The 68153-nt window shown below is 44.6% G+C and overlaps 9 protein-coding genes and 1 pseudogene across 13 annotated transcripts; 6 read left to right on the top strand and 4 right to left on the bottom strand.

The window, feature by feature from the left end:
• The first annotated feature begins 7688 nt into the window (after positions 1-7688).
• LOC136546563 (oleoyl-acyl carrier protein thioesterase 1, chloroplastic-like) lies at positions 7689-11321 on the top strand. 2 transcript variants are annotated; one of them, XM_066538536.1, is made up of 8 exons: positions 7689-8118; positions 8953-9086; positions 9194-9307; positions 9682-9777; positions 10109-10196; positions 10285-10330; positions 10672-10694; positions 10889-11321. In XM_066538536.1, the coding sequence occupies exons 1-8, from the start codon at positions 7771-7773 to the stop codon at positions 11141-11143; spliced, it is 1104 nt and encodes a 367-aa protein (XP_066394633.1). In that variant the 5' UTR covers positions 7689-7770; the 3' UTR covers positions 11144-11321. The 2 variants fall into 2 exon arrangements, with proteins under 2 accessions (XP_066394633.1, XP_066394632.1); XM_066538535.1 differs by lacking the exons at positions 10285-10330; positions 10672-10694.
• A 2536-nt stretch (positions 11322-13857) lies between these two features.
• On the top strand, positions 13858-19117 carry LOC136546562 (oleoyl-acyl carrier protein thioesterase 1, chloroplastic-like). The gene is made up of 7 exons (XM_066538534.1): positions 13858-14401; positions 15263-15396; positions 15488-15601; positions 16061-16156; positions 18026-18113; positions 18202-18270; positions 18582-19117. Exons 1-7 carry the CDS (start codon positions 14066-14068, stop codon positions 18837-18839), a joined length of 1095 nt encoding a protein of 364 aa, XP_066394631.1. The 5' UTR covers positions 13858-14065; the 3' UTR covers positions 18840-19117.
• Positions 19118-20732: 1615 nt separating this feature from the next.
• On the bottom strand, positions 20733-23258 carry LOC136546561 (uncharacterized; annotated as a pseudogene).
• Positions 23259-26837: 3579 nt separating this feature from the next.
• LOC136546560 (3-deoxy-manno-octulosonate cytidylyltransferase-like) lies at positions 26838-29744 on the bottom strand. Its single transcript, XM_066538533.1, has 8 exons — positions 29193-29744; positions 28629-28674; positions 28461-28547; positions 28238-28362; positions 27834-27973; positions 27703-27754; positions 27492-27602; positions 26838-27267 (listed from the first exon to the last, which is right to left on the bottom strand). Exons 1-8 carry the CDS (start codon positions 29415-29417, stop codon positions 27175-27177), a joined length of 879 nt encoding a protein of 292 aa, XP_066394630.1. The 5' UTR covers positions 29418-29744; the 3' UTR covers positions 26838-27174.
• Positions 29745-29884: 140 nt separating this feature from the next.
• On the top strand, positions 29885-36855 carry LOC136542128 (ubiquitin carboxyl-terminal hydrolase 2-like). Of its 2 annotated transcripts, none has more exons than XM_066534424.1 (3): positions 29885-29999; positions 30161-33162; positions 36078-36855. In XM_066534424.1, exons 2-3 carry the CDS (start codon positions 30230-30232, stop codon positions 36313-36315), a joined length of 3171 nt encoding a protein of 1056 aa, XP_066390521.1. In that variant the 5' UTR covers positions 29885-29999; positions 30161-30229; the 3' UTR covers positions 36316-36855. The 2 variants fall into 2 exon arrangements, with proteins under 2 accessions (XP_066390521.1, XP_066390522.1); XM_066534425.1 differs by having other exon boundaries at positions 35432-36131.
• Positions 36856-39567: 2712 nt separating this feature from the next.
• Positions 39568-40956, top strand: LOC136546559 (uncharacterized). Its single transcript, XM_066538532.1, has one exon. The coding sequence runs from the start codon at positions 39702-39704 to the stop codon at positions 40317-40319; it is 618 nt and encodes a 205-aa protein (XP_066394629.1). The 5' UTR covers positions 39568-39701; the 3' UTR covers positions 40320-40956.
• A 6982-nt stretch (positions 40957-47938) lies between these two features.
• Positions 47939-51752, top strand: LOC136542124 (uncharacterized). The gene is made up of 8 exons (XM_066534416.1): positions 47939-48231; positions 48320-48432; positions 48549-48624; positions 48756-48784; positions 48997-49090; positions 49281-49370; positions 49535-49721; positions 51155-51752. Exons 1-8 carry the CDS (start codon positions 48067-48069, stop codon positions 51508-51510), a joined length of 1110 nt encoding a protein of 369 aa, XP_066390513.1. The 5' UTR covers positions 47939-48066; the 3' UTR covers positions 51511-51752.
• A 326-nt stretch (positions 51753-52078) lies between these two features.
• On the bottom strand, positions 52079-54261 carry LOC136542125 (tRNA-splicing endonuclease subunit SEN54-like). Its single transcript, XM_066534417.1, has 4 exons — positions 53979-54261; positions 53747-53878; positions 53147-53548; positions 52079-52343 (listed from the first exon to the last, which is right to left on the bottom strand). The coding sequence occupies exons 1-4, from the start codon at positions 54134-54136 to the stop codon at positions 52205-52207; spliced, it is 831 nt and encodes a 276-aa protein (XP_066390514.1). The 5' UTR covers positions 54137-54261; the 3' UTR covers positions 52079-52204.
• An 8-nt stretch (positions 54262-54269) lies between these two features.
• On the top strand, positions 54270-57234 carry LOC136542126 (uncharacterized). 3 transcript variants are annotated; one of them, XM_066534419.1, is made up of 6 exons: positions 54362-54503; positions 55006-55288; positions 55508-55577; positions 56008-56081; positions 56597-56834; positions 56913-57234. In XM_066534419.1, the coding sequence occupies exons 2-5, from the start codon at positions 55223-55225 to the stop codon at positions 56831-56833; spliced, it is 447 nt and encodes a 148-aa protein (XP_066390516.1). In that variant the 5' UTR covers positions 54362-54503; positions 55006-55222; the 3' UTR covers position 56834; positions 56913-57234. The 3 variants fall into 3 exon arrangements, with proteins under 3 accessions (XP_066390515.1, XP_066390516.1, XP_066390517.1); XM_066534418.1 differs by lacking the exon at positions 55006-55288 and having other exon boundaries at positions 54270-54503; XM_066534420.1 differs by having other exon boundaries at positions 54414-55288.
• A 150-nt stretch (positions 57235-57384) lies between these two features.
• LOC136542127 (cyclin-C1-1-like) lies at positions 57385-60257 on the bottom strand. The gene is made up of 7 exons (XM_066534423.1): positions 60245-60257; positions 60076-60120; positions 59571-59692; positions 59384-59498; positions 59216-59261; positions 57892-58038; positions 57385-57810 (listed from the first exon to the last, which is right to left on the bottom strand). Exons 3-7 carry the CDS (start codon positions 59683-59685, stop codon positions 57691-57693), a joined length of 543 nt encoding a protein of 180 aa, XP_066390520.1. The 5' UTR covers positions 59686-59692; positions 60076-60120; positions 60245-60257; the 3' UTR covers positions 57385-57690.
• Positions 60258-68153: the final 7896 nt, after the last annotated feature.

Genomic DNA, 68153 nt, shown 5'->3' with positions numbered 1-68153 from the left:
TTTAATATCTGGGATGTTATAGAATCTAACCAAAACCTTATTGTGGTGCCTCTGTTTGGGTAACAAATAACTAGCTCCTAGTATTTGCTGGATAATTTTAAGATATCCTTCCACCAAAATGACCCAACTGGACTTCTAGCTTGAGGGGGTGTTTGATTGTTATAGTAGAGTTTAGTCCAAGCGACAACTTGCTCATACTCGTCTAAGTTAGAACCATCTTCCTCCTCTACTTGTTCTTGAACCTCTACTTAAACATCTGAAATATTTGCAGCTTTACTAGCACAAGTAAAAGTATTGGATGTTCCGCCACTAGACCAAAAGGTCCTTAAATCTGCAATCGACCACCACCAATTATTTACCGAGGGATGTTAAAGTAAACATGCCAATTAATTTTTATATTAAATTTTCTTCCATCTACAAAATTATAACATGTACCTTTTGTTTTGGTATTGCTCTGCCTTTTCCTTTTTGGTACATCCTTAGACAATTTATGTTCACTTTGCTTCATAAACTAGATAATACCCCATGTGTTACTGCTGTAATTTTATAATGCTACATAGAAGGAATTATTGCACGTAAAAAGCATCAAGCTACAAAATCCCTTGCACCAATGAAATCCACTTGCTCTGGCAAGCAAAAGTTTGATTTAATCATTATACAGATTGTGTAGCCCAAGCATCTTGGCAACTAATTAAATTTTGAAACTTGAAAGATCGATGATGATGCAAAGCCAACAAATAACATTTGATTGAAAAAAGAAAATAAGCAATTTTTAATACGAGCTTTATTGCAGGGTTTGGTGACAAATTCTGGTGGTTCCCTGATCCAAAAATTATGGCATGTGGAGCACCAGTGTGGGCACTGCTGATATAAAAGCATCTCTAGCAGTTCCCCAATATGACCCCTCATCCCCATTAAACTATCATACTGGGGGAGATAGACCAATTTCTTTGCTCCAACAACTCCCCAATAAGACCCCTTTTTTGGTGGCCACAAAAAAAATCACTCATATCCCCTAATAGATGGGTCCCATAGTAACTGTCATCTCTTCCTCTCCTCACGACCATGGTGCTCAAGAAATCTAGCCATGGCAGCGTGCGTAGCAACTTAGGGCTAGAGATGGGCACGGCCGGGGTCGGAGATGGACGTAGCGGTAGCCAAGGCCAGGGCCGCTGCTTGGGCACGGCCGAGTGCTACAGTGGGCGCGGCGGTCAGGGCTAGGGCACGCGGCGGTGGGCGTGGCTAGGCGGTACAGTGGGCGTGGGGCACGGCGAGGTGAGGTGGCCGAGGCTAGGGCTATGGCGGCCATGGATGTCGTGTGGACATGCCATGAGATCCATCGAGGATTATTGGTGACCTGACATGTAGGTCCCACGTATTAGGGGAGATTATTGGTGATCTGCTGTAGCATCTTTCCAATAAGTTTAAAAAGTAATATTGGGCTATCCCAATACCATCTTTTGAGAGAGTTGTATTGGGGAGCTGCCAAAGATGCTTTAATAGAAGATCCACCCTAAAGAAGTACTGCAGTATCTAATGTAAACTAGGCCCGATCTTCTGATAGGTATGATAGCGTCGATTGGTGGAGACTCGATGTTCATGATCTAGATTTCGAACCAAGACTGATTCGGACCTCCGCAATCGTTACACCACTGCTCCATTGGTTATCAACCATGTGAACGCGATTGACCTCACCGAGAAGGCTTTCCTGTAAGCGAATCAAGAACACAAGCAAGAACGAGATAAACGTAATCTAAAATTACAAATAAATATAAGGCTTATGATAATGAGAAAGAGTTCAAGTCTTTATTCAAAAGGACTAATCGCCACAGGCGAACAAGATTAAGAACTGGGGCCCTGGTTCATAGCAAGCGGCCTTGGCGGCGACAGTTGCAGCAAAACAATGTCTGTTTCACGAGGAAATCAAGAACTAAACAAAACCCAAACCCTAAGGAGAGCGACGGCTGCTATTTATAGAGTCTTGGGCATCACCCCCTGGACACGCCCCCTAATGGGCCCAAACACGATATATGGTCCAACAGACCAAAAGAGGGTGTCGCAGCACCCTGGCAGATTCTAGATGCTGACTTGTTTCGACGATTACCATTGATTCCGAAGGTCTTTTGATGTGAAACCACTTGGATTGGCTTCCTTATCAAATTAGCTTTCCAACCATATGTGTATCGTCGAAAACGAAGTCTAGATGCGTCCTGGGTGACCAGTTTAAGGTAGACTGGTCCTAGAATTCGATACAGACTCGAACTTGAGTTGCTTTGGGCCTCCACCTCGGGGACTCGAACCGAATTAGCCTTGGACCTCCTTCTTGACTTGGACACCCTTGCTGGCCTCCTACCCCTCCATACCATCCGCGGACAAGAAAAAACAAGACACTCAACTCTCAAGCGTCTTACCACGGTCTTACAAGTGTTCTTACCAAAGCAACATGTGGTGCAATCGGTCGGTAACTGTAATACCACCGTAGCTTGAGTGTAACAGTTGCAAGGCAGACATGTACTTGGTTAGAAAAAAGTAGAGCTTGGACAGGCACAATATAGTAGCAAGGAATAGCAAAATTCGTAACTGAATAGCAAAGCTGAATAATTATCCCAAGTACGTGTCTTAGTTACTGGCCTACTCATGTTCCAAGTACCAGATGTATCAAGTGATGTGAACAGCAAGAATATAATTAGGAACAAGGTAGAAATCAGCACACGTAAACATAGCTCAAATGGCGCTCTCTATGTGCTCCTCTAGATATTGTTTCACTTTTGCCCCTCTCTTTTTTCTCTATTTTTGAGTTGTCGTTGTTTTTTTGGGATTATTTGACTTTTTCTTTTTATTTTTTTGATATTTTTTCTTCACTTAGGAGCACAAAAGAAGTAACCACAGAAAATATGAGCTTAAACAAGTGAAAGACGTGGCCTGTGAAATTTTTAGAAGACGTGCTCGAAATCGACAAAGACCTTGTGTCCACGAAAAGAGGATCTTGTGACCACTTTTTGACTAAAATAAAAATCTCCGACCCTGGCTATGCCAGGGATGGACGAATCTGAAATTTTTTTCTGATCGATTTTGATATATGGAACGTCGAAATCCGAGTTCGTATGCAAAAACTAGACTAGTTTTAAGAACGGACTCCGAATTAGAGGACAAAACGGGAACAATGCGCGTAAAATTGGTCACGACAGTAATGATTTGATGGAAACAGTGAAGACAAGTGTAGGAAATTAGATGACGTGGACTAGGGTTTGATGTATACAAAGGAAACTCAACAAGACTTGGAGATGTTCACGGATTATGATGAAAAATAATGGGGAAAACACAAACTGGACTAAAAAACGATCTAAAACCAGCAACAAGAACTTGACCTAGGGCACAAACTCAACAACGCAAAACAGAGACGAAATTGCACGGCACAATAAAGCTATAGGATAGGAAATATGTGATGATGTATATATTTTTTTGGCTTTTTGTGGACTATTGGTAATGCAAAAACAGTAACAATCTAAAGGGAAAATAAAGTTATACCTAACAGACAACAAGGTCTCTGATATCACTTGATGTAGACTAGGCCTGATCTTCCGATAGATATGATAGCGTCGATTGGTGGAGACTCGGCGTTCACGATCTAGGCTTCGAACCAAGACTGATTCGGACCCCCGCAATCGTTACACCACTGCTCCATTGGTTATCAACCACGTGAACGCGATTAACCTCACCAAGAAGGCTTTCCTGCAAGCGAATCGAGAACACAAGCAAGAACGAGATAAACGCAATCTGAAATTACAAATAAATATGAGGCTTATGATAATGAGAAAGAGTTCAAGTCTTTATTCAAAAGAACTAATCGCCACAGGCGAACAAGATCAAGAACTAGGGCCCTGGTTCACAGCAAGCGGCCTTGGCGGCAACAGTTGCAGCAAAACGATGTCTGTTTCATGAGGAAATCAAGAACTAAATAAAACCCAAACCCTAAGGAGAGCGACGGCTGCTATTTATAGAGTTTTGAGCGTCACCCCCCTGGACGCGCCCCCTAATGGGCCCAAACACGATACACGGTCCAACGGACCAAAAGAGGGTGTCGCAGCACCCTGGTAGATTCTGGACGCTGACTTGTTTCGACGATTACCGTTGATTCCGAAGGTCTTTTGATATGAAACCACTTGGATTGGCTTCCTTATCAAATTAGCTTTCCAACCATATGTGTATCGTCGAAAACGGAGTCCGGATGCGTCCTGGGTGGCCAGTTTAAGGCAGACTAGTCCTGAAATCCGAGACAGACTCGAACTTGAGTTGCTTTGGGCCTCCACCTCGGGAACTCGAACCAAATTAGCCTCAGACCTCCTTCTTGACTTGGACACCCTTGCTGGCCTCCTACCCCTCCATACCGTGTGCCAAACATGGTCATATGTATGGGTGTCATGTCCTTATCAGTATCAAACCATCCATGGTGTAGAATAATAATAAAGCCATAAATAGATAAAAGGAGGTCAGACAATGGCTCTGTTCGCTTCTCTTATAATCCATCTTTTTCAGCTTGTTTTTTCAGTCAGAATAGTATTTTTCTCTCACAACAAATCAGTCGAAACAGCATTTTGTCTTGTTTTTTCAGCGAAGTGAACAGGGCCAATGATCCTTCGTGTGCCCACGGTGGCAGAGAGGATGGATAAAATTGAGATATGGACAGCGTGGGCAGTGTAGACAGCAATTGAACCGATGTTTCTAAATTAATTAGCTATAACGCATCTTGCAAATTTGTCGAGCAATAGAGGCGGCTGCAATGAATTTCTTTGCATCCTTTGGATGGCCAATCAATTTTAGATTAAGTTATGAGTTGGAACTTGACACTTGTAGCTGTTTTTTAAATTTATAATAATTGGTTTGATTCTCTTGATTTCAAGAGATGAAGCCAAATTTGTTTCTTTTATTTAAAATTAAATAAATGGTACAAAAGGCGTGAAGAAAAAAATATTAAGCTCATGCTTGGTGTTTGCTGAACAAAAAAAATCAAACAATGAGCAATTAAAAAACTCGGGCTGCATGGGTAGACACCCCGAACTATTTTAGCTTAAGGTAGAGGATTTCTCACTCAATCCAAGAAAATCCTCTTCTCACCTAGTCCGAGAAAATTCTCGAACCCCATGGCCCGTCCGTACACAGGGGCTCGTTACCTAGTGAGAGAGTCTGTCTATTTTACTTAGGCTTTGGGAACACGGGACAAATGAGAGATTGTTTTTTTTCTACACCACCGACTAGAAATTCGCCTGACTAATGATTCGAACTATGGTCATGGAAGATGCCACCCGGAGGCTAGACCAACTAGTGTAACGAACGTAGGCACAATGAGCAATTAAGAAACAAAGAATTGAAAAGAATAAATAAACAGTCAAGAGATCCGGATCATGCCCGGCGCTTAGCTGCAGGCTGCTCCTGCTCAGAGTTGAACCACGACATATATATAGAACATAAATGATAAATTTTCAAACAATTTGCTTTTCATATTAGTTTGCAAAGAAAAGTAGTTAGACAAGGAGTCCATGTAAAATATGATTAATCTCATACAACCAAAAAGACAAAGTGTGGACATCGTTTTAGTGCAACAATTGTCTTGGTTCATCCGTCTGCCACCCTATGCAATCGATCCCACCTCCCACGCTGTCCAACGGGCGAGCGAGAAAAGGAAAGACGCGATAGAAAAAGAAATTATCATCCCAGCGATCTCCGTCTGCTTTGAAAGAAACAAATCGATCACCTGAGGCCACATGCATAGAAGGAAACAATAATCATGCATGGAAGGAAACAATAATCATGCATGAAACAATAATCATGCATGAAAGGAAATAATAATCATGCATGGAAGAAAACATCAGTGGTGCTAAATAAAAGATGTGTAGGTTATACATGGTGAGACTGATGAACCTTCTGCAATTTCCTAAACGAATATTTCCACCATTAGTATATAGGTCCATTCCCCTGCGTTTCTTCGTGCTCCCATTAGCATATAATATGAAAGTATTGTTGTGTTCATCACCACTTCCAGTTGACTATTCCCATTAGCATATACTTTCTCTACCCCAAAATATAAGTCGTTATGGGATGCGTGCAGGTTAAACTTTCTTAACTTTGACTATGTTTGTAAAAAATACGTGCAATATTTATATCTCCAAATAAGTTTATTATGAAAATATATTCAATGTTCTATGTAATGATACTAATTATGTATTATAAATATTAATGTTCTTTTATATATAATTGGTCGAAGTTAAAAAAAGTTAACTTCTCGGGAAGCGAGAATGAATTCTGTTTTGGAATAAATGGAGTATATGAAAACAGTGTTGAAAATATTTTAACAATCAAGTTCGTCTCCGTCTGATTAGTAAGCTTGGACATTATAATGGCATCAAAAATTTTGACTCTCATGGACACCCTCATGGATCAGTGCAAAGCATCCCAATCCTACAGCATACACAAATGGTAACCTTAAAGTTATGATATTTTTAAAGGGTGAACAATAAAGACCATCTTAGACGTTCTGGTATTAGAGTATATACATACAGACACATAGGCATGGTGGTGCAAGTAAGCCGTCAGCAGAAGTCAAGAGTCAGGGGTGTTTGGATCTTAGGACTAAACTTAAGTTCCTGTCACATTGAATTTTTAGATATCAATTAGGACGATTAAACATGAGCTAATTATAAAACTAATTACATAAGTTGTGGCCAATTCGCTTGCCAGCGCCGTGTACAGGATGGTATGGAGATGTGGTGAAACTTATTCGTGGATTTGTTGACACACGAAAGAAATAGATATTGGAAATCTCTTACTACCGGTATAAAAAATGATCTTAACCGCATCACGAAAAGATCTACATAGTAGAGTTTATGAGCCGCGACGCCATGCTCTCTGTGACCGTGTAAATTTCATGAACTTAGCTTTTTGGATTAAATGTCACTTTAACGTCGGTCATATACTTTTGCAGTATTATTATTTTATCGTGCGATCCGTGTGTTTTTAGTACAAAAGTTTAGTTGCCCCGTAACAACGCATGGACACGAACCTATTTGCATATATACTCGAACCTGTGTGTACATGATTATATGGAGATGTAGCAGAACTTATTCATGAATTTATTGGCGCATGAAAAAAATAGATATCGTAGAATTCTTTTTGCCGATATAAAATATTATTTTAGCCGTATCACGAAAAAGTCTATATAGTAGAATTTGTGAACCTGCGACGTCGCGCTCTCCGTGACTGTGTTAATTTCATGAACTTTACTTTTTGAATTAAATATCACTTTGACGTCGGTATTTAATTTAACAGTATTATTATCTTATCGTGTAATCTTTTAGTAAAAAAAAATTAATTGTCCCACAGCGACACGAGTAATGGAAAAAAAAATGAATTGCGGAAGGCCACCGATGAGTGTGTACGGTGACAAGCCGTCGGGTCTCTATCGCACAAGATACTCGCATAGGACAAGGAGCCATGTCTCGCACATGCAGCTTTCCCACGGAGGAGAGGCTTGGCAGTTGGCGCGCTGTTACTCGTAGTCCTCCTCACGCCAGCACGTCGTCGTCCAGCGCGTCCTCGTTCGTATCGCCCCGTGCGCCCGGTCCACGGCCCACCACCGCCCCTGGCCCCCTCTTCATATCCACTTCGCAGTGCCGGGCTGCCCGTCGCGCCAACCCCACTGTATAATTCAAAAAAAAAAAGACCCCGAATCGGCGGCGGCCGCGCACCAACGAGCCTCCTCGAAGCCCGGCCCCCATGCTGCGTTGCCACACACCACCGCAATGCGGCCGCGCACCGCTCCGCCAACACGGAACGCGGGAGTTGCCTCCGGCGGCGGCGGCGCCCGGGGTGGTGGTGCGGTGCGCGCGGGGTACGCCGCAGGTGTCCGGGATCGAGGCGGCGTCGCCAGGCCACGCGGCTGCCGCCACGGCGGCGGCGGCTAAAGCGGAAAGGGGTGACGCGCGGCCCAGCCTGGCCGAGCGGCTGCGGCTGGGGAGCCTCCTGGAGGACGGGCTCTCGTACAAGGAGAGCTTCATCGTGCGCTGCTACGAGGTGGGCATCAACAAGACGGCCACCGTCGAGACCATCGCCAATCTCCTCCAGGTACGCTCGCGAGCTCGCGCCGTGGGGTCTCTGCTTCCGAAAGTCCGGATTTGTGCTCTGCAGAGGCTGGCGTGAAACTTATTTATTGGATTCGGGTTATGCCTGGATTCAAGAGGTCGGAAGTCTGGATGATCTGAATTTAGAACGCTCCAAACTTGTGGTACAATCGGAGCTCCTCTTCTGTGCTAGGATTGAATTGTGAAAGAGGAATATTGTTACTCCACAATTCTGTGCCATGTCCTTTGCTTAAGTTAGAGCTAGGGTGTAGCTTAGTTCGTGTTTGGTGGATTAAAATGCTAACTGTCCCGGTCTTTTTTTATCGTGTTGCAAAGTGACAAATCGCCCACAGAAATTTGCCCCTAGTGTGCATGCAACAAATTGGGCACTGCATTGCTAAAACCTAGTGCAACTTAAATTGTCTGCCAGCCCTGGGAGAAGTGATGACAGCCTTGAATTAGTGTACCGAAATATCTCATAGGCATCGACGAATTAAGTAATGGGCTGACTACTGAGAAGAACATGGGGTGGTTGTCACCGTCACCAATTTCCTGGATGTGCTTGCTTTGGCATGCACAAACAAAATTTCATATAGGGTACAGATCGCTGGAGTTTAGTGGTGGTGGAATTGGTTTATGATCCAAGTTTAAAAGTTAAAATCACGCCAAATGGGACAAGGGCAACACCACGCGTTCCCATTTTATCAACTGATTCTTAAGTATAAATGGCCCCATTCGCTGTAATTTATATAAGGCATACTATAAACAAGTGTATAGTTATTTTTTATTCCCTGTAATTTTCAATATCTATAATGGTAAGCATTTTTTTAAAATACAGGAGGTAGGATGCAGCCATGCACAAAGTCTTGGGTTCTCCACTGATGGCTTCGCCACGACTACTTCAATGAGAAAACTCGGACTTATTTGGGTGACGAACCGAATGCACATTGAGATCTACAAGTACCCAGCTTGGTAGTTTTTCAAGCTTACATTGAACTTTCATTTCCACTGCGCCCCCCCCCCCCCCCCCCCCCCCTTTGGTAAGATTTGATCCTGACTGGTAACTCTGTTGCTGGTAGGGGTGATGTTGTTGAGATCGAAACATGGTGCCAAACAGATGGAAGAATTGGTACTCGTCGTGATTGGATCCTCAAGGACCTGGCTAATGGTGAAGTTATTGGCAGAGCTACCAGGTACTTGCTTAGTGCTTCTTTGAGTGTAATGCAGGACCTAATTTTAAAAAAAAACAGAAAAAAAATCATTCCACCTCCTTGTTAGGCGAGTGATGTAGACCTTTAAGTGATAGGTGTGAATCGTAAACTTCTGTGAATTTTATCATACCTGTTCCTCTGGGTTGCACTTGAATATGCTGGGCATATCTGTTCTTGTTGTCTCTACTGAAACCAATATTTAGGAAGTGAGATCAGTTTATGCTGCTTTAGCAGCGCAGCAGTATTGGGCTATCAGATTCGTTCTTTGTTGTCTTTTAGCTCAAATTTTTGCATATCTTTTATCACGGTGTACACTGTACAGTACAAGTAACTGAGTCATATTGCTTATTCTGTAGCAAGTGGGCCACGATGAACCAAAATACACGGAGACTTCAGCGAGTCAGTGACGACGTGAGGGATGAGGTGTTTATACATTGTCCAAAGACTCCAAGGTAAAGTGACTCACTTTTGTTCTCAACATTCTGCATAGACGTGCACTCTTGTTATTTCCATACAATCCATGTATCAAAAGTGCCCAAGTAGCTCTGCCTTTTTGGAACCCAAGTCTATTTGAAGTTTTACACTCAGCTGGGTTATTTTAAATGTCCCTAGCTGTAGTTCATTGGATGAATGCATGCTAATCTGAATATTTGAAATAGGCTGAACAACTTTTACGTGTAATCAGTCTAACAGCAATTGTTTTGGTTATTGGATTTGTGTAATGATTGTCACTGTATTCCCATACTGTAGTTATAAGAGTTGTAACAAGTTATTGTTGTGCAGATTAGCATTCCCAGAGGAAAATAATGGCAGTTTGAAGAAGATTCCGAATCTTTCAGATCCTGCACAATATTCAAGACTTGGACTAGTGGTCAGTTCTCCCCTTCGTGTATCATCCAGTTCTTAGCGCACCAATACTACTAGTTCAGTGCTGACAGACATTGATTTCCAAACTGCAGCCAAGAAGAGCTGATCTGGACATGAACCAACATGTCAATAATGTTAGGTGTTTGGTTTCCCGGACTAAATTTTAGTCCATGTCACATCAGACGTTCGGATGCTATTTAGGAGAACTAAATATGAGTTAATTATAAAACTAATTACACAGATGGAGACTAATTTACGAGACGAATTTATTAAGCCTAATTAATCCGCCATTAGCATATATTTACTGTAGCACCACATTGTCAAATCATGGACTAATTAGGCTTAAAAAATTCGTCTCGCAAATTAGCCACAATCTGTGCAATTAGTTATTTTTTTCGTCTATATTTAATACTTCATGCATGTGTCCAAACATCCGATGGGACAGGGACTAAAATTTTCCTGTAGGAACCAAACACCCCCTTACATTGGTTGGGTCCTCGAAGTAAGTGTTCTACTAGACTTTTCTTACTCTTGATCCCACTTTTGAAACTTCGGTTTTTGTGGGGATATCTAATCTGAGTAGAGTTTGCAATGACTAGTTGCTTACTATTACTGTTTTCCTTCTAGATGGAAATTAGCATCTTTGTTGATTTGCAATGGTTTCTAATAGTTCTTTGTCTACCTTCTAAATTGCAGAGTATACCTCAAGATATAATTGATACACACGAGTTACAAACAATCACTCTCGACTATAGGAGAGAATGTCAATATGATGACATAGTTGATTCGCTTACGAACATAGAGGAAGGAGAGGAGAAAAGCATGAACGGTTCTGCCTCTGCAGCGCCTCACAAAGAAGAGCGGCAGCAGTTCCTGCATTGCTTGAGATTTGGTGCCAATGGGGACGAGATCAACCGTGGCCGTACCGTGTGGAGGAAGTTAGCTAGATAAAAAGTGTTTTTTTTAATTTTTTTCAATATTCAGCTCCATTTTGCTGCTTACGGCTGGCTGCCCTTGTACAACAATTTGTGATGTATTGTTGCCCTTTGGAATGTACTCTGCCATGTAACGGTGCCGATTTGTGACATTTCTTCCAGTTGTAAATTTGTAACGGTCTGTCCGTTTTGTACCAGTGAACCGCGGAGGAGAGGTTTGGCACTGTTACTGCAGTGTGCTCTAAAGTATTCTTTCAGTTTTTCTCTTTGTTTTAATTATATAAATTATTTTGACTTTTTTAAATGCATAGTTTTTTTTACAATCTACATAAATATAATAAATATTTAAATACATAGCAAAAAGCTATGTATCTGAAAAACAAAACAATTTTTCAATTTACAATGGAGGGAGTACACATGTCATACTTCGAGTCAACCAATCTTAGATTTGATCAAATATTATAAAATTAATCCTAACATTATAATACCAAAAATAACGTAGTTAGATTAACCATGCCATATATTTTTATAGTAAATGTATTTAAAGATACAGATGCTATCACTATTTTCTATAAATCTGATTAAATTGAAGATTGATTGATTTCTCAAAGTTCAAAAATGCGCACTTATTTTGGGAGAGAGTACCTGCGCAAGAATGGTAGTAGGGCGGTTTCAAGTCCCACGGGTGCAATTTCCCCCATAGTTTTTGGGTTCAGGTACCCAAAACTTGTCGGATTCAGTTTTGGTTTCGGTTTTCACCCATGGATGCCCAATAGAGACCTAAAATAGTCATTTTTGAATAAAAATTCATATCTTTCATTAATACATTTTGTAAGTTATTAAATTTGTTTTAAGTTGAATCATGAAATTATGTGTTGTTTGTCTCTTGTGTGTAATATATGTATCTTGTATGTTGCTAGAAATTCTCTATTGCTTTTATTATATTGACATATAGTGGTGGGTTTTAGGTTTCGAATAACCAATTAGGGTTTGAAAAACCATTAAATTTGATAACTAGGACGAATTATCCTCTGAGAATGATATTAGATTCAGGTCGACGGAGACTCTACTCGACCCAAAAACGGCCCTGTTGCCATCTCTAATTCTCTATCGAGAAAATTTGTTCATTGCCATTGGAAATTATAACATCTTTGTATGTGCCATTGAAAATCACGATTTTGGTTCATTGCCATTGAGTTGTTTTTTTTCCTTGTTATATGCCATTGATAGCTCTATTATGTTAAGTGGATGTTAGATGATGACGGAAATGACCATTTTGCCCTTGTATAACCCAATAAATTAGAAATATCCCTTTGATGCCATTAGCACTTAGATAAATCAATATTGGACAGTACCACTACATGTATTTTCGACACTAGCAAAAAATAGAATAACACTTCAACCCACATATTTAATTTAAAAATATGCACAAGCAATATGATAGCGCTCGTATGAGGGAGCCGCGCCTGTCGGAGGGCCGCCACGGCCGGCGGAGGTCGCGCTCGTCCGAGGGGCCACGCCTGCCGGGGACGTGCCTGCCGGAGAGGCAGCGACGGCCTGATGGGCCGCGATCGCCGGGGTCGTGCCACTGGAGGAGCCGCTCTCGCCAAGGATCGACGCGTTGGACACGAACGACGCGGAGGGCAAACACCGAGGAAGGCTTCGATCCGGTCACCTAGGAGTTGGGAGATTTTTTACAACCAAGACCGAGAGAGCGCTCGCGAGAAGGAAGAGCTAGATCGAGAAAACTTGGGAAAAAGAGGTCGAGAGCAGAAGGGTATAACGGGTACTTCTGCCTGTGCTTTGCTGATGTTACTCTGTTCATGAGTCCAAAGTGACGGTGATGGCATTTAAGAGGAAAAAATTACGATTCAATGGCAATCATGCAAAATCTAAACTTTCAATGACACATGTCACATAATTCTCTGCTGAATTCAGCAGAAGCTCTACCAAACAGTTTTTAAGAGAGAAATGAGACCTCATTTGGTAGAGCTCTCAGAGTTGATTCTATGTTAAATCTAGCAGGAGCTCTGCCAAACATTTTTTTCAGAGATGAGTGATTCTCTGTTGATTCCGTGAAGTGATTCTCTGAAATAAACTAGAAGGCTGAGAGCTGAAAAAAGTAGCTTCTCCTAATTATGTGAAGTGATTCTCTATCATGATTCAAGAGTTTATGCTAAAGAATCAAAGAGAATCACTTTCAACCACGGAATCACTTCTATCATAGAGAATCACTTTCAACCACGGAATCACTTCTATCATAGAATCAACTTCCTTATAGAATCAGAATCAGATGGAGCTCAATCAGACAGGCCTTGATTCTTTGCTGATTCTAATTCTCTGAAATAAACTATGAGTCTGAGAGCTGAAAAAAGTAGCTTCTCTTGATTCTATAAAGTGACTCTCCATCATGATTTCAAGAGTTTATGCTAAAGAATAAAAAAAATTATTTTCACGTCTAGAATCACTTCTCTTAGAAAATCAACTTCTAAAAAAAATCAGAATTAAATGGAGCTCCATCAAACAGGCCATGTAAGTTCCAATGGCAGATACCAAATTTTCTCTTATCTATCCGTGCTATACACTTGCTGACACTGGCACGCCGCACGCGCGCTCCAGCCGGCGCGACGCGCGACGACATATTTACCACCGGTTCACCGCCGTAGAGTCGTGGACCACCACCGCCGCATGCACCGGGTCCAGAGACTTCCTCGTTCCCTCCTGTTCTCCACTGCCAGCACGTCTTCCAGCCCGTCCTCGACGCCTCGTACCTCGTTCCTATCGCCCCGTGCGCCCGGTCCCCCGCCCGCCACCGTCCCTGGCTGCCCGCCGCGCCAAACCCACCCCGCTCCGCCCGTGTAAACCAAACCCCGCATCGGCGGCTGCGGCGGCGGCGGCCGGCCAACGAGCCTCCTCGAAGGGACGCACCCGCCCTCCCATGCTGCGCTGCCACACGCCACCGCAATGCGGCCACGCGCCGCTGCGCCACCACGGAAGGCGGGAGTCGCCTCAGGCGGCGGCGCCCGGGGTGGTGGTGCGGTGCGCGCGGGGTGCGCCGCAGGTGCCCGGGATCGAGGCGGCGTCGCCGGGCCACGCGGCTGCCACGGCGGCTAAGGCGGAAGGGGGTGACGCGCGGCCCAGTCTGGCCGAGCGGCTGCGGCTGGGGAGCCTCCTGGAGGACGGGCTCTCGTACAAGGAGAGCTTCATCGTGCGCTGCTACGAGGTGGGCATCAACAAGACGGCCACCATCGAGACCATCGCCAATCTCCTCCAGGTACGCTCGCGAGCTCGCGCCGTGGGGTCTCTGCTTCCGAAAGTCCGGATTTGTGCTCTCCGGAGGCCAGATTTGTGGCGTGAAACTTATTTATTGTATTCCGGTTATGCCTGGATTCAAGAGGTCGAATGTCTGGATCTGAATTTAGAACGCTCCAAACTTGTGGTACAATCGGAGCTCCTCTTCTGTGCTAGGATTGAATTGTGAAAGAGGAATATTGTTGCTCCACAATTCTGTGCTGTGTCCTTTGCTTAAGTTAGAGCTAGGGTGTAGCTTAGTTTGTGTTTGGTGGATTAAAATGCTAACTGTCCCTGTCTTGTTAGTGTTGCTAAGTGACAAGTTGCTCACAGAAATTAGCCCCTCGTGTGCATGCAAGTATGCAACAAATTGGGCACTGCAATGCTAAAACCTAGTGCAACTTTCTTTGTCCAGCTCTGGGAGAAGCGATAAGAGCCTTGAATTAGTGTGCCAAAATATCTCATAGGCAATGCCTATGCAGGTAGTCAACTACGAATTAAGTCATGAGGGCTGACTACTGAGAAGAACAGGTGGTTGTCGCCGACTTTGCTGTCACCAATTTCCTGGATGTGTTTGCTTTGGCATGCACAAATGAAGTTTCATATAGGGTTCAGATCGCTCGAGTTAGTGGTGGTGAAATTGGTTTGTGATCCGAGTTTAAAATTTTAAATCACACCGAATGGGACAAGGGCAACTCCACGTGTTCCCATTTTATCAACTGATTTAAGTAACAATATTACTGCCATTTATATAAGGCATATACTATAAACGAGTGTATCTTTATTATTCTTTATTCCCTGTAATTTTCGATATCTTTAATGGTAAGCATTTTCGTAAATTCAGGAGGTAGGATGTAACCATGCACAAAGCGTTGGGTTCTCCACTGATGGCTTTGCCACAACTACTACAATGAGAAAACTTGGACTTATTTGGGTGACGAACCGAATGCACATTGAGATCTACAAGTACCCAGCTTGGTAGTTTTTCAGGCTTACATTGAACCTTTTTTCCCCACTTTTTCCCTTTTTGGTAAGATTCGATCCTGACTGGTAACTCTGCTGCTGGTAGGGGCGATGTTGTTGAGATTGAAACATGGTGCCAAGAAGATGGAAGAATTGGTACTCGTCGTGATTGGATCCTCAAGGACCTGGCTAATGGTGAAGTTATTGGCAGAGCTACCAGGTACTTGCTGAGTGCTTCTTGAGTGTAATGGAGGACCTAGAATTTGTCTGTCACTGTGTCATATTTTTTAGTCTGATAGCATGTTAGCCATCACTTTTCGCACCCATTTCTATCTCCTGGCAAAAAAACAGAAAAAATCATTCTCACCTCCTTAGGTGAGTGGTGAGGTGTAGACCTTTAGGTGATCGGTGTGAATCGTAAACTTCTGCCAATATTATCATGCCTGTTCCTCTCGGTTGCACTTACCATTCACTTGAATATGCTGGGCATATCTGTCTTGTTGTCTCTACTGAAAGCCTCCTTGATATTTAAGAAGCGGGATCAATTTATGCTGCTTTAGCAGCGCAGCAGTGTTGGGACTATCAGATTCTTTATTTGTTCTCTTTTAGTTCAAATTTTTGCATATCTTTTATCACGGTGTACAGTACAAGTAACTGAGTCATATTGCTTATTCTGTAGCAAATGGGTCATGATGAACCAAAATACACGGAGACTTCAGCGAGTCAGTGATGACGTGAGGGATGAGGTGTTTATACATTGTCCAAAGACTCCAAGGTAAAGCGACTCAGTTTTGTTCTCGACATTCTGCATGGACATGCACTCTTGTTATTTTCATACAATCCATGCATCGAAAGTGCCCAAGTAGCTCTCTGCCCTTTTGGAACCCAAGTCTATTTGAAGTTTTACACTCAGCTGGGTCATTTAAGTGTTGTTACCTGTAGTTCATTGGATGAATGCATGCTAATCTGAATATATATTCTTTTAGAAGGGACGGCAAAAGCTTTGCCGTGATTTTTATTAGACGAAGAAAAAGAAAACAAGTGTCGTCCCAGTTTTTTGAGTGGAAACCGGGCCCAAAAACTACACAATTAGGGAGAGTGCATCACTCATCCCACCCAACTTTGGCACAACCACCGAACAACTAACAACTTCATCCACTACTTGCTCAGGTATACTACACTGAGTCAACTTGCCAACAACTACTAAAACTAGCAACAACTACTCAACTAGCAACTCAACTGAGACCCAGCTAAACTGAGCCAACTTGGTCGGAAAAAAAAGACCCAACTAGCAACTCCACTACATAACAACTATAACAACTCTTGGGTGCCACAACCCTGGAGCACCACCCTGGCCAAATGACAAGAGCAGAATGGCAGAGCGGAGCTGGAAATAAGCCTCACGATGCCTTCAGGAAGGAAACGACGCCAAAGGCGCCGACGTCACGAGCCCATCATAGGAAGGTTTTCACCCGCAAAAACCAGTTGGGTAGAAGAGGAAAGGACGTCTCCAAGGAGGAAGCGGCGTCCGCAGACGTCTCCGTCCAGGCTTTCGCCTCGATCCCTCCCACCCGTCCACAGCGGCCCACCATTGCCCACCGCAGGGGGGGCTTCCTTGCAGAAAGGCGCCGGTGGCGATCTGCGAGCGTCCCCGTCGACACCTGACACCACCACACGTGCTGCGAGCGTCCCCGTTGCATGCGCAGCCACAAGGAGACATCCCCGACCCGTCCAGGGGACCGGGCACGGAGAGCCAAGGGAGCCTACCACCACATAGCCACCACGACAACTGGAGCCGCCACGAGGGTCCCGCCGCTATCTCAAGAAAGCACGACAGCAGCACCAGCCACCTGCCGGCCAGCAGAAGCGCCACGGGCCTGCCGTAGAGGCTGCCCACTACCAGATCGTGCCGAAACTGGCCAGCAGCAAGCAGATCTGGCCAACTCCACCATGGCACCGGCCAGAGCAAGGGAGAAGGAACATGGCAGGGAGGAGAGGGCCGGGGAAAGGAAAAACCCCAGCTGCCTAACCAGCCACCATCCTCACAGCACCGGCCACCAAACCAGCGGATCCGGCCGCCAGCGACGTGGATGTAGTGCCCGCGCCGGTCCTGGCCTCACCAAGCCGACAAGGGTGGCGCCGTCAGCTGGCCCGCCATCATCGACGCGGGTGAAGGCCAGAACACCTCCACCGAAGATACTCCAGCAAAACGCATGGGGACGACAGATCCAGGCGAGGGGAAGCCGGATCCACCCGCCCTGGCGCCGGATGCGCCGCCGGCCGATGCCCCCGCAAAGAACACGCCCGATCCGCTCGCACAGGAGTCCCACGGGAGAGAGGGAGGGAGGAAGAAGAACCTAGCCGCCGCCGTCCTTGCCCTCTGCCGGACCTCCGGCGGTGGCCGGGTAGAGGGGGCGCAAGGGAGGGTCTGATGGCGGCGGTGTAGGAGAGCCGCCCGAGTCGCCCCCTAGGGGAGAGCGACGCGTGGGCCGTGGGAAATGTTAATCTGAATATTTGAAATAGTCTGAACAACTTTTACGGATAACAGTCTAACAGCAATTGTTTTGGTTATTGAGTTTGTGTAATGATTGTCACGGTGTTCTCATACTGTAGTTATGAGTTGTAACAAGTTATAGTTGTGCAGATTAGCATTCCCAGAGGAAAATAATGGCAGTTTGAAGAAGATTCCGAATCTTTCAGATCCTGCACAATATTCAAGACTTGGACTAGTGGTCAGTTCTCCCCTTCGTGTATCATCCAGTTCTTAGCGCACCAATACTACTATTTCAGTGCTGACAGACATTGATTTCCAAACTGCAGCCAAGAAGAGCTGATCTGGACATGAACCAACATGTCAATAATGTTACTTACATTGGTTGGGTCCTCGAAGTAAGTGTTCTAGACTTTTCTTACTCCTGATCCCACTTTTGAAACTTTGGTTTTTGTGAGGATATCTAATCTGAGTAGAGTTTGCAATGACTAGTTCCTTACTATTACTGTTTTCCTTCTAGTGCCTCATTCGGTTATATGGAATCGATTCCTGGCCTCGCTGTTTCTTCGTTATTTTCTACATGTCCGGAACCGTTCCCGGTCAGGAAGGACCGGGAACGTTGTAACCGAATGGACCCTAGATGGAAATTAGCATCTTTGTTGATTTGGGGTGATTTCTAATAGTTCTTTGTCTACCTTTCAAATTGCAGAGTATACCTCAAGATATAATTGATACACACGAGTTACAAACAATCACTCTCGACTATAGAAGAGAATGTCAACATGATGACATAGTTGATTCGCTTACTTACATAGAGGAAGGAGAGGAGAAAAGCATGAACGGCTCTGCTTCCGCAGCGCCTCACAAAGAGGAGCAGCAGCAGCAGTTCCTGCATTGCTTAAGATTTGCAGCCAATGGGGACGAGATCAACCGTGGCCGTACCGTGTGGAGGAAGCTAGCTAGATAAGAAGTGGTTTTTGGTCATCAATATTCTGCTCCATTTTGCTTCTACGGCTGTCGACCCTTGTACCACAATTTTGTTATGTATTGTTGCCCTTTGGAATGTACTCTACCATGTAACGGTGCCGATTTGTGACATTTCTTGCAGTTGTAACGGTCTGTCCGATTTGTACCAGTGAACAATGTTTGTGATATGGAATAATCTGCGTTTCTCCGGCAACTCCCAACTTTGCGTCGACATGAGATGCGATCCATTTATGGTTGTCGTGGGTGTAGACCAGACATTCGAGTAATAGAGGGTTCGAGTTGCCAATAATCTGTCTTCCCATGAGATGGACCAGTTTTCCTTTTTTTTCCCGCGTCAACCCCAACCCACCATGTCATGAAAAAGTGCGAGCTTGCAGAATAAAGTATATTAGGGTTCCAATCCTGAGGCCTGTTTGACAGGGCTCTGTCTCCTCTGAAAATGGCTCCGGTTCTGGCTCCTCTGGAGGAGCTAAAGCCGTTCTGAAAAACGTTTGGCAAAACGGCTCCTTCGCACTAGACGACGTGAACCCATAGCAAGGAGTCGCGCGAAGCTCGTTTTTAAGGCTTCTCCTGCGCAGGCAAAAAATAGCTCCGGCTCTTGACCGACTCCCTATGCGGAGCCCTTTCCAAAACAGACGTTTGACACAGCTCCTGCAGGAGCTGGAACTAAGCCCCTGCAGGAGCCCTGCCAAAGAGGCTCTTAGTCTAATATGCAACAAGAAGTAAATAAAATGAGTAAGCTTTCCAAACAGACGACAGTGGTATTCTGAGTAAAAGCAGCCATGCAAGTAAAGCAAATTAGAATTTGTTTCACCAAATCAATCATTGAACTCTTTAAGTATCAAATCAAGAACCGTTCGAGCAGTCCCATCTATAGTGCTGGTAATTGGTTTGGTTTATCTCTTTCATTGGTTTATAGAGATCAACATACTCTTCTTTCATGTCCAGCTTAGAAATATTATGGTCCCCCGACAGAATATACTTTACAAAGATTCCCAAACATCATCTCTAATCTCGCTGAAATCATAGTGTTTAGTCACGCCTGTTATCTATTTAAACTATCATTAGTGTAGTCGAGTAGCTCTTGTGCCTTGTTCAAGTAGTGCCTAGTTCTATTGTGTAGCTTAGTTATTTTACAATTGCTCATTAGTCTTGACCAAGCGCACAATCTAACAAACTAATATATTTTATCGATGATAGAAATCAACAAGAAAAATAACAAAATCAGCCAAAGCCCCTAAGCCTGAAGGCATACCATCTTTCTATTGAGGCCAACAGCATGACATAATTGCATTATGTTTCGGCAGCTAAATCATGGGTGATTACAATATGGAGTGATCAGAGGCTGGCAAGGCAAACTTGAAGAAATAATGCAGCAATGCATGGGACTGATAAAAACAGACCTTCGTTTCAGGGTGCTGAACGTGATGTTCAGTTTTGTGCTTCAATGATGCACCAAAACACACAGGTTAAGGCCCCGTTTAGATGCCACCCAAAATCCAAAATTTTTCAAGATTCCCCGTCACATCAAATCTTGCGGTACATGTATGAAGCATTAAATGTAGATAAAAAGAATAACTAATTGCACAGTTTGCCCATAATTGACGACACAAATCTTTTAAGCCTAAATAGTCCATAATTGAACAATTTTTGCCAAATACAAACGAAAGTGCTACAGTAGCCAAAAGCCAAAAATTTTCGCATCTAAACGGGGCCTAAGCAACATATGCATAAATAGCATGTGCTCTACTACAGCACGGTCATCATCTACAATGGATCATATATCGAGCATTTCAGCTGAATTATGTTGTCGCAATCTCACAGACAAGTAGCACACATGAAACTGAAATTAAATTAACCCATCCAGGTTCACACAGAAGTTTAACTAAATTCATAAAATTGGAAATAACTGATCCCAGATTACATGAAAGCTATTGCCGAAAAACCCAGTTTATATGGATCCAAATATAGCTGCACTTCCATGTAAATATTGGAGAAGGTTCCAAAGATATCAGAAGGAATGGATGGTTTAATTATTAAACCAGCTGCAGCAGTTCCATGTCCAAAGGATATCTAGATGGCTTAGCAAAGCTTAGAAGTAATAACTTAACCTGAAATGCAAGGGAGTTACTTTAGTTTATGCCAGAGCAGCATGCAAAGTGAATCATTTACAGTTTATGAATCAGAATGTGAAGGTCACAAGTACTATGAATATGAATTGCTGAAGTACCTGTAGAAAGCTATGCCACCACAAAATATAACAAATCAACGGCCACCTGAAACTCGCACAATACAAAAATGCATCAGCATTCAGTACTAAATACACTATATTAAGATGAAAGATCTCATGGTTAAACATATGCTAAAGTGAAGGAGTCAACATAAACTAAGCAGTTGACCTTACTTGGTGAATTTGCACAAATGTTTTGTTTACACAAAACAAGGGACACTTCATCGAGATAACTAGACATAATATATAAAGTTCAAATCACAGGACAGATAGTTATGATCAAATACTAACAGTAAACTTCCATATAGATTAATCTCCTAAAAGCAATCTGAACTAAAGTGCATCTATTTGCAGAGAATAAAGTGGCAGCTAATGGCAGATTGTAAGCTCAACTTTCAAATGACTGAAGCTATCTGTCTGGCGGTGTACTAACAACAAAAGCCAATTATTTCTCATATAGCACTTGAATAATCAAGAAGTAATTAATTCTCACCTAGAAAATTTATTGTGTTTCACTGGAGCATCGGATTTGCAATAAGTTTGAAAAATGAACTGAAGACAAACAACAGAGTATTTCTTACTGAAATCTACCAACATTATCAATGACTCAAAATTCAAGATAGTAGCTACAACTTGAGCCCAGTCATTTTGGTACAAAGTCACGATTAGAGAAACTAAACAGCCTAGTTTGTTTACATAAGGGTGGGATATTAGAAAATATATAATTAGCCTCCTGTAAGAAGTAAACATATTTACACCAACATTTGTGGAATTCACAAAGATTTAATATAGTGACTAAATGTATGTTAATATTTAAATAGCATGATCAATAGATTAGAACAGAAGAAAAAACAAAGATAATGAAGAGATCGAAAATTACCAACTACGTTGCATCAAACACCGTTAAGACGGACATTCTGACCCTCATCTGGTCCAAGCAGAGGCTCCAAGCGCATGAAGAATGGAAACGCAGGACCTCTATGAGGGTCTTCTGGGTTGTTACGGAACACTGTCATCTTCCTGGTTCTCAGATGAAACACAAGAAAGTAGGAATTAGGCTTCCTTATTGACCAGAATTCCATGTAGACATAGCTGGCCCTCACTGCCAGTATGCGCAGCCTTTTCATCCATTCATCATGGCGTATCTTCTTCATCCAGTCATTCAGCAAAGAGATGTTTTTCATGAGCACCCATTCACCTATGCTGTTGCGGAACCAGAGCTGCAAGCATTGCTCCTTGCTGGACACGAGGCACAGCCCGCCATGCTCTGGCATGTCAGCCATACAGTAGGACTCCCCTACGGGGAATGGAGCATTGATGATAGACCATTCCATGGTGGCCGTGTCCAACACCAGGATCCTCTCTACGAGATTACGGTATCTTCCTTTCTTCGTGTTGGATCGCCAGTACGCGAACCGCCCAGCACGCATGCCGTCACTGTGCAACGGGTAAAAACTACGCAGCTCGCGGCATTCCAATCTAGTCCATTAGCTAGTGCGGGAGGAAAAGATGGCTGCGTGATCGTCTATCCCGATGATCAGGAACGAGCCGTCGGACTCGTCGAAAACAATGGCATAACGAGCCACGTGCGTCGAATAGGGGAACACGTCGAAAACGTGGAGGAAGACGGCTGTCCGCGCGATGGGGTTGTAGACGGCGAGGTCGAGCCCGTGCCGGCCACGGGAGAGGAGTTGGAGACCGCCGTCACAGCCGCGGAGGCGCCACTCGTCCCAGCCGTACCCTTTCTCCTCGGCGTCCGAATCGACAGCAGGGAGGTCCTCGAAGAGGAAATCCCCGTCTGCGGCAGCCGCGGCCAGATTGGGGTTGCGGGTGCCCCACACGAAGAGAATGTTGGGGGAACGGAGGGGGAAGGGCATATCACCGCGGTCGGTTAGGAGGAACCCGACGAGTGGGGGGCGGCGGAGGGCGTCGAAGCGACGGAAGACGGTGGGGTCGGAGGCCACGCCGTGCCAGAGCTTGCAGGTGAGAGCGGCGCTGGCGAGCGACGCCATGTCGGGGAGCCGGAGGAGGATCTCACGGAGCAGGTCGACGCCGAGGGAGGCTACCGGCGGCGCCGGCGACGTCTTTGCCCTCTTGGCGCCAGAGGCACCGGTTCCCTGGGGCATTTCCCCCATTCCTCCAGACGCGAGAGGAATGGGGATGCTTGGATTAGGGATTTGGGGCATTTGGGGTCAATTGCCCGGTGGCCGATACTCGTATAAGAGAATTTTTGTAAACATTCGCGCCAAAATATTTTGGGTTGGCCCAAGAAGTAAAGATATTGGATCTTGTATTCCTACGGGTTGACGCCAAAGTATTCCTATCGAGTTTGGGCCGGCACGATAATGCCCGGGCCCTAAATTCTTGGAGAGAGAGTCTTTTTGACCCGTTAGCTTTCACGGCCCTCTTATTTCCTCCCTTATCACAAAAATTGGGTTTTTTTCCTTCAAAAACTTTTAAAATTGGTTGTGTTCACCTTGAGTCTGGTTTTTCCTTTTTTATGAGTAATTTTTGCTATTGTGGCACCATATCAGCTGTCTTTCGGGCTTTACATCAGCCACAAGAGAGACAAATTGGGCTAATTTGAATGTTTAGGAAGGTAAATCGGACTAGAATTATTTTAAAAACTATCAAAAAATATTTTTAAAAAAAAACAAATATTTTTACCTGAAAAATAATACAATTAAAAACCCTAAAATCTGGTTTAATCTTATAAAAATCATAGAATCTTGTTTTAGCTCCGAAAATTATGAACTAGTTTAAGATTTCCCCCCTAAAATCATACTTTATCTTACGGTCTCTAGCTTGAAACGACTCATTTTGGTGCTTATTTGCTAGCACGTGTGCATACCCTAAGTGTCGGCCACCAAACTCAAAACATGGCAAGCACAAGACCTCTTTATAGTTAAGTGATGACTACATGTGTCATTTGATTTACCAGTAATTTTTTCTAAAATTCCTAGGATACCTTATATTTCAGGGCAGAGAGAGTATAATTAGTCAATGTTGATCATCCAGACTGCATAGAAAAGCGTCATTAGGACCGCATTGGATGCTGGCCTCCTGTCCGGAATAAATTTTCAAAATAAATGTGTTAGCTTGTATGCACCCGTTTTTAAGGGGGAAACCCTACTTTTATAAAGGCACCGAGTCCATGATGTACAGACAATCTAAACAAAAAAATGACACAAAGATAACTATCAGGATACCAACATACATGAACACGAACAAAAGCACAGTACCACCCGCCCTAAATGTGGCCTGTAAGGAAAATGGACCCTTGACCCATTTATTTTGGATTTTAGTGTTTGATGACCAACACAACCAAATTGGACTAATGAATTTACAAGTAATTATTTTGTAGTTCAATAGGGTGCAAGACGTGACTTGGACGAAGGCGACGTGATGATCCGATGATCAACACCATAAGCAAGACCTTAGAAGCATAAGAGAAGATCCAAGATATCAAGCAAAGTTCAAGCACGAAGATAGGAACCAAGCCGGACACAAGATCACAAAAAAAACGAGCTCACAGAGATGACCGGACGCCGGTAGCACAGTGACTGGATGCTCCGATCAAGAGGCTCAGCAAAAGCAGCGACCGGATGCTGAACAACAAGATCAACCCGACGCTGGACAACAGTATCCGATCAAGTACAGAAAGGTTCTAGAGCGGCGAAATTGCGACCAGACGCGTCCGGTAGCATATGACCGGATGCTGGCAGCGTCCGATCAGTTGATCGCAGCTCTAACGGTCGGGACGACCGGACGCGTCCGGTCAGGACGTGATCAGGTTCGGCCAGTAGCAGAAAAGCGAGATTTCATCCTCAACGATTACTTTCTCAGTGGGGCTTATAAATACAACCCCCAACCGGCCAAATGAGAGTAGTGGAGCTAAGGACACATACCAATGGTGTTGATACACTATTTTAGTGATATCTACTTGCATAGTGCTTAGTGATTCATTAGGTGATTAGCATAGGTGCTTTTGTGAAGTGCTTATGTTGATTAGACCACCGCTTATGCGCTTGCTTTAGGTTTAGGCCGAGTGTTTAGTGAGGTTTGCATACCTCTTACCACTCGGTGCTTGCGCGCACCATTGTTGTACATCGGAGGGGTTTGTAGTCTTGCGAGATCACACCAACCGAGTTTGTGGTGTGACCGCCACCGTGTACCGGAGGGAACAAGGCCCGCGGTGTTTCGGCCGGAAGCTTGATAGTGAAGACAGCGGGGAGCTCCGGGAGAGGCTTGTCGGAAGGCACGTCGGAGACCCACTTGCGCGTGGGGAAGGCCCGAGGCTATCCACAGAGTTACCCGACCGGGAGCTTGGCCCTTGTGAGGGATTCCTTGCGAGGGGCTCCAACGAGGACTAGGGGAAAGCTTGCGCGTTTCTCGATACCTCGGTAAAAATACCGGAGTCGTCGACGTGAGTTTGCATATCTCTACCTTACTTTTTAGCTTCCGCATTTACATTGTTTGTATTACTACTTTTACGGTAGAGATAGCAACACACTAGCAAAACCATAATTGTACATTTAAATAGTTTATCTTTTGCATAGATTTTGCTAAGGGTAAAAAAAGATATCATAGTTTGGAGTTAGAATTTTAAGTTGCCTAATTGAACCCCCCGTCATGGTCCCCTCCATGGCCGTTAAACAAACAAAGCTAAGACTGCTAAAGGAAACAAACGCCTAAGCCTTCTCCCAGAAGTGGAGAACTTCAAAAAATGCCTTCGACTCCTACGTTTTCAGTTCGCTTCCAAAAGTCCCTCAACCATCTCCCCATGCTCCGAATCATGCGTCAGTGTTTGGCATCTCTCTTCTTCGACAAGATACATCATTTTGGTAGAAAAAAAAATTTATAGAACATGAAAAGTTTTTCTCTATCCCCATCTTATTTCTCACGGTCCATAAGCCCCCAAGAATAATAGAGAACATGAAAAGTTTAATGTGATAATATTTCCCTCCAAGTTCCTTCTTTTTTCTTTTTAATATAGCGGGCACCTCTCCTGCCGGTTCGTTTCGAAAAAATATATTTCCCTCCAAGGAGGGTCCAATATTCAAAAACATCCTAAATATTTCGAGGAGTCCTATCCCACCCCAACGCTTCTTTGAAAGAGAAGCAGATAGCTCTCGCTACGTGGCAATGAAAGCAAATGTGATCGCTGGTTTCATCAATCCCACACATTCCCCCTCCACTCTTTCTTCTTCAGATTTACCCCAGTTTGCAACCTATCTTGAGTCACCAGCCAAACAAAAACTTTGATCTTATTAGGTAATCTGCTCTTCCACAGTTTCTGCATTCTTTGGTTGACAGCCCCTCTAAAAGTCATCCTCCTGTACATAGATCATGTACTATAATTTCCGGACTTATCTAACAGCCAAACAAACTTATCTGCCTCCTCATTCAACCAAAATTCTTCTAAACTGGCCATGAACCTTTCCCATTCATTCATGTCTTCATCTCCAAAGGCTTTATATTCCAACCATCTCCCTCCCAACAGTCACTGACTAGGCAGTCTTTATCAGCACTTAAGGCATCATTCATAATTCTGGTATCCATAATCCCCAAACCTCCAAAATCTTTAGGTAGGCATCATTCATAATTCTGGTATCCATTTCATAATCTGCATGCACCCTTCGTTTAATATATTTAATTAAGTTTTATAAACAATTGAAATCAACTCAATTTTAATAGATGAATTATGGGGCATAGTATGAGAGGAAAATCTAGATAGTAGCATACGAGTCATGATGCTTGTATAGATAGGATCAAATGTCACGACCATGATCAAGTGAAGCATTAAGTATGATATGGTTTCCACTGTGCAGAAGACCAAAAGTACTGCTACTAACTCCTGAAGTATAGATACAATCCACCTGTGCACTGAACTGCTGATTGAGGAGTAATGCAAGTGACAATCGACATATTCAATCACTCAAAGTCTAGCAAGCACAAACTTCAAGAACTGATGCAGCAGCTTTACTTGGTATCATGCTATTCAGAAAATGGGATAGCACAACCAAAAGTCTCACACCAACCCTATGCCGATAGCAAAGCAAAGCACTCACTTTCTCTCCATTTTCTACTGAAAGTTTCTCGCCCGCATCAGTGCTTCGATTTTCTCAACGTCCTCAGGTGCATCTACACCATGGGCATCGTGGTCCACTTTGATCACCTACAATTACAGAAAGCAAACAGAAACAAAACTCAGTGCTCTAGGATATAAACTACAGACAGTAAGTCTGTAACCGGTTATGCACCATACAAAAAGATATGCTACTGCACACATTGAAAACATAGTAGCATTCAAACCGTGGTTCACCGTGAACAAACTGCAAAACAGCAGTAACAAACAGGCACTGTCTATCTCATAGATTCTAGAGTTCCATGCCAAAATACCTTCATCCTATAGCCGTTTTCAAGAACTTTCAGTTGCTCTAGGTCCTCTTCCATTTGTAACGGTGTTGGTGGAAGTTCAGGATATATCTTCAAAAACTTTGAATCAAAGCCCTGCGTGAGAGAACAGTCGGTTAATTAATTAGTCAAAAGTCGGTTAATCAAAGGACCATGAAGCAAATATAAATAAATAAACATAAGGTTGATAAAATACCGCAATTCCAAGATGAAGAAGATAAGGGTATTTCGGATTGACACTCCCTGATCTGAAATGGTCAGGGTCAGAAAAATTTCATGTGAAAAATATAGCCAATGGAACAGTTAAAGCAACCATTGGTGTCTCACTTATTGAATGGAATCAGCCCTCTTGAAAAGTATATCGCATAGCCCTGATTATCCACAACACACTTCACTCGATTTGTATCGAATGCATCTTCTGGTTTCAGTGAAGTAACAGCTGTGCTGAAGACTGCATCTGGAGCTCGCTGCAAGCCACATTTGAAGTACAAGGAAACAAGGTCAATAAAAAGAGATCAAGACATCTGCAAGGCACAGGGTGTTTAGGTTGCACAAGGTCAAGATAAATGTTAAATGTGTAGCATGCAACATAATTAGAATGATGAATGCATTATTTTCAGGAGTAAGCTTAAAGAAAAGATATTAGTCCCCACCTACAAATGCTAAGAACCATTTTATTTAACTGAAGAGAAGTACAGGCAACATCAAGACAGTGTTGTGTAATTAACCACCTGCAGTGACATAACTACACCATCTATTATCTCTGGTTCAATAAGAGGCTCATCTCCTTGAATATTGATGACAATATCATAGTGCTTCTCAAGCTTCTTAAGTGCCTCACAGCAGCGTTCAGATCCTATGTTATCAAGCAAATGCCAACAAACACACACATTACTGTTTAACCACATAATCATGAAGAGATAATATAACTACAAAACAAAACACAATCAGTACCATTTTTGCAAGATTCTGATGTCATTATAACATTAGCTCCAAATCCCCAACAACATTCTGCAATTCTCTTATCATCCGTTGCCACAACTAAGGGGGAAAAGGCACAAGTGTGAACATGACAAACAAATGAAACCAATCAATGATTAATATTAGCCATCTTGGGCTTACCAACATGGTCCAAAGAAGAAGCTAGCATAACTCTTTCCCATGTTCTCTGTAAGTGCGAAACACACAAATTTTTAACTGAACAAGTGAACAAGAAGTAAAATATGTAACAAATCAGAAGAAGCAATGATACACTTTCAGAAGAAATTAGTTCCGTATTCAGTGTAAAAAAGTGTCAGCACAAGGTGCTGTAGGAATTATACATATGCTGGATTAATCGCAGGCAAGAAAATTAAAACTGGCTAAAACTAACAGCTATACCATTTCCCTTCTCCAAAATCCATCAAATTGAAATTCACCCAACTCAAGCTTGACATTTTAATTGCTGGAAAACAATGAATTGTGAGGAATGAAGCCTGCAAACGATTCACAACATTTCAGTAACTAACAGAACAGCCACTGTGTAGTTCATTCTAAACGGAAACAGCATAATTCGATTCGACCTCCCCTCGCACTCCCAACCGCGAGTTGCAGGTACAATTTCCCATACAAATTGAGTATCTACCGCAAGCTTCCCATCTCTCTCTAAAAGATGCGATAAGACAAGGTAAGAAGAAGGAGGTGGACCTGGATCATGGGCTTGCCGAGGATGTGAACGAGCGGCTTGCCCTCGAAGCGCGTGGAGGCGAAGCGCGCGGGTATGATCCCCACCGCGCGGCTGCGGAACCCGCTCGGCCGCCGGTAAAGGTATGCCGCGGCAGCGGCTCCGAGCGCTAGCCCGTGGAGTACCCACACGCGGGCACCCGAGCCCGACGAGGACGAGGAGTCGGACGACGGCGCGCTGATCGGCATCGCGGCGTCGGCACACGGTCCCCTCCTCTGGATCCGCGCATCGAGTTCTTTGTGATTATTAGGTTCAGGTATCGCAGGCGCGCGGGCCAGTAGTGAGGCGGGCGTGGCCGGCGGCGGGGCGAGAGGCGCGGGCGGGCGCAGCCATCAGCAAGGCACGGAGTGAGGGAGGGGATTCACGGACGAGGGAGGCACCTGAGGGCCCACCTGTCGGCGCTGATTCACGTACGGCGGGGAGGGGCGGCGGCGGCGGCGACGGGGACGGCGGCACCGGGGGTAGGGTCGTTAGGGCGGGGCGCGCCGGGGGCGCTGTTTTTTTGTTTTTATTTTTATTATATTTATATGTTATTAAAGGGAGGGGAGTGACCGAGTGAGAATCGGAGAGGCCTTCCGCTTGTAGGGGTAGAAGAGATATAACTGAGGTTTACCACGCGTGCGCTCACCTCCCCCCCCCCCCCCCCCCCCCCCCCCCCCCCCCCCCTTTTTCTCCTGGCGAGTGGCGACGACTGTGCGACCGCCGCCGCCGACCTACGCCAGGTTCCCCAGTTTTCGTCGGGTGCTTTGCCGGCGACGAGCACCCACCAGGTACGCGCAACTCTTCTCTTCCCTTCATGCTGTGCGAAACCGAGGGCCCAAACCCTAACTTAAGCTATCTGACTACTTGTCTTCGGATCCGATCTAATTACAACTGAATACATTTATCATGCATACTAACTTCATTTTTTTTTTTTTGCAAAAATTGTCAGGTGTATATTTGTAAACCTATGTCCTTTACTGGTTCCGCCCCTGGTTGATTCCAGCCCTGTTCAGTAGTGATGGGGAAGAAGGTGAAGGCTAAGCCCAAGAACCCGCGGAAAGCGCATGAACGGGATCTTCCAGCCTCATCCTCGGAGGTTGGACCTGGTGATGCAGCATCGCAGGATGCAAGCCACTCAGCAGAGGAAGCAGCTGCTTCAGCTAGTGGCAGGGAGCATTGCAGCCACTACGGCCGTGACAATGCCCACCTGGACAAGGTCCTCCTGGAGATCTTGTCTTCCAAGCACGTTGTTTCATGTGAGCACTGCCGAGAAGACGCCCCAAGAAAGAAAGGTGGTGCTGGGGGTAAGCAGAAGAAGAAAGGAGGCGCCTCCAAAGGCTCTACTGCCAAGGCGCAGGCAAAGGCGGACAAAAGTGATACGTGGGTCTGCTTGGACTGTGGTCGGCATTTTTGTGGTGGTGCAGTAGAGGATACCAAGCCCTATGGCCATGCCAGACGGCATGCTAAGCAGGACCGGCATTGGTGGGCTGCAAGGTATGATGACCCAACAGTTGCTTATTGTTTGTCATGTGAAAAGGAGGTGTCAATTGAGATGCCCAAAATAGAGACAGTTGTTGCAGTAGCAGTGGAAGATAAGGTGATTGGTGCAGAAGATACTGATTCATGGCGTTCGATTAACCCCGATGCTAATGTGATCAAAGGGCTGCCAAATCTGGGAAATACATGCTTCTTCAATGCAGTGCTGCAGAGCCTCCTCGCGGTTGATAGGTTGCGCAGGAAGATGTTAGGACCAGATGTTCCTACAGGGGCCCTTGCTATGTCACTGAAGAAGCTTTTTGCAGAGACAAGTGCTTCAAATCATGCAGGAGGCGCGCTAAGCCCGAAGAACCTCTTCTCAAGCATTTGCTCAAAATATCCGCAGTTCAGGGGCTACCAGATGCAGGATAGCCATGAATTGCTCCGTTGTTTTCTTGATGGTTTGCGTACTGAGGAAACTGAAGCACGGAAGCTAGCGGAGGAAGCTTCAGATGCAGGGGTTCCCACAGTTGTGGATTCCATTTTTGGGGGTCAGCTGTCTAGTACTGTGTCCAGCACAGAATGCTCACACAGTTCCATTAAACATGATCAATTCCTTGATCTCTCACTACCAGTTCCATCAAGGAGGCCTCCAACCAAGAGTGTTTCATCACCACCAGCAAAGAGGACCAAACAATCCATACGAGATAGGAACAAAAGCCGCAGATACAGGAAGGTTCCAGTTCGAGCATCTCCTTCAGTAGAGAGTAAAGAACAGATCCAAACAATTGCTGAGCGCAACAATTCCCAAATTCCTGGTTCAGAACTCGAACAGGTAGTCAGCGAGAAAGAGGCTGAGCCCTCTGGATGCAGTGAGTCATGTGGTTCTGTGTCTAATCAAGAACAAAATGCCACTACGAATGTGGAGAATAGCATCTGCTGGTTGGATTATGTCGCCGATGCGGATGAAACAAAATCTGAGATTCTTGATTCCGCAGATTCTACTGGAACAGGACAAATTTGGGAATGCAGGGATGCAACAGATGGTCCCTTGCACCCTCAGGATGATACTCTACCCAAAGAGCAGATCTTGGGGTCTGAGCACTCAGGCGAGAACACTGTTGATGATGATGCCTCCTTACAGACTGTTATCTTACTTCCTTACAAAGAACTTGGTACCACTGCCAAGGAAAGGGATGAAACCATTGAAAATTCGTATAATTCAGAATGTGCAGTTCCTCCTCTAGTTGTTTCTCCAGTAACGGAAGATAATACACAACCTGGATATTGTGGAGATGTGGAGCAAGATGACTATGTTGGTCTTGGTGATATGTTCAATGAACCGGAAGTTACTTCTGAAGTCAAGAAAGAAGCTAGTAAAGTAGAAGATATTGATGTAATGGCTTGGAGTAGTAACAGTGCTGATGATGAGGTAGATGATAGTAATGCTCCTGTATCAGTTGAGGGCTGCTTGGCTTTGTATACTGAACCAGAGCTGCTGTCTGAACCATGGCTGTGTGAGCACTGTACTAATGCTGCACACGTAAAAGCCGATGAAAGAAAAAATGTCATGGAGATGACGGACGGAGCTAATGAAATAAATGATGGTAAGGAGATGATGGCAGGTGGTGATGGAAGAAAAGATGGTGAGAAGTTGATCGTGAGCTGCAGCAAACAGGAGGGCATTGATCAGGTTATGGGAACTGATGGTTGCAAAAAGGACATTGATCAGATTATGGCAACTGGTGATTGCTCTGACAATATACATTCTGATATGCATTGCAAGGAAGGTAGGTGTGTTAATCCTTCTTTGGCTGACCCTGAACAAAACTGTGATTGTAATGTTCCAGACACAGAAAATACTTCTATGCAGAGATCTGGTGCAGTCTTCACTATGAATGAGACTGAACAGTCAAGCAATCAGACCAGCCACAAGGAACAGTGTATGGATTTGAAAAGCTTAGAACTTGAGTCCTCATCTTTGAATAACCAGCAACATGATTTGCCTATCCAATATAATGATGGTCATAATGTGGATATAACCACTAAAGCAGCAAGTGCACCACTGAGTTGTGGTGGTGATTCCGTGTCTTGCAATGCAACTAACAATGTTGAAGCTCAACCTGTTGGTGGTACTGAAGAAGTTGTGTCGAGTAGCCTTCCATCAGATGCACAAAAAACCTTGCTGGGTGCAAAAGATAATGACGATGCCATCACAAAGAATCAGGGCAGGAGGAAGCGAATGAAGATGGTTGGTAAGGCACAGCTAGTGCAAGATAACCAAAATAAGCAGAAAGAGGATGAGACAAAGGTTTTCAGAGCTGCATTGAGAAGAATTCTTATAAGCAAGGCTCCACCTGTATTGACAATTAACTTGAACAGATTCAGCCAGGATTCTCATGGTCGATATAAGAAACTGAAAGGACATGTGCGCTTTAAGGAGATGCTTGATATACAACCATTCATGGACCCAAGGTACCGTCTACTTCTGAAAGCATCTAATTTTTTCCTTTAATGAGTCAACTGTTTTCTGCTTTGCTGCAATGCAATTAAACGCTACGGTGACATTATTGTACAAAATGATAGTAAACCATATACGATTATATTGTGCACATATTACAGCTCTCATCTTTTTTCTCAACAGTAATGGAAATACACGAGTAAACAGTGACCATCGTGCTGAATTCATGTCTACACGTGCTTATGTTATAACTAAATTCATTTTTTTTTTGCTCGAACACATGTTATAACTAAACTCATGCCATAAGGCAACTCTCTGTCAATAAGTTATGCAATTTGTGCTGTAAGGTCAAAGTAATAGCTATAAGGAACTTGACATGCCGAATGTAAGGTTCTTTCCACAATGATTTTCTCTAAGACATTGGGCAGTAATGTGAAATCACAGACAATACAGGAATATTACTATATTAGTATAAGATTTAGCTTGATATGTGTGATCTGCTTTAGGCTATAAGCTTGCTGAAACAGAAGAGTAAATCATGTACTTGTGAAAATCTATCCATAGTGACACGAACAAATTAAAGGGAAAGTTCCAATGACCCCTGGAGTAATCTGGGGTGTTCTTCCTCTAGATAGCTTTAGATTCATTAATAAACTCAACTGACATAGGAGATGCTTGTCCACATTATGAGCTGGCATGGTATGGATACAGCAGCAAAATGTTTCTTTCATTAGTTAAGCAAGATAACAGTAACCAACTATAATTGTTAAGCACCTGAGAAAACCATGTATAGTGAAGTTGAAATCAATGAAAGGAATTGATTGAACTGATTACTACCCAAACAAACAGGTAAGCTGACCTTTTCAGCATGCGAATCAACAAAGTATATAACACCTATTAATCTGTCGCTACTTTTTTTTCGAGGCACTTATTAGTTATTACAAATATATCCATGTCCATAATAATTCTGCCATATAACTATCAAGCTAGCTAACCAATTAGGTTCAGTTTTGAGTTACCTGAAATATTTTCACTCTACTGAAAATATGGTGCAAAAAAGGGGTTCAGTTTGGGTTACCCTGCTCAAATGCATGGTTATTAAGGCGTCGTCTGGGTGCTTTTCCAATCGAGGTGTCATGCCTGCTGTGACCTCCCTGCGTATGGCATCGCCATGGCATGGGACTGACGCCGCTAGAGCGACAAGGTGGCTGCAGGCACAGGGAAAAGTGCACAGAGCAATGCGTGCGGCGAGAAAATGAGAGGGAGTTGCGTGCGCAGGGGAAATCACGCGGAAAACAAGAGGGAGCTGCGCACGCAGGGGAAATCACATGCCTATACCTTCCGCTGGAGCACGACCCACCCTGCAGCTCGCCAATTGAGAGAGGGAAAGGAAAGAGAGGAGATAGGAGAAGAGGAGACGATGGCTGTAGCACCTGGAATGCTCCCGCCCCTTCTGCTCTGCAGATTCGCGGCTCATGCTTCTGCTCCACGGCCTTCAGACCTCTGCTCCATCATCCCTTCGTGTCCTCGCCCTCCGACCTATGCTGCTATGCCCTGTCGAGGACTCCCTGCTTCCGCTTCTACATGGGCTCAGTGTCTCCTTCCTCTGCTTGCTTCCCTGCCAGCAGGCCAGGCCCAGCGCCCTTCACATAGACTCACAAGTACCTATTCTCCTTTCCTCTGCTCTTCTTCTCCCTTCCTTCCTCTGCTTTTCCTCTCCTGTCCTTCCTCTGTTCAGAAGTCTGGACTATATTGCTTATTTTAGTATTTGCTTATGCTTTGGATCTTGGACTTGGATATGGATATACTCCTGTAATGTGGTATGCTGCTAGTGCTTGGATAATTGGATAGGGTATAAGCTGCTTTGGCTAGTGAGTGGTGGCTCCTTGTGCATATGTGCATAGACTCTAAAATTGGCAGCAAAAAGGTACACATCAATGTATGTTTGTTTTACTCTAATGTAGGTGAGGGTATGCGTATGGTGTCGCCTGGCCACACGCCTTATTCGCCTAGGCGTCTGGAAAGGGGTGGGTCGCCGTGCCTCACCTTACCGCCTTAATAACCATGCTCAAATGTTAAGAACATATAATCACATTCGAAGATACTACTCTGGCTAATGACAATCCATGATCCCATTCCAAGATCCCACTTTGCTCCAGTGCTCAAATGTGAAGGGATGAACCTGAGGGAGTTGAGCGGCGATCTTTTATATTAGGGTTTCTCTATTGCAACAACTCTGTCGAGTAATTTAGATTTTAAGTACTTTATCTTATTTATTTGCAGAACCATGTTAATGACACAAAGGGGCTGCTTCTTTCAAGCTTCAAAGCAATATATTATCCATCGAAGAAAAGAAAATCTTGTCATGTTCCAGCTTCTGATCTTTGCTGACCATACAAATATGTCCACATTCATGTTCTTTCGATTTAGCGTACTTTGGAACAGAACTATATGCTTACTGCCTACAGTTCAAATTGACTAGGAACTTTTGTACTTAAGCTATATAGTGATGTTTGAGGGCTTATAATGGCGAATATCTTCTATTTGTGTCCTAATCAATCTAACACATTAAATTTTTCTTGAACCTTCTGGTCCTTACTACCCAACTTTACATTTATTCTTGATGAGGGATATGTTCTGCATAGTTTAGTAGCTAAGCCTTATAATATTTACTCTCTCCGTTCCAAATTATAAGACGTTTGCCTTTTTTAGATACATTGATTCTATTATGTACCTAGACATAGTGTATATCTAAGTGCATAGTCTTATAATATCCATAACCTCTGATGAGGTCTTGATGATTGTTGCTTCTTCCATAATCTTCTGATTCTATATGATAGAAGTGTGACATGCTTGTGATTTATCAGTAGCAACAGCTCTTTGCAGCCTTGGGATTGGTCTGTTCATCACTGTTTTCTGTTACCTGCAGATGTAAGAACAACACCAGCACCTATCGTCTAGTTGGTGTTGTCGAGCACTTGGGAACCATGACGGGAGGTCATTATATTGCGTATGTGAGAGCTTGCAAGATTGGAGGTCGGCAGCAGCAGAGTAGTGGCTCAAAGTCTTGGTTTTATGCAAGCGATGGACAAGTCAGAGAAGCCTCTCTGGAGGAAGTGCTTAACTGTGAGGCTTACGTTCTCTTTTATGAGAGGGTGGGCGACTAAGATAAAATCTCTGTCAGCCTACTCATCAGTCAGACATTTATCAGTTGAAGATCACTGGGGGTAAACTGGGAGGTGAAGACAACATTTTTTTGTGGGCACGGCCCAATGAGTTTGCATACTAACGTGCTATCTATCAAGTCCATTTTGTTCCTTCGATTGAGTCACTCTATGGCCCTAGGTGGCTTCATTACCATTCATTTACTTGGTCGAAGAGATTTTCACAATTGGACTTGAACAGAACTGTTCATACTCCCCTACAGCCATTTCTCTCTTTTTTTCCTTTTTGGTCTTTGAAGAACATAGTTGGTGGTCTGGAGATTGGTCAAAATTGGCAGGGTTTCGTTGAATGGTTCATGGTCAACTTGAAATTTTTCTTTGGTATGTGCATGCCCCTAGATTTTGAGTGATGGGGACACTGTAACGGGTTTAGGATCTATATCCTGTAGTTGCAACTATCACAGCTGTTTTCACACCTCATCACCCGGAGAGATTGTATCTGAGAAATCTTTTTTTATATATATACATATTCAGATTCTTTTATTATGGATTTCCCGCTTGAAATTTTGGTTTCAGATTTTGCATCCCGGGTCATTTCACCCTGGCAGCAGCTGTTCAAAAACTCTAGTTTCATTACGTTGGATTGCAACAGACTGCACGACTACGGTGTCCAGCTTGATTGTTGGCTTGCAACTGCAAAAAGCAAAGTGGAGTGCCGCTGACAGCGTAAAGCGCAGCTGGGTTACTGTTGTATCGGTCGCTGTTACTGGAATCACGTTTCCCTGCTGGCAGCCAGCGTTGATCCGTGAAAACTACGGCAGAAGCTGGCGCAACTGGGAAGAGCCCAGGGATCCAGGGAGGGACGCAGGCGATGACCGATGAGATCTCACCGTGCCGCACGATAACGAGCCGGCTTGGCTCGTTAAAAGGCCAGCTTGGCTCAGCTCGTTTATAAGCTCGCAAGATAGATATAAAAAAGTACACAAAATATAATATTTATATTTATCTAAAGCTTGAAATAGTAATAATACAAAAAATAACACATCTTACGGCCTTAAATCGGATAAAAAATTAATATGTGGGCATTCTCACTGAGTTAAACAATTTTAACTTTGACCCAAATATATATAAAAATATTAATATTTATAATACATAATTAGTATTATTAGATAGATTGTTGGATATACTTTTTATAATAAAGTTATTTGAAGATATACATGTTGCACGTCTTTTTTATAAACCTAGTTAAAATTAAAAAAGTTTGACCTGCACGTATTTTATAACGACTTCTATTTTGAAACAGAGGGAGTATACAAGTATAATAACATACTACAGTATTATATCATACATCCATAGTCCATACTCTATACCATACATAATGTGTCCATGAGTATCCATACATGCATTGAAACTAAAATGATATATAAATTCATAAAAATCCAAAGTTTATAAGATCTAGACCAATCATCGACTAAATATAAAGCAAGACATGAAGTAATAAAAAAGGTTAATTGGATCTATGCCATTATAACTTCTTCGTTTCTGAAGAACGTCATTACTATTCGTCTATTTTGAAGCATGCCATTATAATTCTTCGTTTCCTACAAAAATGCCACTGAATATGTATGGACACAACCTGGGTCCAGCTTCAGGTGTATACGAAGACGTATACTTCATCTCCCCTGTCACTGACACGCGGGCCCCACATGTCATCTTCTTCCTCTCCTCGTCTCTCTCTCTCTCTCCATCCTGACGCGGCCACGACGGGCGCTGCCGCCGGCGGCGGCTGTGGGCTTGCGGGCGAGCTGATGAGCCGCTGTCGTGACCCCACGCGCCGCTGCTCGGCGTGCTGCTGCTGCTGCGGGCTTGTTGCTGCTGCTCGGCGTGCTGCTGGCCTTCCCCGACGGCGGGCGCCTCCTCCTCCATGGCCGGCGTCCGGCGGACCTCCTCCTCCATGGATACGGCGCCGGTTGGGCTTCACGAGTACCTCCATGGCTGGCGCCCGATCCGGCGCAGGTCGAGCTTCACAAGTGCCTCCATGGCCGGCGCGACCGCGGGCTCCACTGGATCCGGTGCAGGTCGATCGTGGGCTCCCGGTCCCCGGCTCCGGCAGGCGTGGCCTCGTCCCTGCGCGCTGCAGCGGCCCCGTCCTGCGAGATCCAGCAGGCGCGACCCCATCCCCATGCCCGCGAGCTCCAGCAGGCGCGGTCCCATCCCTGTCCTCGTGAGCTCCACCAGGCACGACCCCTTCCCCGCCCCTAGCCCAGTCTGGCACGCTGCTGCTCGCCCGCGGCGCTACTCGGCGTGCTGCTACTGCTCGCGGGCTGCCGGCGTGCTGCTGCTCGCCATGGCCGTGGCCGCGTCGGGATGGAGAGGGAGAGGAGGAAGAAGAAGATGACATGTGGGGCCCACGTGTCAGTGACAGGGGTGATGAAGTATACGTCTTCGTATACGCTGCAGCTGGACCCAGGCTGTGTCCATACGTATTCTGTGGCATATTTGTGAAAAACAAAAAATTATAATGACATGCTTCAAAATAGATGAATAGTAATAGCGTTCTTCATAAACGAAGAAGTTATAATGATATAGATCCAATTAACCCTAATGAAAAACGAGCCAAACCGAGCTAGCCACGAGCCCGGCAAGCTGACGAGCGTTTTTCGTCCAGCCTTACGTCTGACACACCTGCCCACGAGTCCATTGTCCATGGCAGGCACCCATCCGGTGCTGGACCTTTTCGGATGTGGAGGTAAAAATCCTGGACCTGAACGTCCACCGGCCCCGGTCGACGCACCAACCCGTGCCAAACGCCCACAAAAGTAGACAACCCCTGCCCATCCACGATCCACCAATATGACCTATCCGTCCGTCCCGAGTCCCATCACACGAGGCAACGGCGGCGCACGACCGCAGCGCTAGTCGGTCCACCGGTAGGTTAGTCGCCTCCCGCCGCCGGCTGCTCCCGGCTCCCAAGTCAGCCGACTCCCGAGTCCCGGCCCCGTAAGAAAAGTCCGCGCGTCACGGTGGAAAACGGGAGCGGCAGGGCGAAACCGTCAGCCGTCTTGGCCCCCTCCCGTCCCCGCGCAGGCGCGGCTAACGCGAGGCGACCGGTCGAGCCCAGCGCGCGCGCGGCCGCCAAGTGGCGCCCGTAATCGCGCGGCTGATCCCGCGTCCGCGCAGGCGCGCACGACGCCTCACGCGACGCGACTCGCCTCCCCTCCAAAACAAGCGGAAGCCGGCTGGTTCCCAAAACAAGACGGGGAGCCCGAGCGGGCAGTGGCAGACTGGCACGCGGTATAAACCGGGTAGCAGGTGCGGGTGGCAGTGCCAACAGGCGGCGGCGTCAGCGGGCTCCTCCAGTCCCGAGTTGGTGGCGCGAGCGCGAGGGGATGGAGGTCCGGGCGCCACCGGGGTCACGGCCGCGGCCGCCGACGCCGCGGCGCGGCGTCACGCTGGCCGAGCAGCTCGCCGCGTCGTCCAACCTCCGCGACCTCCTCAAGCTCCGGGAGGACGTTGACAGAGGCGAAGGAGAAGGCCGCCCCGCCGCGGCGGCGAGGCGCCGCACGCTGCTGGACGTCATCCGCGACGCGGACGAGGGCCGCCGCCCTCCCGCCGTCGCCTCCGTCCGCCGCGGCGTTCGCCCCGCCCCCGCGCCAGGAGGCACGGGTACCGGCACGGCCACCGCGGCGCCGGGGTCCGCCGCGCGGGGGGAGAGCCAGAGGGTGTCCCTGATGGCGCTGCTGGAGCGGACGGAGCAGCAACAGTGGACGTGGAAGCGCGCGGGCGGCGCGGAGGAAGCGGCGCCGGAGGATGCGGAGGAGGAGAAGGAGAAGGGCAGCGGCGGCGTGGGCGGGCGGTGCTGCGTGTGCGTCGCGCGGGGCAAGGGCGCGGCCTTCATCCCCTGCGGCCACACCTTTTGCCGCGCCTGCGCGCGCGAGCTCCGCGCCGGCCGCGGCCGCTGCCCGCTCTGCAACGCCACCATCCGCGAGGTCCTCAACCTCTTCTGACACCCCCGCACCCTACTGCATTGCATATTTGCATTCCGCCCGCAACCGGTGACGGTGCTTCGTGGTTCTCTGTTGCACGAACCAATCTTTTCCATCGTTTTCGCGTTGATTGGTGACGGATCGATGATCGATTAGAGAAAAACATTCGGTGTAGATAAGATCTCTGTTTTTTGTTTCTCTTCTTGCTCCATTTCTTGTTTCGCCTTGTTGGACTCGAACAAGATTCAACATGACACATGTACTACTAGTACCATCATCATCATCCATGCCGTGATGGATGCACGGCACAGCACAGCCGCACAGGTGAGCATTGAACATGCATGTCCATGGAACATGGATCGAATTGAATCCTGCAATCCCAAAGACGCCGTGCTATCGCAGTAAAGATCTCTCGGTCCAAACGAAAGATGTCCAACCCAGCAGAATATCCTGGCGTCACTGCCCGGAGATTGCGTGATGGTACCACGCCACAGCACACGCGTATCATCTGAGTGTCGCCCGCCAGGCCGCCAGCATCCCAGTGCAAGCTCCACCGCGTTCCCTCCGTTCAACGCATGGGCACGCTCGGTCTCAAACCGCAGTCTTTGATGTCACGGGCAGAGAAAGATAAGCGACGACGAGTCGAACTGTTGAATGGCAGGCTATCTGCCTGCCCACCTGAACACGTTAGGCCGATGTTGACTCGGCGGAACGGCTTTGTCAAGCCGTCCTTGGGCCGTTCGCTACTTAAAACTCTGAAAAATACTGTTCCAACTAAATTGTTGTAAGAGAAAAACACTACGTCGAGAATTATGCTAGTGAAAGACTTAATAGTACTATATTACCACCGTACTTACTATAGCTATCTTATACCCGGATATATAGTCATATATCAATAATCATTAAACCCAATCACCTCACCACACCCATCATCTTTGAGGAAGCCGAACAGGACAGTGTTGGGCCGAGCGAGCCCCAGGTCACAGACGAACAGTGCGGATCATGATGCCTTCCAAGTTTAGACCTAGGGCTAGGACCGGGTATCATTTAGTTCCCACCCAAAATATCAAAATTTTCAAGATTCTTCGTCACATCGAATCTTTAGACGCATGCATGAAGTATTAAATATAAATAAAAAATAAAACTAATTACACAGTTTAGACGAAATCCACGAGATGAATCTTTTAAGCCTAATTAGACTATGATTGGACACTAATTACCAAATAACAACGAATTGCTACAGTGTCATTTGCCAAAAATTTCGGCATCTAAACAGGCCCTAGGAAGTAGGAAGGATCGGGCCATTCAGGCGCCGGCACGGCGTCGCCATCTTCGGCTATTTTATACGCGGCACGACGCGCAGATCGCTGTCCGTGTAGCCTCGATTTTTAGCCTGTTCGTTTGGCTGTGGCTTGTCGTAAACGATCGTAAATTTTCAGCTGAAATAGTTTTTTTTTCACACAAATTAGTCAGCAATACTTTTTCACGAACCAGCAACGATACGAACAAGCCAACCGAACAGGCTGTTTGATCTTGCTGCGTAAGCTAGGTAAAGTCACCTTTACGGCTTTACCATGATGCCATCCTCCACTCCTCGCCGCTCTATCAAACGGTCCGCCAGAACTCAAGACCATGCATGGCCGCAATCATCCTGCGCCGAGCCGAGCCGAGGGACACATGGCGAGGCGGGATCGGCGGCCGTCGGCGAGATACAGTTGTTCTTCTCTCAGGCCCGATCGGTGCGGCGACCCCGGCCGGAGCCGGACAGACAGGCTTATCCCGGCGCCGTTTGTCTTTGGGAACGGCCTGCTCTGCTGCAGCAGCGACGAGCCACCAGTAGAGAGGTAGTAGAGGCCAGAGGCGGACAAGCGCGCATCGCTGGGAGGAATTGCCGTGTAGTGTAGCTCGCAAGATTACAGGGCTGGTCCGTGGACTGTAGCGCCGGCCGTTGCGGTGTGCCCATTTGTGCGTATTATTGGCTGCGAGAGAATATTTTGTTTGTGTTGGTTTGGCTTATAAACCATGGCTGAAAGTATAGTTGGCTGATTTGATGTGAGAGAAAAATATTATTTGTTGACTAATAAGTCATGATTTATAAGTCAAATACGACCGAGCGAACATACTGATAATTCATAATTATACTAGGCGCAGGAAGTGTCATTGTTTAAGGGCCTGCCGCCTGCATGCAATATGATTCTACGACTGTTTTATGTCTGTTCGTTTGAATTTATTAACTAACTTATCAGCTAGAATATACATTATTTTTCTCTTATAATAAATCAACTTCAGCCTAACCGACTTTAATACCAGCTGAACAACGGCTCCAACCCACATCTGTCTCTCTCTTCGTGACCTAAACTGGGTTACTCTGATTGCATCAAATGCCAATATAATAAGTTCTTCTATGAAGAATACGCTGACACGGGCTATATATATATATATATATATATATATATATATATATATATATATATATATATATATATATACACACACACTAAAATGTATCTGGGTGTATTATGTGAAGCGAGTGCACTCGACACGTGAGCGCGAGCGGCGAGACGCGCAGAGCGCAGCGAACGCGAGGTAAGTCCACGCTTCTGCATGTAAAACTAAATGGAGACAACCAACTACGTGATGCCATCTAACTGCTCAACCCATCCATCAGGAAACATGCATGCAGAGAATCTTTTGTTGATTCGAAACGAAAAAATGTGATATCTTCTAAATCATATATCCGATTTTAGTTCTGTTTGAAGTAGGTTGTTGAAAAAAAATATGCTTAACAAAACGAGATTCGTGAAAGTTGTATCTGATGAAGTTTTTTTTAATACGTAATTGTAATATGTTGTACTATGAGTTGCAAACACTTCTACAACACAATTACAACTTGGTTGTAGCGTATTTAGCACTGGTTACAATGAAGGCTGTATTTGATGGAGTTTTTTTTTTCAAATACGTAATTGCAATATGTTATACTATGAGTTGTAAGCACTTCTACAACACAACTACAACTTGGTTGTAGCGTATTTAGCACTGGTTGCAATGAAGGCTGTATTTGATGAAGTTTTTTTTTTCAAATACGTAATTGCAATATGTTGTATTATGAGTTGCAAGCACTTCTACAACACAATTGCAACTTGGCTGTAGCGTATTTAGCACTGGTTGCAATGAAGGCTGTATTTGATGAAGTTTTTTTAAATACAGTTGCTACTCAGATATGATTGCAACTCAGAATTGCAACTTGACGTGATTATAGTGACCAGATGCATATAATACATAGAGTTATAACTAGTTGCAACTAGGTGGTAGACAGAGTTGCAATCGGTAGTACATTGATATGCAACTCGTTTAAAGGATAAAAAATATATCAATATTGGATCTAGTTTTGCTCAGAATATTTTATTGAGTCGGATGCAACAAACGGTTTGTCACTCGGGGTTACGGTTTAGGAGAAAATTTGTTTCAAAAATTCGAACCAACAAAAAATTCCATGCATGCATGTATTCGCTTGGGCGCGCTGGTTACTTCAAGTTGGTGCGCTCGTTAGCCTGGATGCATTCTATATATAGGATGTACCCAGGTGTATTATAACTATATATATATATATATATATATATATATATATATATATATATATATATATAACTGCACACATGCACGATCTTAGGGCCGGGAAACCACATTATGCGTCTATATAGCTAGATCGGTGGTTGAGCTGCATTGTCCATCTGCATGGGCTCCGGACCGGAGGCCCCATGGTCCATCACTCACAGCGTTCAGATGGAGATCGTCTCTGTCTGCACGAAAGAAAGCGACGTCCTCTGCAGATACAGTTCGATCCTATCCACGCCGCCACCCCCACCGTGTCTCTTCCACCCGTGTTTTTACCAAGGAGAACTGCTGGGTTCCAAGAACCCAAATCCGTGAAGACAGTATTAGCCTGTTCGGTTGACTGGTTCGTATCATCGCTGGTTCGTGAAGAAGTACTGCTGGTTGGTTTGTGTGAGAGAAAAATACTATTCCAGCTGGAAATTTACGATCGTTTACGACAAGCCACAGCTAAAACGAACAGGCTGTATATATATTACCTCTGTTTGGATCCATTAGCGGCTAATAAATGGTTTATAGCTGATATTAGCTACAATTAGGTTATGTTTGGATCCCTGTAGATAGTAGTTATCTGCTAATAATTATCTTTTTTTGATCTAAACAAATATAGATAATAGACTAGCTAATTGTTAGCTGAATATCTAGATAACAATTGTTTCATTAGTTGGACTAAATCAAATAATAGCAGCTAATAGGTGAAGAAATAACAACTATCTCGTTTGATTAGCTGTATATCCAAACATCCTCCCAGTTAATAAGTAGCTAGTCAATTGTTAGCCAGCTAATACTTCCCCCATCCCAAATTATAAGATGTTTTAGCTTTTCTAGACATATTGCTTTTACTATGTATTTAGACATAGTGTATTCTAAGTACATAGTAAAAACGGTATATCTACAAAAGTCAAAATATCTTATAATTTAAAATAGAGGGAGTATTAGCTATGTGCTATTAGAGCATCTCCAATGGTATCTAAAAAATACTCCCCAAAAACAGGTTTTCTAACCTTTGCAAAATATATTGAGAGACATAAAAAAGTTACGACTCCAACAGTTTTTAAAATCTCGTGTCAAAAAGATAGAAGGTAATTTTACATAGGAAATAATCGCATTAACCACTTTTACATTTTATTTCTCTCGTACGTTTGCATCAGGAACCATGTCCTACTTTTTTCTTCCCCACGTCCTTCCACCTCAGATTGAGGCGATGATACACGCGTAACTTTATGCGTATGGGGATGGTTTTTTCCAAGTGCCAAAAGATTGGGAAGCGGGTTTGAAAGTTGTTGAAGATGAGTTTTTTTTCAATCTTGCCAAAATTTCTAGATTGGGATACTCTTTTGGGTACTTTTGGAGATGCTCTTGGCTAACTAACTACTATCAGTTAATATATCCAAAAACCTTAGCAAGTTTGGTTCAACTAGTGAAATAATTATTAGTTAGATATTCAGCTAATAATTAGCTAAACTATATACATGTTTGGATAAGGAGAGAATTATTAGCAGCTAACTATTAGCTCTATCCATCCAAACATAGCCTTACACTAGTGTTTACACTCAGCTGAGGCCTGAGGCAGCGCAAATCCTTTTCTGATGAGTGCACTAAACGAGTTCCAGAAGCTACGTTGTCGTACTTCACCAAAACAGATTGCGATGCCCGGCCCGGCACGACGAGGAGATCAGCTGGATGGTCCCGGCTTCGCTGTTGTTGTCACCATGCAGTTACACACAGAAGACTGATAACTGCCGATGTGCCGTGTGGGATACTGAGGAAAGCTCTTCCATTTAGGACAATGCTCACGACTCATGACAAGTACAGGCTTGGATATTTCATCAAAGATACTACCATTCTAATGGATGAGTCTATATTCAGTGAGAACTGGAAATGTTTCTCTACCCGTGTATTTGGACTACGGTCCAAACGCATTTCAGAAAGATGGCGCCTAGACAGTCTACATGCAGGGAGAATTGGAAAATGTTCCTCTTGGCTTTTCCCTAGGCACTGTGACCCTTACAGAGCTCCACTTGGCAGTTGGCACCAAGATTGAGGCTGTGTTTAGTTCGGGAAATGAAAAATTTTGGACGTCACATCGGATATTTCGGAGATGTCGGAAGAGGTTTTTGGATACTAATAAAAAAACTAATTACACAGCTCGTCTGGAAACTGCGAGACGAATTTATTAAGCCTAATTAATCCATCATTAGCGCATGTTAGTTACTGTAGCACTTATAGCTAATCATGGCCTAATTAGTCTTAAAATATTCGTCTCGCGATTTTCAACCAAACTGTGCAATTAGTTTTTTTTTTGTCTATATTTAATACTTCATGCATGTGCAGCAAGATTCGATGTGATAGTTTGGGGTGAAAATTTTTGGAACTAAACCAGGCCTGATTGCCATAATTGCAAATTCGAAAAGATCTGTTCTGCAGGCAGGGGCGAACACAGCGGGGGAGGGGGGGGGGGCGATCAAGCCCCCCTACCAATTTCGTAGCAGTGGAACCCCTGTGGAGCCCCCATGAATTTTTAGGCAAAATTCTATAGTGTAGAGGGGCTGAGACTTAAGATCGAACAGCAGTGTTGTTCAGCCCCTCCTGAAATATTTTCTAGGTCCGCCGCTGTCTGCAGGAAACACGAAAGAAGGCTTTCGGCTTTCTGCTTGCGCGTACCTCGCTGCTGAAGAAAGCACACTTGCCAACCCTGACTACAGAGCTGCTACTGCAAGTGCAAAATCTTTGCACATCAGCTTTTAAAGTTAAGCATGCGACTTATGGTTATCGTACGTTACACCCTGTTCGTTTGTCTTATAAGTCGTACTTTTTCAGCGAAGGAAATATATTTTTCTCTCACAACAAATCAGCGAACAATACTTTTCAGCCGGGCTTATCAACTATGCCGAGTATGATATACAACCATGACCATATATTGTGTGAGTTGGTAACTTGCATTCTGATGCGCGAATACTCAAGAGGGAGGACTGTATCGCGTATCCGACACAGCTTGGATACAAGTATCAATTAAGACGCCCAAACGGACGAACGCCTTCACTGCTCACTCCCGCACGCACCGCTTGCTACAGAAAAATTATCCCTCGCTTCCTCCTCTCCATTCTTATCCCTTCCGCGCTCGTGCCCTGTCCCACCCCGACGCGCGGCCATGGATGCCTCCTTGGCCGGTGGCGGCACCCTCACCCATCCTGCGTGCGCGCTTCCCCACCCTGGCATTCTCCTCCCCCACTCCGGTGGCTTCTTCATTCCCCCACACCGTCGACGCCCTTCCCCCACCCCGACGTCCTCACCAACTAGGAGCGTCCAACACCTGCGGATCCGGTGGCCCTCTCCTCTGCCCCGGCGAGATCCATGGAGCACGAGTGAGATTCATGGAGGTGGCGCAACGGTGTTGCAGGGGAGTGGGTGGCTCTCTCCCACCTCGGCGCCCGAAATCGATCGGCCCAACCTTCCCCTCTCCTATGTTGCATATGTATGTTTCAAGTGTTTCAGATGTATGTTGTAATTGTTTCATATGGATGTTGCAAAAGTAGATCGGGGATGTTGCACATGTTGCATATGCTGCAAGCGTATGTTTTGAGTGTTCCAGATATTTCAAATGTACGTTTCATCTATGTTTTCTGGACGCATGTTGCAAGTGTGTTTATCTAGATGTTGCATATGTTTCACACATACGTTTGCATATATTTTATTTGGATGTTACGTGTGGTTGCAATGGTTTTAAAGTGTTTTCAAGTCTTTTAGAAGCATGTTTCAAGTGTTTCAATTGCCATCAAACGTATGTTATAACTGTTGTATTTAAATATTTTAAAAGTAGATTAGGTGCGTCTAGATTTGTCCTTCTCCCAACGCTGACAGGGCATCCATACAACGCTTTAGTCGTGTGCTTCCGAACCGGAGGTGTCACGCGCCCTTCCTCTCTTTTCACTCGGGCGTAGCGTTGCCGGCGTCCGGGCGCAAGGGGCACGTCCCGAGTCCTCAAAGTTCAATTCTACCTGGACCATCACAGCGCATCTTGGCCCAAAACGCTTCCGCGCCGCGCTACGAATATGGCTATTCCCACGTCCACCAGCCCGGGCCCAGTTCGGCCATTACGCAAGGAACAGCGCCGGAGGGACATCCGCCGCCACTGCGCTCCCACACGCCGTCGGTCATGTCGCAGGGGTCGGAGGCGGGCACTGCTGGGGAGGGCGACGAGGAGCAGCGGCTGCGGGCTGCGCTGCGTCACCTGCAGGCGGAGGCGGGGGTGCTGGAGCGCCTGGTGTACAAGCACCGGAACCAGCACCGTGGCGCCGCCTATTTCCAGTACCTCCTCAAGGTGAGCCCCAGCCGCTTCTCTACACCTCCTCCTGATGAAACCTCCCATCCCGCTGCGCTGAGCGAGTGGCGAGTTTCTATGCGCGCAGGTGAGGAGGGACCTGAAGCTTCTGCTCGGGGCCGGCCTCGCGGAGGTCCTCAACGCCGTGTTCCCAGTTCTCGCATGCCGCAAGCCGGCCAACACGATCCTCGTCCCCACCAAGTCAGTCTGTTATTGTATTTACGCTTCTTACAGATTTCACTTGCTATCATCTGATTACTTGGCTTGTTCGGTTTTTCAGTTAAAGCTCTTTTTTCTTCTTCTGAATTCTGATATAGGCAGACTAAGAAGAAACCTGGTGCGAACTACAGCCATCATGAGAGGCTTTTGGGTGTTGCCCGCTTGTTATCCCAGGTGTGTTTTGTCTTTGTTGAGCTTTGATTCGATTGGAATCTTGACATATGTAGACTCGAAGTGAGATTTCATACTTTGCCCAACTTAATATCGTATAAAATCTGAGTCAAAATTTTCTCGGTCCCGTGCAGATGTCTGAACCTGTTATGAAGGCAGCAATGTATCCTTTTTCTTTTGCTTGTTATATCATGTTTCTGTTTGGTTTCTTAGGTCACAAATAGGACTAGTTGTGCTTGTGCACTTGCACTTGGCTTACTTTAATAAACTACAAATGTCTCGCCTTGATCATTTCATTATCACCATCATAAGAAAACAAATGTATATTTCTCTTGCAATTGAGAGACGTCCAAAGTTCCTTAACCTAAATTACAGTCAGATAACATTTTTGCTTGCTAGATCATTCTTCGTTGATCTTTGCACGGCTGTGTTCTCTTTGCTTGCGCGAGTAAGGGTCCTGATCCAACAGGTGAGGGTTATAATCTATAAGCATGGCTAATATTGTATCAAGAAAATTCGGTTTGAAATTGCTGACATGCGCTGTCCTAACAAGTAGTAAAGTTACTTTGGAATCACATGCTAGCTAATATTGTTATATTCTCTGTTTTCCCTACATAGCTTTTGCTGTAGACGCTGACGCTCTGGTATTTGTTTCACAGATGTTACTTGATGTTGTGTCAGTATACAATAAGGTCACCGATCTTACTGATAGGAAGCAGGCTGTTAAGATTAGCATCAGTGGAGTGCAGGTGTATTTTACTTCCACGCTAGCAATGATGTCATTTTGTATATCATGGAAAAGCTGTATTGCCTGCGACCATGTTTTCACTTTTCACACAAACTGATCTTGCTAGTAAATGTAATGATTTCGCTAAATAAATTTGCCTCTTTTTTATTTCTCTTATTCCCACAGGCTTTCAGAGAGTACTACCTCTCTATGAATGATGCATGCACAGTTCTGGAGTGTGTATGGGTAAAAGATAAATTTATTTTGCATGAAAAGGTTAAGGATATCTGTCAGGAAACCCAAGTTGAGGATCAGAAGTGCTGTGGCCCTGAATCTCCAATCCAGTATGAAACACTTGCACTGATTAGTGAAGGTTGAAATGCTTTATCTTCTATTCTTCGCGATAAATGCATGATGACCCATTGATCTTGAATTCTTTGTTGCCTTTGTCATAATTAGTTGACATGCTCATGAATCATGGCAATACTTGGTGCTTTGTTGCTGATTTTGATTGAAAAGAAAGCACCTTAGTAGTGTTATTGCATTGCTAAGAACATAGCTCAACTTAAATATTAAGATATTTTGAATTATTTTACTATAAAATTCCCATGGTTCCCAAGCTAGCTGCCAACTACCAAGGTGGGAGTCTGGTTTTTGAGGCTAGTTCATCAATCTTTGGAAGTATGTTACATTAGAGCGTATATTAAACAACACATGGTGGCATGATTTATGGTGATATGGCAGACGTGTGTTCTGATGCTAACCTCACATAGTCTACTTGAATGATAAGCTAACATGGTTCTGACTGAAATGCACCAGGTTTTGCATATTACAGATATATATGGAGCAACATTTGATTAGTTATTTATATAATTATTTGGTTTTAGAGTAAGTAGAACTAAAACAGAATACATGAGATGCGACTTTGGCAACACTGCACATGAGGAGGGAGAGGTGAGTTTGGAAGGTCAAGTGGTGCCTAAGAAAGATGCCTTCCGTTATCTAGGATCAATGGTGCAGAAGGATGGAGATATTGATGCAAACGTTTGCCATAGGATGAAAGCAGGGTTGATGAAGTGGCACCAAGCATCTGGCATTCTCTGTGATAAGAGAGTACCACAAAAGGCAAGTTTTACACAACGGCAATTAGACCCGCTATGTTGTATGGAGCAGAATGTTGGCCTACAAAAAGACGACATGTCCAACAACTGAATGTTGCTGAAATGCGTATGTTGCGCTGGATTTGTGGTCACACAAGAATGGACCGAGTTCGGAATGATGATATACGTGATCGTCTAGGGGTAGCACCAATTGAAGAAAAGCTTGTGCAACATCGGTTGAGGTGGTTTGGTCATGTCTAAAGGAGACCTTCAGAGACACCAGTGCATTATGGAGTCCTAAGTCAAGATATTAATGTGAGGAGAGGTAGAGGAAGACCGAAGCTGACATAGGAGAGGCAATAAAAAGAGATTTGAGAGGTTGAGATATACCTAGAGATCTTTGTTTGGATAGGAGTACTTGGAAAGCAGCTATTGACGTGCCAGAACCGTGACTAGAGGCTGATGTTAGGTTTCAACTCTAGCTTATCCCAACTTGCTTGGGACTAAGAGGCTTTGTTGTTGTTGTAACTTATAACTTGGTTAATTTGAAAGTCGGCTGTTGCTTTATGGAACAAAATAAAAGGTTTTCAGCAACAATTTTTTTTATTATGTAGAACATGACCAGTTCTATTTTTATGGTTCTATGGCCTTTAACTTCAAAAGCATTCTTTTTTATTCTATTGCCCTATTTTGTGACCAATTACAGATATGAAAAGGCTAGAAGGAACGAACTCGCCAGCCAGCCAGCCAGACGCTGCTCTAGCAGAGCAACCAGATAAAATGATCCATTGCAATGATGCTGGAGATTCTCAGAGGGGGAGGCAAGTAGAAAATGAAAGCCGTGCTTGTTCAGTTCCTGACACCCTTAGTACTCGCGAGCACCTGAAGCCCGAGACTAGGAAGAGAGTAGCATTTGTCGCAGTTGGAAATCCGAAAGTCACAGGTGCAGCCTCAGAAACAAAATCATCAGAGGTGAACAAGAAGCAAAGACTAAACATGATTTCTCCTTCCAACATACAGTCAGGACTGTACAACAAATTGCTGGATTGTGAGACTACATAGAATTCCATACTTTAATATGTTCGCTTGTCAAGGGAACAAGCAATAGGCAGGAAAGTGCGCTTGTGCGAATGCATCTCAAGACTGTTCTGAAGCTGTGTGCACTATCAGAAGTCCAGAAGTTGTGTGCACTATCAGAGATTTAAATTGTAAGCTGCAATATTGCTTTGTAGGGTTTGTATTCGGACATTGTCGCACCAATGTTCAGCAGCACACTTTTATAGTACAGAGTCTTGTTTGCATCAGCAGATTTCTTCCTTACAGATTTAATTATTCATTCATTCATTGTGTCAATTTGCGCTTGCTTATGTAGTTTAAATATTTCTCATGTCAATTTGGGACTATTGTTACAAAAGATTATGTCTTTGCAATTGTGCAACTGCTAATCAGCAATCAAGTATAAAAGCAATCACTTGTGTGACTGATCTCTGCAAAGAATTCTGGCAGTTCTAGTGACCTCAACAAAAGAGATCTTGGGCATGCATAAATGATACATATCCGGTATAGGGTATATAAATTAGTGGGTCAAGATTCAACAAGACCCGTTCAGCTCAAGATGGAACATTTCACGTACTATCAGGCTTCAGATCAATTAACCATGCTTCAGACAAGAAAAATAATTGTTGTGACCAACTGATGAAGGAAGATCTGGTTGTTGCTATCATGCTATGTACTTTACATGTTCTGCTACTACCCTTCAGGGCAAGCTTGGGAGCGTAACTTCATCAAAGGAGAGAAAGCTGACCCGTCCATTATCCACATGACAATATTTCAGAGGGATGCCTCTGAAATTATTTTCCACCGCTTCCAATTCAACCCTTGAGGGTGGTTTACCCCTGCATTAGATTGGAAAAACAATGCGTCAATGTCTTTCTTATGGGATTGTATGTCGAATGTCGAAGTTGTTATAGAAACATGTATCAACAGAGTATATGAGATCATTCTTGATTGCTATGATGCTGGTTTTATTCATAAGCTTATCTCTTAGCAGTTTATCTCTTACATGACACTGTTCTTTCCAGTTTATCCCTTGACTTACATGACACTGTTCTTTCCAGTTTATCTCTTAGCAGAAAATCTTAGACCCCAGTTCGGTTTCATCTATTTATTTCTTTTGGGGGGAAATGGTGAAAAATGGAAAGAAAATGTGATAAGTTGCAATTGACCAACACAAAGAGAATATGCAGGCAAGAAATGATGATTCATTATATAATTTGACAGCAACTTGGCAAGACAGAGTCCAATTAACTGAGAATCAATCAGGTTCAACTGAGTTATCAATTGAGTTCATTTAGCTAGCAGATGGGTGACCATTGCAAATAGATACATAAGCACAAGAAATCCATTTATATAGAGATGGATGCCAGCCACCCTTGGCCTCCATGAAACTCGGCCCATGTGTACCAGTGGGCACTCACATGTTCCAAAGAAGATATTATACTAACATTGTATATGCATTCATATTTACAGATTGATATTTCCACAATTAAAGAAAAGCCTGAAATGAAGATAGGCCCTGTTACCCTACACTAAAATACTGAAAGAAACACAGAAGATGAATTGAGGAAAAATGAAACTGCATTGAATCTATGAGCATAAAATTAACTGAGTCGATAAAGGCGTACTAATGTACTGTTACCTTAATAGACATAAGAGGAAACAAGGGGACCCTGGGGATGACTTTTTGAACTTGCTATTTGGTAGATAAACTTCAAAAGATGGAGATATCCCATCAATCTGCATTTTCTTGAGCAATTTGGTTATGTCATTTGAGACTCCGTCAACTCTATTTAAGCTCTGATCAGTCTCAAGTATATTCATTTGGGGAGCAATGGTGTCACAAGTACCACCATGCTTCATTGTCCAGGGAACACCAAACCTTCCAACAATATATCCAAGTGATTTCAAGTGCTTATAAGCCTGGAAGGTATCCCAGGAGCAACCATAATTTCCTCCAGCAAGCTTTTCATAGATGCCGTCAATTCCTATGGTTTCATCCTTATCATTGAGAAGAATCAAGGCACCTCTTTCAGCCAAGAACCTGCATGTTTTCATCAGACAATGAGCCTTCACTAGCAAACTCGAGTACTTGAAAATAAAGTCAACGGCAAGCAATTCATGCATAATACACGCAGTGCAGCATTTATGCTGGTCTGCTGGATGCACAGCACACCATGGCTATAGGGCCAGTACAATCAAATGCTGCACAGATACGACATTTCATCAAACAGTGGCGTACCCGATCTCCTCAATGTTGTAGTACAGCTTGCCGGCTCGAGTGACACCGGTGGTCAGCCACAGGTTGCCCCTGCTCTCCACCACCTCCGCAGCGCCGGTTTCCTCCACCCACCGCGCGCACGACGCCATATTCCTGTGCCCAGATCCGCAGAACCCAGCGAGGTCACAATCCCATGACGAGCCAACACAGACGGAAAAAGGCAGAGCATCTGCTTGCAAAACGAAGCACGCACCTGAACTGGACCCTTGAGGAGGCGGACGGCGCAGCGTCGAGGAAGGGGTTGAGGTGCTGCTCCTCGCCATCATCGATTCCAACGGCGTGGGCGGCGCCACCCGCCGGAGCACGGCTCCTTCGCCGTCGGTCACGCGCGGAGGCCGCGGCCGCCGCCATGATTATTTCTTACTTTTATTACCTCCACAGTTCTTTTGGAAAAATTTCCCACTTTGAACTTGAACACTTCAGCTCCAGACGACGTGGCGGCGGATCTGCAGGAGTTGAGCTCGTGGCTAGGGTTGTTTCGCTGATGGGCTTGGGCTGGTCCGCCTCGTGGACTCGCCTGAAGTGGGCTTTGCTTTGCTCGGCTACCCCACTTGCCAGGGACGCTAATAATCACATAAGTCACCGGAGAGTGGACCCAATAGAAAGGAAGCAGCGCTCCCTTCTTACCCCTCAAGTTTGGTCGCGGTTTCGGGTTCCCCCCCTCCCCTCTTCGAACGAACGAACTCCGTTCGATCGAACTCGGGGTCCGATTCGGCAGGTACGTGCGGATTTCTCGTCCCTCCCGATGCTTACGGTCTGTATTTGATCCGGGCCGCGTGGGTTGGCTACCGGTGTTGATTTGGCGAGGCAACCACGGGGGAGGGAGGGGTTTCTGATTAATTTCGATCGCCGCGCCGCGCCGCCGATTCCCCCGGTCCTTAGGTCGATTTTTCTCATTTCTAGCAACGCCTCCCCACCGTTGATCGTTGTTGATTCGGTAAATCTTTGCTGGGAACCGTGATTTCGAGCTGTTAGTGTTGTTCGTCAAATTTTCCCCCCCATCATCCCGCGTAGAACTCCACAGTTTTGCGATTTTACCATTGCTGCGGTTTCAATCTTCGTTATTACTTCCTTAGTGATTAGGCTGTTAGGGTTGGATGAGTGTCTAGGTTTTGCTTTTGAGGGAACAGTGTCTAGGTTTTGTTCTTATCGTGAAGTAAAAAGCTGTAGAGCAGTAGACTAGCAGATAAGGAACTAAACCATGTGCCCATGAATTTCAGGTTCATTGTGAAGTTGAGGTGAGTATAGGCACCAAAGAGAGCATGAGCACTGTCAGTGGTACAAGGCGTGCACCAAGGAGGCAGTCGCAAGATGGGTCTGCTGATAAAGTATTGGTGATCATCTAAGCAAGCTCCCGGGTGGTGGGGGTCCGTTGTGGACCACTGACCCCTGTTCCTGGCTCCCGAAACTCACCCATTGACGTGGAGGCCATCGAAGATGAAGTTCAGGCAGTATTGCCCTCGCGAGTGCCCCCGCCAGTATAATTCTCTCATTATCTTGAATGTAAACAAGTACTGCACTTTTCCATAGTGTTGTTTGTTCTGCTAGTGTCATGCCATTGGGTCTGTTGGTGATTTTTAAGGAGCAGCCTTTTAACAGGACTTCTCCAACTCTTTACTATCGCAGTTATTCCTGTTAAATAAGGATTTTTGTGAATGATAGTTGTGCTAATATGGTGCACCATCAGCTAGCACTTACATCAAAGCATATTGTATTCTGCAGAGGAGGAACAGGAGAACCAGGAGGGAACCTATAACAGTGGTTGACTTGGAGGTTGAAGCTAGCCGGGAAGGTTAGTGTACTGTCTTCGTATCATTGTGCTTGTAGAATTGGTGTGGCCTTTGTAATGGTATTTGTTCATCAATGCAATATCAAATCACAATTAAATTCTTCAAAAGTTGTATATTCAACAACACAGACAATTTGGGTTAGTGCTTGCAATGTGCCTATGACTATATCTCAGATTACTCCATATTAGGACACAAGCTACTGCGGTAGTGGTGACACATCTCTAGGCTGTGCTGGAAGTTATGCTCATATTTCTAATTTTCTAATTTCTTAATTGACTGGCTTCTATGATATTGCATGCTGCCTACATGGAAAATGTTTGTCAACACATATCTTATTTCCTAGCTTCCTCTGTGATTTAAGACTCCTATCTGTTACCATGCATTCAGTCATATGTGTTTTGTGATGATGATGCATCTGTATCTTGTCCACAGGGAACAAACGCCAGAGGGTTGTACCAGTAGGACATCACCTCTCTCCAGATTGGGGAGCAGGGTCCAGCTTGCAGGTATTTATTTTATAGTAGTCTTGATTGAAGGGAATAACTTTTTCAACTTCAAAGCTAGGTTGATAGAAGACCTATCTGTGTACTTTCAGCTATTTAATGTGCATAAGGTTTCCTGTTAATGCTCAATCCTAACTTACACGTTCAACATTCCCATATAATGTTATTTATGTAACTTTGTCCTTTCAGTGGCTTGTTTTAAATTCATATTTTCCTTGGCCAACCAAGTCTTGGAACACATACTTACATATTATTATGGTGTGATATGGGTCTGTTCACGTTCTTGCTAGCTGCCAACCTTTAATATCTATGAATATCCAAATTCTGTCGTTGTAAACTTCTAGCATCATGTTATGTTCTGTAATGTAGGTGATATTAACTCACTGGCTTGCTATTTAGTATTTTGGAGTACATTTCGAAAATTTCAGTAAAAAGGCTGCCCTGTGTTTGATGCTTGCCCCAATTGCTTTTACATTGCTCTTCGCATTGAACTCTAACTACGAGTTTCTATTCTATAGTCAAATGCCGTACAAACCGGCAAAGAGCCTGCCAAGGAGGTTCCCAAGGAACCATTTTTTACCTGCCCAATATGTTGGAATAAGATGGAGGAGCCTTCCACAACGACTTGTGGCCATGTCTTCTGCGACACGTGCATCAAGCAGGCCATCAAGATTCAGAAGAAATGCCCTACTTGCAGGAAGGGGCTGAAAATGAATAGCGCTCATCGTATTTACCTTCCGAAGGCTTCTAGTTAAGGTGAGCTGCTTTACATATCTGATGGCTTGTAGTAAACTGTTGGGGCAATTAGCTTAACCTCTTTGTTATCCGATACAGGTCGATTGGCTTTGTCAAAGAAACTTCTGGTAACATAAGGCTGTGCAATGTACAGTTAGGATCAGAAGTTCTTAGGGTGAACAGCGGATAGATGTTTCATCCTAGTCTGTATCATTTAACTGCATCACCAAGAGCTCATCATGAAAACTTCCTGACTAGGGAAGTGGATATCAGCCTCAGTTTTACTCGCCTCTTATTGAATCCATGGTTCCAGAATGTTATTGTGTTGTTGTATATTTTAGGTTATTGCGCTAGTGGATTAGTGTAACTGGGATTTGCTTCATTCTAAAATGGTAATAGCCAGTTGAAATATTTTGCATTTTGGATGCTTTTGTTTGGTATTGTATACTCGTACTATTTCTGACCTCCTTCTCTGGCATCTAGAAAGATTTTTGGCTGAGGTGTAGAGCTAGTGTGACCTCCTATCTGATGGTTTGTAAGTCTTTTGTCTGCTACTTCTGTCACTATGTGCTCCCCGCGTGCACACCGCCGGTGCTGGCGATGCAGATTTTGACAGCCAAAGCCTGAAGATAACACAAAGTAGCACCTTTCGTATGAATGGATAACCCTGGAACAAATACTACTTGAAATTCACTCCAGCGGCATACACAAACAATTCCATTGGGGTTCTGCAAGGGACTCTTGCATCGAATTTGTCAACAAGTAGTTCAACACGTCACAAGCGACAGTGCAGGCTGAGTACACACATGGTGGAAGTGTGATGTAGCTTACTACTAGTTTACACTCTAAGAAAGCTTGAATAGACGGCAAATCTGAGTTAAGCCTTCGCCGGCAACTTGTTCATCACGGGGCTAATCTTATCCTCAGGGATGCCCCTTTGAGGATCAATCTTGTAGGTGTCATAGAAGTCTAATATTTCCATAGAGATATTCTTAACCTGGGAATTGCAAGTCACAAAGTTGGGTGAAGAAAACAATACAGAATAAATAGCTGGGAAATCAACATTAGAACTGCTTACTATGTTCATGTCAACACGGAGCTCTTCAAACCATGCTGTGGTGTCCTTTTCTTTCAGAACACTTGCTATGTATATGCAGGCCATTGCAATCATGTAGGGAGGGTATATGAGGATAAGATCCAAGAGAGAGAGAGAGAGAGAGAGAGAGAGAGAGAGAGAGAGATGTAACAACAACAACCAACAGGTCTAGCTGAAGACTGAGCATACAATATCACCCATAATTAGATACTCATCCTAAAACTAACGCTAACAATTCTAGGTCAATCAATTTATGTTGTTGTGCCTAACCGTATCACACAAACGTTTGGCACAGGGCCAGCTCCGGCTCCTGCCGTGAAGCCATGCCAAACGGTGGGTGCCGAAATGGCTCTGGCGAAGAAGCCCAGAGGAGCCACAGCCACAAAAATGTGGCTCCCGACTCCTCACAAACTACCACTGGAGCCGTAAAAACAAAACAAAACAACGACAACAACACTAGAGCTGCTTTTGCCATATGTTTTCTAAAACGACTTCAGTTCCACTAGAGAAGCAGCTCCACAAGAGGAGTCAGAGTCAAAGCCCTTTTAGGAGGAACCGGAGCCCTGCCAAATTGGGCCAAATTCAGAGGGAAGAGAAAGGAGACTCTGAAGAGCAATAAGTATTTGCTCCGAAGGGTATTTCATACCAAATGCAAAATACTTAGGCCCTCTTTGGTGCAGCTCCGGGCGGCTCCAGCTCCCTCCGCTACGACACTGTTCACGCCATGTGCGGACACTATTCATCAGAGCCGGTTTTCTCTCTCTTTATTTCCTCTCTCACAGAGCTGTTCTGAGGGGGAGAAGCTCGTTTTTGGGCTCCTCCGGCTCCGGCTACCGCGTCGCTACTCTGTAGCAGTACTGCAGCACGGAGCCGGAGAAGCTCGAAATCGTGGCTCCACCGGCTCCTCCTCTTCTCAGTTCATTTTTTGCCTCGAAATCTAAAACGGCTCCGTGCTACAGTGCTGCTACAATGATTTCACGGAGGAGCCGGAGCCCCTGGGAGCTATGCCAAACACAGCCTTAGTCTTACTTAAACTATTGATGTCAATAAACCCTGCAAGGAATGAGGGTAGCTAGACTTGTTTACTCATGTGACAATGTTTCGAAAGTCCAAGTTTGGGCCAACAAAAACATCCAAGAGCCTAGGCTTCAGTTTCAATAGCATAAAATGCTTCATGTAGCTTTCACAGAAATAGCAAGACACTGAAACTCAAAACACAGAGGGCTGAAAGTCCTAAGCAGAATAAAAGTTCCTTTTCCCCTTAACTGTTGACACTGAATCATGCTGTAGATAAAAGCAGTGCTTACCAGGCAAATTGTGTCAGATCTGTTATGCCAGCATCCTGCAATAACCTGCAGATAGGGCATGTATCAACTCGGAGTTCCACTAGAACAAATAACCGAAAGCTCGGGAGATATGAGAAAGGTATGTTCCACAAAAAACACCAGCGATTACACAGGAAACAGATTCTTACTGTAAGAGAGGACGATATGGATGGAAAACAACCAAATAATAGTCAAGAGCTTCCAGGAGCTTCATTTCCATTTCAAGAATATCCTTAATTTCAAACCGATACTTGTCATCGGAACCTGCACTTTGAAGAGAGGCTGCAGTTTTTCCATGTAAATATGGCAATTAATAAATATGGTTATAAGACATACCACACATCTTTTTTATGTAAAAGACAAGAAGCCGGGCTTGTACTGTGCTCTCCTCCACCTTAGATGCCAAATACAAACAGGTAGGTGCAATCAAACGAGGATCATAGTCTGACATGCTCTTCCTGGGAACAAATTTCGTGTTAGAACAAAATTCTCACTACGAAATATACCCATCCAAACAATTCAAGGCCCCACTAGAAAAGATAATTCAATGTTTTTCAGGAGAATATATAGAAACAAGTGATAAAATATGGATATATTTAGCCCAGCTAATGATGGCAGAAGATTAGGTATCAGACATGGTTTTCATATTTCAAGTTAAACAGTTTTAAGAGGTGAGCACAACCATACTAGAGGACAGTTGAAAAAAATTAGGAAACAATTCTACAAATCTTGTAATAACACTATGTTTAAGGTCACCAGTTGAATTTAGAAGTGATAATTCTACAATGCATACGAACACAGATGCACATGCAGTGTATCCTCCTTACATAGAGAAACATACCTTGTATACACACGCCTGAAGTAAGTGACTGCTGTAGCTATAACCCTGAAATAACAACAGTTTAAGGTCACAAAGATCGCGTCTTGGCAGACAAGCTAAAGACGGGATATAACATGCATGTTTATATGAAAACTTCATTCGCTGAGACTTGAGATGCACTCAATATTACTTTTTACAGTAATCCCTGTAAGTACTGTTGCACTCATATGGTTGATGAGCATACGGTAGTAACATAAGAATTATATTTGAGAAGCTCATCTTTCTCTTAATGATGCCAGAGTTTGATTATTGCAGCTGGAGTAGGAACATCAGGGACAAAATGATGGGGGAGGAACAAACACTAAGGTGGCGTTTGGATGCACCATGGGTTTGTTGGACTGGGAGTGGGATATAAAAAGGTGGGTTTTGAGAAGGATAGTATCCCGTCCTTTTCCAAGGTTCTGCACTGGGTTTTTGGATTGGGGAAAATCTTTAATAATAAAGATGCTCCTCATTAATCAGAAAGAAAATTCAAGTTTAAGTATGACCACAGCAAAACAAATCTCGTTCGAAAATCTGAAGATTCTCTTCATGACATCTCTGAAGCTTTCTTCAACCTGGTACTGCAGAGAATTGCCCCAAAGAAGAAGAATACAGAAAAGAAGTGACAAAACAAGTAAACCTAGATCCAACCGAAGTTGCATCCCCAGTAATTAAACATCTGAATGTGCTGATTTTCAGTTAATAAACCAACAACCTATATGATGTGTTTTTTTAATTCTTTTAGCATCTATATAAGTTACAAGATGTAGAAGGAAAAATGCCAAGTGCAAAATATAGTAAGAAATCAAGATGACAAACAAGTTTCTTTTATCAGTACAAAAGAAGCAAATAAATCAGGTTATGCAAACAAGGCCTAACCTTTGCCTGACTTTAACCTGCTGTGCTAGCCTCCAGATATCTGAAATCATCAAATGCTTGTATTGGTAAGGCATCCAAGAAGACACAAGGTTTTGTAATGCAAAATGGACATCAATCAACTCTATGTGAATATGAGAGATACTATAACTGATGTAAATGTATGGAAATGAACTATGTGATTGGTTTCCTTAAAACCATGGAGTCTCATTTAGCGATAAACTAATATTATGAATTAAGATTGCGCCGAATTTTTAAAAGCAAGGATTGCAAAATTTCCCATCACCAAAATGGTATAACATAAACAAGGACATGAACTTGTTTGTTTGAAATCAGTAGAGTAAAAACAAGGAGCAAACCATCGTATTTTCTCTCTTTCTCAACTGAAATGGCAGGCAGGCGTTTGACCTTAGCGTCACATAAAATTGCATGATACAAAGGCACATAGCACAGGACGCCCATGGGTATAACTACATATACACCAAGTTATTTGTCACAGTCGCGGAAAACTGGCAATCGTTTGAACAGTAGATCAGTCTACATTTGATACGCCTAAGGCCATAAAAGATTAGCAGTTCTAACATCTTACAGCGCACCGGTGCACATGCACGCAGCCTGTACTGTACCTCGAGACAGGTAGAAGGACGTACGGCGTCGGTTTGTACGTCGTCCTTGGCTGGCTCGAAATAATTCAGCCCGACGGCGACGACCTGACACGTACATACTGTATCGCGCAAGAACGCGACCAGAATTAAGAGATGGGGATGGATTGGAACGATCGCACCACAGAAACGCCTGCAGTCACAGCTGCATCGATCCAGCTTGACGTCTCAACCACCGTGGCTGTTGCATGCATGGCATGGCTCCACCTCGACGCTGCAGCACGGCCTCCTCGCTTGTAATGTAACTGAAGCAGCAGCTAGATAGCTCCCCTTATCCAGTTTCCGATACCTGGATCGACCGACGGGTAGGGGGTAGATCGGCGACAATGAAAGGCGGCGCGTCCAAAAGGAAAAAAAAAGATCCAAGGGGCGAGAGCGAGCGCGAGACCGACAACGCCACTTGCCTGCGTGATCATTGTGCATCGTCGGTCTCATTCGTCAATAATCGTCAGATCGATATGCATGCTTGATGTACGGTGCTGCATGCGCGCTGCTGTGAACCTGTGACTGATCAACCAATCTCAAATAATCTGACTACGTCGGTCCAGCGCTACTAGCTAGATCCAGGATAATGTCAGTATTTCAAATTCCTACTTTGGCTTCATTCACTGGTTGGTGCCAAGTTAGCTATAATAATGCTTAGGAGTGGACGTCCGTTCGTCTGAACGCCACTTTCTGGGCTTGCGCGGCCCAACAGGCCTGCTTCTTTGCGTCTCTCCGTCTCTCTCTTAAAATATCTCCCACTCCTTTGATCGCCCACCGCGTGCACTCCTGCTCGTCTACTACCGTCTTCCTCGCCGTGCACCCCATCTCGCGCCGTGCGGCTCCTCCATCCAGCGTCGCGCTCCCATCCCATGCCGCGCCCCCTCCAGCTTGCTACGCACCGTGCCCCCCATGCACGCTGGGGTGCTGCTGGGGTACTGCTGAGGTGCTGCCACCGCCGTTCCCCACCAGAAGGTCATGGCCATTGTCGCCGCCGTGGCCGCCGTGATGCATGACCTCAGCAAGGAGATGTTACGATGAAAGCGCATGTTGCAAATATGTTTCAAGTGTTTCAGCTGTTTCAGATATATATTGCAATTATCTCATATGGATGTTGTTAAAGTAGATTGGCCGGGATGTTGCAAGTGTTTCAGAGGTGTTGTTCAAAATATTTCATCTGTTCCAGACGTATGTTGCAATCGTTCCGATCTGGATGTTGCATATGTTTTCACACATATGTTGCAACAATATGTTCCAAATGTTTTAACTATTTCAGTCTTATGTTGTGGTAAGTGTTTTCATGTTGTAAGTTGTAAGTGTTTTTATCTGATGTTGCATATGTTTCATACACATGTTGCAAGTGTATGTTATAGATGTTTCATCCGTTTCATACGGATGTTGCATTCAAGTGTTTTTCATGTTGCACATGTTTTATGTTGTTCGGAGAGTCAAGGGGGCGCGAGGAGTGATGGTGGCACGGCACGGGGCGCACGCTGGGTAATGATGGGGCGCGGCGAGTGGCGGCGGGAGGGGGGGGGGGGGGGGGGGGGGGGGGCGACGGACGGGGTGCGCGGCACGCCGGTGTACTGTAGACGGGGCGTGCTAGGGGCGCCGGTCGGTACGTGACGGGGGTAGGGTGCGTGTGCGGGATAGGGCGAACGACCTCAAATGGAGGCGGACAGGGAGGGTTGCGCGTATGAGGCGAGTCGTGTGGACGCGTGGGCACTGCGACAGGATAGGTTCGTGTGCGAGACGAAAATAAAATCAGCGCACGGGATAGGCTACACGACGCGCCATCCTACCGGACGTCCGAGCGCTAGTCGCTCTACAGCTCTGCTCCTCCCAGGGCCGTCCCGGGGGGCGTGCAGCCTGAGCGACAGTGCAGTGCCTCTAATTCTGATAGGCCCCGAAGTATGTAGTACCATTACCTATATAGCTAAGCACAGCAGCAGCAGGGCGTATTTGTTTGATCCGTTCGTTGGCATGGCCAATTAGCCCGATAGAAAATGATTTCCCGGCCAGCCGCACGGACGTTTTGTCTCCCTAATTCAAATTTGATTAAGTTTATATAAAATAATATTAACATTTATATCTCTAAATAGATTTATTATGAAAATATATTCTATAACTGATCTAATGATATTTATTTTGTTTAATGAGTGTTAGTATTTTTTTATATAATTTTAGTTAAAGTTTGAATTGTTTGACTCCTCGGGACATGTGAAATGCATTCTTTTGTGGACAGAGGGAGTATCTTATTGCAACGTAATATATTATTTCATACATCTTATTTTAATCCTATTTTTTCAAGTTAATAGGCCTCATTTTTTTAGTTTCGTACGATGCCTCGGATTTGCCCTGCTCCTCCTTCAGGTGAAAATAGTAATAACAATGCTTGGCGTCGGCGTGGATCACTCGGTTTTTACCTTTCTGTCTTGGGAGTGCCGAGCGCAGTTTACTGCAATCATTTTTGTAGTAGCATCAAGCATTCAAGCAGGCACCCGATCGACGGTGATGCTTCCTCAGGTATTCGGCATTTGGTTAATTCAAGATTAAACCGACCGGGGGTACCCATTGAAGAGAGGAGGGAATATATATACTCCGTATATTTTTATTATTTAGGGTCCCTACTCCCTACCCTTCGAAAGGTCAAGAATCCGGGCCGGCCGGCTGAAAGTTAAGGGCAGTCAGCAGTGTCAGTGATTGGATTGGAAGAGACAGATGCTGCGACTGGATTTGATTTGACATGCGCTGACTGGGTCTTGCTGCGATAAGCGACAAGGGAACGCCGGCAAACAGTGCCATACTGCCAGCCCGCGTATAGTATAGTGTACATTGGTTACAAACTTTTAAGGCTTCCACATATATTTTGTCGTATTGCTTCAAAAATTGGTGCGTCTGATGATTAAAATAAAAATATAGTCTACATTTCTACCCCACGCATTATCATTGATGAGCGTTACTTAGTATAAGGACATCATTTAAAACAAGACGATACCAGAAACCTTGTATTTTTCTTTCCTGGGTATATAATTGAATTCCCGTTATGTAACTCGGAACTCCATTTATATAAACACTGGGAGCTAACCTTCCCTCTTGTTTCAAAAGAGCTTTACTAGGTATATAAATGAGTTTTCGTTACGTAACCTTAAACTCTATTTATATAAACACTACAAATAAAGTTCCGGGTTACGTAACGGAACTCATTTATATACCCAGAGGAAGCCCTCTGGCAGGATGACACGGATCAGAGTCAGGAACGAACGACCACAGCAGCAGCAACCAATTAGTTATGTTTCTGCGCGTGGGAGTAAAGCTTTTTACAAAAATTGATTGATCGACGCGTGCAAACCCATCCAAAATAGGATTCTCTCGGAGTACAAACTACATGCACGTCGCATTGAGCAGCAGGGAATGTGTGGTGTATACTACTGCGGTGATCGGTGAAGAAGCTGTCTGCCCCAAGGCCGGCCGGTGTACGTGTACGTATGGCAGCCTGCTGGCAGGCATATCATTGCCGGTGCCGAGTACGCGCCTTTCTCGTGAATCTCTTGGTAGTTGATACATGGTGCCACTGCCACACAAGTCCCTTGTACTAGTACCAGTAGCTACTAGCGCATAAATTCTGGGTGCAATAGCACAATCATGGTGCGTTTTGAAAAGGATCCGTCGTCGGATGGTTACGATCATGTAATTTAGTTTACGCCGATGCTTATGCCAGCCATAGAATTGTATTTTTCTCTCACAATATTTTAACATAAACACTTGCGATTGCTGTGTTTCGTTTAGCGATAAAATAGTAAATCTTGTTCCATCTTGCTTAATTTTGACATGTTTTGACTACTCGTGTACCTGCTGTAGCATCACTTTTCTTCCTGGAAAGGCAGGCGTTAGGGCTGTGTTTGGAGTGTGGCAACAGAAATGAGCTGTAATAAGTAAAAGAGAGAATTCCGTATTTGGCACCGAAACAAATCACTCTTCCGTATTTAGTACTAAAATTTTTGAACTTTCTTATCTAGCACTAACTTAAAATTTTCTTCCCTAAATAGTATTGCCGTCCATTTTCACCGCCCATCCATTAATTGGCCATTTTGACAGTGTCAGATTTTTCTCCTTGTGTCCATCGTACCCCTCCCTCTATCTCTCACTCGTGCATCTGGCTGGACCGAGCCCCCGACTCCCCTCGACTCTTCCCCACGACTTCTGTTCGGAAAAAAACTAACCCTAGGAGGAGACGACGATGGAGCAGAGGATTCTGCGGCCAGCGGCGCCCATCGCGAGGTACGCACGGCAGGGGCGGCCTCGCCCGGCGGAGGCAGGCCACGGCGCAGTCTCGCAGGCCAGAGCCACCCCACGGCGTCACGGCTGCGGCGCGGCCTCTCCGGCCACCCAGCGGCGCGGCAGCCTTGCTACCCACTGGCGTATAGGTGACGGGGCCCCCTCCACAAGCCACGGTTCGTCGAGCAGAGCACGGGGCCCCGCCTCCCCCGAACGCGGTCCATAGCGCAGAGGCCTCGCGGCGGCCTCCCCCGGCCGTGGTCCATCACGCTCCGGCTGTGGAGCCAGGGCAGCCTCGCCCAGTGGAGCGCCGGGCTCGTCCAGTGGCGCACCAGAAGCTGCACAACATCAACAAGAAGATGAAGGGTGAGTTCATCTTGTGCTCTTAATCTCCGGTACAATCTGGTAGGGAACATGAGGTGACGGAGAATGAGATGACAGAAGATGAGATGCAAAAAGAAGCAATCATGGCCCACATGTGGAATATGACAAAGAAGACCCTCCGATGACAGTAGGCAGTATGTATCCCAATATGGCAGAGTTTAAGTTGGCTCTTTCGCAGCACGCAATAAAAAATGAGTTCGAGTATAATACAGAGAGAAGTGAACCAAAACGGTTGAGAGCTTATTGTCAGTGGCGGACCCAGAAAAATATTTCAGCGGGGGCTGAACAACACTGCTATTTGATCTTAAGTCTCAGCCCCCCTACACTATAGAATTTTGCCTAAAAAATTATGGGGGCTCCACAGGGGTTCCACTGCTGCGAAATGGGTAGGGGGGGCTTGAGCCCCCCGCCCCACCGCTGTGTCCGCCCCTGCTTATTGTTCAAGGAAAGAAGACGATAATTGTCCAGGGAGGATACATGCTTCTACAACGGCTGATGGAATAACAGTAATGGTAATTATCTACTGTTCAAACTAGCACATCTCACTTTTGTTGCAAACTTGATATGTATATTTAATTTATTTACTATGTTTGCCTTTTTGTGTAGGTGAAAAAGAACCCTAGTGCTCATTGCTGCTCTAGTAGTAGAAGAAAGAAGAGAATGAGGAATGCTACCAGACACTGGATTTGTGAAAAGGTGAAGGACTGACTCATTCAGGATACAACTCGGGGAGCGAGTGAATTGCAACAAAATCTCAAAGAACACTACAAGACTACAAAATCTACTCAAAGTTATTTTATGCCTTTAGAGGATGAAGTACCAGCGCCATCTATGTCTTTTCCACCTAGGTAATGTGCTCACTTGTGCAAAACCTGATTACTTGTGCTGATTTGTATGTATAAAATCTGCTCACTTGTGCTGATTTCTAAGTACAAAATTTGCTTACTTGTGCTCACTTTTGCTGATTTCTAAGTATAAAATCTGCTCACTTGTGCTGATTTCTATGTACAAAATCTTCTCACCTGTGCTGATTTTTAATTACATTCTTTGATAACATAGTCAAAGCTTGGGAATTACAACTAAGAAGTCTCCAATTAAGAAGATGACAAGTAACAAGAAGCTGGATCTTCAAAGAGTTCAAACTGGTATTAAGATCTCTTTTGTATTTTATTTAATGAAACATGGTTCGCAATCTAATTAGAGAATCTAATTACCAACCTTCTGTCACCATAGCCAAAGCATGGAGATTACAAGCAAGAAAAATGAGAAACATGGTAACTCCAGCTCTAGAGCATCAAAAAGGTAACATGTTACATTTGATATGGTAGTTCTTCCTGTTGTTATTACATCTAAATTCAACTTCGATACATGTACATGTGCAGGTCAAGATGTGGCTCCAATCAACCCGAGCCAATTTCCACCGAGTTTCATTCTCCAACCAAGGAGAAGGCTAAAAGGACCGATAAACGGCTTGCTTCAAACCTCAAAAAAATTCTATGCTGCCACTTGACAGCCCTACAATGGACACCTGAAAACAAAACAGCTGAGCTTGCTAGTCCTGCAAATAGCACAAAAAACAAGAGAAGGTTGAGCTTGTGATTTCTCTATGTAGATGTGCTTGGCAATGTGTAAGGCATATGCTCTATGAACTATAATGTAGTGCAACTGATGTGTGCATGATGAACCTGCTATTCTACAATGTGAACTTAGACCCCTACTTAGAAACATTCATGTGTTTATGTTTATGAACCTGGTAATATATGCATATTTATGAACCTGGACATGTGGACTTAGACCCCTATTGTATGGATTTGTTGAGCTAATATGAGGTGTGCAAGGTGTTTATATATATTTTTTGTTTTTAAGCATGTTGAC

The sequence above is a fragment of the Miscanthus floridulus genome, chromosome 3 (genome assembly GCF_019320115.1).
Source record: "Miscanthus floridulus cultivar M001 chromosome 3, ASM1932011v1, whole genome shotgun sequence".
NCBI classification, from domain to species: domain Eukaryota; kingdom Viridiplantae; phylum Streptophyta; class Magnoliopsida; order Poales; family Poaceae; genus Miscanthus; species Miscanthus floridulus.
Note: the sequence above shows the minus strand (reverse complement) of the source record. Positions and strands in the feature narration are given on the sequence as shown.

Excerpts from the sequence above, each read along its gene's own strand:
- LOC136546563 (XM_066538536.1), top strand. The coding sequence starts at position 7,771 with ATGCTGCGTTGCCACACACCACCGCAATGCGGCCGCGCACCGCTCCGC. Across the intron at positions 9,778-10,108 it reads CATTGTCCAAAGACTCCAAG|ATTAGCATTCCCAGAGGAAA; the intron begins GTAAAGTGACTC and ends ATTGTTGTGCAG. Across the intron at positions 10,331-10,671 it reads CCAACATGTCAATAATGTTA|CTTACATTGGTTGGGTCCTC; the intron begins GGTGTTTGGTTT and ends ACCAAACACCCC.
- LOC136546562 (XM_066538534.1), top strand. The coding sequence starts at position 14,066 with ATGCTGCGCTGCCACACGCCACCGCAATGCGGCCACGCGCCGCTGCGC. Across the intron at positions 15,397-15,487 it reads ATCTACAAGTACCCAGCTTG|GGGCGATGTTGTTGAGATTG; the intron begins GTAGTTTTTCAG and ends TGCTGCTGGTAG. Across the intron at positions 18,271-18,581 it reads ACATTGGTTGGGTCCTCGAA|AGTATACCTCAAGATATAAT; the intron begins GTAAGTGTTCTA and ends TTCAAATTGCAG.
- LOC136546560 (XM_066538533.1), bottom strand. The coding sequence starts at position 29,417 with ATGCCGATCAGCGCGCCGTCGTCCGACTCCTCGTCCTCGTCGGGCTCG. Across the intron at positions 28,548-28,628 it reads TTCTTCTTTGGACCATGTTG|TTGTGGCAACGGATGATAAG; the intron begins GTAAGCCCAAGA and ends TTTCCCCCTTAG. Across the intron at positions 27,603-27,702 it reads TTCTTCATCTTGGAATTGCG|GGCTTTGATTCAAAGTTTTT; the intron begins GTATTTTATCAA and ends TCTCTCACGCAG.
- LOC136542128 (XM_066534424.1), top strand. The coding sequence starts at position 30,230 with ATGGGGAAGAAGGTGAAGGCTAAGCCCAAGAACCCGCGGAAAGCGCAT. Across the intron at positions 33,163-36,077 it reads CAACCATTCATGGACCCAAG|ATGTAAGAACAACACCAGCA; the intron begins GTACCGTCTACT and ends TGTTACCTGCAG.
- LOC136546559 (XM_066538532.1), top strand. The coding sequence starts at position 39,702 with ATGGAGGTCCGGGCGCCACCGGGGTCACGGCCGCGGCCGCCGACGCCG.
- LOC136542124 (XM_066534416.1), top strand. The coding sequence starts at position 48,067 with ATGTCGCAGGGGTCGGAGGCGGGCACTGCTGGGGAGGGCGACGAGGAG. Across the intron at positions 48,785-48,996 it reads CCTGTTATGAAGGCAGCAAT|TCAGATAACATTTTTGCTTG; the intron begins GTATCCTTTTTC and ends CCTAAATTACAG. Across the intron at positions 49,091-49,280 it reads TAAGGGTCCTGATCCAACAG|ATGTTACTTGATGTTGTGTC; the intron begins GTGAGGGTTATA and ends TTTGTTTCACAG.
- LOC136542125 (XM_066534417.1), bottom strand. The coding sequence starts at position 54,136 with ATGGCGGCGGCCGCGGCCTCCGCGCGTGACCGACGGCGAAGGAGCCGT. Across the intron at positions 53,879-53,978 it reads TCCTCAAGGGTCCAGTTCAG|GAATATGGCGTCGTGCGCGC; the intron begins GTGCGTGCTTCG and ends ATCTGGGCACAG. Across the intron at positions 52,344-53,146 it reads TTCCTCTTATGTCTATTAAG|GGGTAAACCACCCTCAAGGG; the intron begins GTAACAGTACAT and ends AATCTAATGCAG.
- LOC136542126 (XM_066534418.1), top strand. The coding sequence starts at position 54,270 with ATGGGCTTGGGCTGGTCCGCCTCGTGGACTCGCCTGAAGTGGGCTTTG. Across the intron at positions 54,504-55,507 it reads CTCGGGGTCCGATTCGGCAG|AGGAGGAACAGGAGAACCAG; the intron begins GTACGTGCGGAT and ends TGTATTCTGCAG. Across the intron at positions 55,578-56,007 it reads GGTTGAAGCTAGCCGGGAAG|GGAACAAACGCCAGAGGGTT; the intron begins GTTAGTGTACTG and ends TCTTGTCCACAG.
- LOC136542127 (XM_066534423.1), bottom strand. The coding sequence starts at position 59,685 with ATGTCAGACTATGATCCTCGTTTGATTGCACCTACCTGTTTGTATTTG. Across the intron at positions 58,039-59,215 it reads ATCTGACACAATTTGCCTGG|TCTCTCTCTCTCTCTCTCTC; the intron begins TAAGCACTGCTT and ends TCTCTCTCTCTC. Across the intron at positions 57,811-57,891 it reads TCCGTGTTGACATGAACATA|GTTAAGAATATCTCTATGGA; the intron begins GTAAGCAGTTCT and ends TGCAATTCCCAG.